At 37.8% G+C, this 60,948-nt stretch overlaps 3 protein-coding genes and 1 long non-coding RNA gene across 9 annotated transcripts in view; 1 reads left to right on the forward strand and 3 right to left on the reverse strand.

The window, feature by feature from the left end:
• il17rel (interleukin 17 receptor E-like) overlaps positions 1–2,480 on the reverse strand; it is a 9,362-nt gene extending 6,882 nt beyond the window's left edge. The window contains exons 1-4 of the mRNA XM_027151135.2: positions 2,201–2,480; positions 1,007–1,034; positions 518–661; positions 71–177 (exon numbers count right to left, since the gene is read on the reverse strand). Coding sequence (XP_027006936.2) covers positions 71–177; positions 518–661; positions 1,007–1,034; positions 2,201–2,311 — 390 coding nt within the window. The 5' untranslated portion in view covers positions 2,312–2,480. The remainder of the gene's footprint in view (positions 1–70; positions 178–517; positions 662–1,006; positions 1,035–2,200) is intronic.
• Positions 2,481–9,364: 6,884 nt separating this feature from the next.
• LOC113645740 (protein phosphatase 1H-like) lies at positions 9,365–31,879 on the forward strand. The gene is made up of 10 exons (XM_027151561.2): positions 9,365–9,835; positions 12,313–12,472; positions 16,354–16,686; positions 19,902–20,014; positions 21,418–21,502; positions 22,217–22,335; positions 23,779–23,842; positions 26,960–27,067; positions 28,354–28,505; positions 29,485–31,879. Exons 1-10 carry the CDS (start codon positions 9,600–9,602, stop codon positions 29,630–29,632), a joined length of 1,518 nt encoding a protein of 505 aa, XP_027007362.2. The 5' UTR covers positions 9,365–9,599; the 3' UTR covers positions 29,633–31,879.
• Positions 31,880–33,742: 1,863 nt separating this feature from the next.
• On the reverse strand, positions 33,743–35,414 carry LOC113645741. The gene is made up of 2 exons (XR_003441290.2): positions 34,505–35,414; positions 33,743–34,358 (listed from the first exon to the last, which is right to left on the reverse strand). It is a non-coding gene; the product is annotated as an uncharacterized LOC113645741 (long non-coding RNA).
• Positions 35,415–35,847: 433 nt separating this feature from the next.
• Positions 35,848–60,120, reverse strand: LOC113645632 (ubiquitin carboxyl-terminal hydrolase 15-like). Of its 6 annotated transcripts, XM_027151345.2 has the most exons (23): positions 59,843–60,120; positions 58,309–58,436; positions 57,949–58,079; positions 56,672–56,798; positions 56,087–56,232; positions 55,619–55,690; positions 54,873–54,934; positions 54,365–54,454; positions 46,811–46,955; positions 45,777–45,950; positions 45,313–45,471; positions 44,096–44,320; positions 43,104–43,187; positions 42,919–43,013; positions 41,385–41,573; positions 41,142–41,254; positions 39,603–39,878; positions 39,421–39,491; positions 39,227–39,342; positions 38,081–38,230; positions 37,880–37,983; positions 37,700–37,788; positions 35,848–37,596 (listed from the first exon to the last, which is right to left on the reverse strand). In XM_027151345.2, the coding sequence occupies exons 1-23, from the start codon at positions 59,929–59,931 to the stop codon at positions 37,381–37,383; spliced, it is 3,051 nt and encodes a 1,016-aa protein (XP_027007146.1). In that variant the 5' UTR covers positions 59,932–60,120; the 3' UTR covers positions 35,848–37,380. The 6 variants fall into 6 exon arrangements, with proteins under 6 accessions (XP_027007146.1, XP_047660315.1, XP_047660316.1 ...); XM_047804359.1 differs by lacking the exon at positions 55,619–55,690 and having other exon boundaries at positions 59,843–60,119; XM_047804360.1 differs by lacking the exon at positions 54,365–54,454 and having other exon boundaries at positions 59,843–60,119.
• Positions 60,121–60,948: the final 828 nt, after the last annotated feature.

Raw genomic sequence — 60,948 nt, forward strand, 5'->3', positions numbered from 1 at the left:
AAGACTGGGAAGAACATTCACATTAATGCCAATCTGCTGCAATCCATACTTGACATGCAGACAATAGTACCTGATGGCCCACCACTTTTTCTTTTTGCGTGCGAGAGAAGGTCACGATCCTGCAGTGTTCCATCATCGCTGCACTGATTGTGCACATGTAGATGCCGTGGATGTGTTCTGGAAGAGAGGAAAACCATATTTATTTTTCATAATGAAAGGGACCTCCAGTAGTGCTGTGTTGTGATGACAGATGACAAAGACAGCCTAGAGCCTTTGTAGATTAGATCAGGAGGGACATCCCCATAATCACAGTAATTCAAACTTGTCCTGGTATGAGTCACTTACATAGAGTAGGAACATGACTCAAAATGAAGCAGGAAATAGAACTACTGTGTCTAACCTCCTACACTACAATGACTACAAGTGCTGATTTAACTTTCACAGTTAATCTTAAACTAACTCATTTAACTTGCAAATATAACACAAAATCATTGTCCTGAAAGAAGCTTAGACCTACTCTTTAGATGTAGATGAGTGCTGACTCTAAGGTAAAGAGAGCACCGTTGAGGCCCTTCACACCTCATCACCGTGGAGATGCTTGTGTTCCTGAACACATCTCTGGTCATGCGGTCAGGACGTTTCTTGCATTGCTCAAATGACACTGTAAAACACAGATCCCATCACATACATGGCACATATTCCTTTGCTAAGTGATGAATTAAGTGAGTTCTTAGTCTCCAGTAGCATGTAATTTAGCAGCTATATTTCTATATATAATAATGTTCCATGATAATGAACTTCAAATGCAATGGTTCAATAGTAATTCTAAATAGTAGTAAAAAGTGACAAACCAAAACATATCCTTATCAAGATAAGAGTTTTTCAGTTAACAGTTTTGTCTATGGACCACCCACGTCACTATTCGTATTCAGATCATATCTGATTCAAATTACACAGCATTGTGTGATCCAAAAATAAATTAATAATACAACAAAACAGTACTTACGGTGAGGCTTCAGCTTGCAATGGAGTCCCTGTAAATAAAGAAGCCCAAATGCGTCAGGCTATTTGATACATAGTGTTCCCAAATGATACACAGAGGTGCAGTAATACAGATTAGATTTATTCACAATAGTCCTGGCAAGAGGAAGCAGCTGAGACAGTAGGGGTTTGCCCAAAGTGCTTTGCACAGTCCAACATCCTGGTTGTTCACACCTCACGTGAAGTATATTTATGCTATATTTATCCTCATCTATAAAGTCCTTACTGGATATTTGTAATGTGACTGGAACTTTGTCTGTATGATTCCTTAAGTTAAATGCCAGTTACTTTAAATAGAAACACACACTGACAAGTAAGTACAAATTAAATTAGCATGAGTCACAGCTTTTTTTTTAGGTCTAGCTGTTCTGAATTTTTCTCTGAAATTAAAAATGTTTACAACAGTGGGAAACGAGGACCGAAAACGGAAGAGGAAAATCATACTTTCATATTGTGTGTGTGGCTGTGGGTGTGTGTGTGTGTGTGTGTGTGGCTGTGTGTGTGTGCTGTATGTTCAACAGCACCTCACCTGTAATATGCTGAAGTAATTAATTAAAAACAGTCTGGTTTCCTGTAGAGATCATTCTTAAGCTAATTTAAATGAGTGGTTTATTTAAATGAAACACACCCACAGAATATTTGCCAGAAAATCGTTCCCTGGTGCTCTTTATTGAAGCTTAATTATTAAGTGGAATCTGTACAGATGACATGAGTTTACATGTATGTTATAATTAAAAGATAGGTGATGTTTTGATATATAGTGCATTATGTCAGGGTGTAATTTCCAACAGCAAACATTAAAATAATTTCTGCTTTTATTGGGAACTTATATACTCTCCATAGTTAATGATCAATGTATTTTGATTGATTTGGGCTTTTAATTGCATACCCAGGTTTGATTGGTCCACTTTAGTGGCAATTACACAATATATTCTCGGTAGACATCTGATTCTGTTTTCACTATTCAATGTTATCTTTTAATATTAATCTTAAAATGATTAACAGCAATAACTATACAAGAACTATAAGAATATAAAATATTAACCTAGACCTTTGACATGAAATACTTTATGACACACATCACCAGAACTTCATAGAACTTGTCTCACACAATCACACATTGGGATAAAACCAGAATATAGTGTAAATAATCAAATACCTGCGAGCAACGGGATTCACATTGCTCAATCCTCTCTACCCGTTCTCCCTGCAGTCTGGAAGTGCAGGAAGCCAGCAAGAACAGCAGCAGTGGCAGCAACACACACTTCATGTCTAATCACAAGCCTGGAGTTGGTTGAGGGGTGAATAGGCTGGAGGTGCTGAAAGAAGAGAAGCCAGATAGATGATGGACTAAGGGCAGGTTAAGCCTGCTTGTACAGTCTGCTGTTTTGATCTGTGTTTCCCTCTGAGGCTTTATGGTCATTACATATAAAAGTGAAGGTGATGAGCTCTTATTATATATACTGTAGTCATGGGAGGAGAGGGGAGGGACTTCTCTCTCTCTCTCTCTCTCTCTCTCTCTCTCTCTCTCTCTCTCCCTCTCTGTCTCTCCCTCTCCTCCTCTTTCCCCCATTCACACACATATATACACACTTTTCTCTTTTTACACATAGTCTATTCTATTGACATATTTTCTCTTAACATTTATGTTCTCTTCCTTCACTCTTATTAGTGCCCTTAACATTATATTCCACAAAGCACATCTACAGAAAATCTTTCTATTTTTCTCGTTCCTCTGGCCATATACACTATATACCTTTTCTCTGTCTTCTCCCCTTGTCTTTCTCCCATCTCTATCACTATATACATGTTTAACCATCCATACAGTTTCACTTTCTATGTCTACCACTTTCTATCTCTGTTTCTCCTGTATTATTCTCACACTTTCTTTTATTCCCTGTCCTCTACTCTGTCTCTTCCTTTTGCAGATCCAGCTTTAACTGATAAGACCACTAGGGGGCCCCAAAAAAAAGTTGACCTATATACAGAACAATGTGAGTTCGAATGGGGGGAAACATACAGGTATTTCTTAGGGTGTAGTATTACTCATGCTAATAGTTTCATATTACTTATGCAAATTCAGCAGAACCACATCCTAAGAACTCAAAAACGTTTCTTGTTACTTCTCTTGTCTGCTCAAAGAATCACTTACAAAAGGGAAAATTTAAACTTGCAGATTTGCATCTGTCCAGGCCAAGACACAAATATGGGTTAGGATAAAATATATAAGAAAAAGGTAGCTCCAGCTCCAGCCAGACATACAGTAATATGTTGGTACTGATTAACTGATTAACTTTTCTCTGAATTACTGCATTTATTGTCCTTCAGAACTGTTGTTAATGTGTTAATGTGATTCTATCTGTTAAAAGGATTAAAGGCGAGTATTTTACAGCATTTGGCGAAAGTGCACAAGGAAGTGATACAGTTACTGACATTGTTAATGAGGTAGTTAGCTGTAGACCGAAGTTCTTTTTTTGGTACATGTTTTGGATTGTCCTGTGTTTTGGGATACACCTACAGTATGTTTCATTCCCAACATGTTTGTAGATAAATTGAAAAGATAAACTGTTGCATATCCCAAGTATTCCCCCAGACATCATGTAGGCTGCAAAGGTTTGCACCCAACTGTGCAGTAGATTGATTGATGGTAATTCATGCATTTCTGTAGCTTAATTCATGTAAAGAATCTCTTTGATAAACACACAGCCAGTATTGTATCACTGCTTTTTCTTCTTAACCAAAACTCTCCTTATCATCGTCTTCTGCTTGTAATAAGATTGAAAACACAGATGCTTGCTGGGAAATCCAGAAATGTACCAGCTACCTCCTACCTGAAGGAGCTTATCAATCTTGCTCTGCAAAACATTTCTTACCTATTCTTGCAAAACATGTCTCTATCGTGGTGTAATTTAAGCTACAAATGCTTCAATCTACATATATATATATATATATATATATCTATATATATATATATATATATATATATATATATATATATATGTGTGTGTGTGTGTGTGTGTGTGTGTGTGTGTGTGTGTGTGTGTGTGTGTGTGTGTGTGTGTGTGTGCTTTGTGAAGAGGTCTTCAGTCATATATATATATATATGTGTGTGTGTGTGTGTGTGTGTGTGTGTGTGTGGTGTGTGTGTGTATAACAGTATATATACTGTATGTATATTGCATACTGTTTTGTGTCTCTCCCAGCGATTCAGATTCATATACAGAGATTCAGGATCTACAGTGGGCCTCCTCATCTATACACATTTCCCAGACTATATAGAAGAAGAAGAAGAAGAAGAAGAAGAAGAAGAAGAAGAAGAAGAAGAAGAAGAAGAAGAAGAAGAAGAAGAAGAATGCCTTTATTGTCATTGTATTTTCCTGCATACAACAAAATTAGGAGCGCTGCTCCTGATTGGTGTAAGAAAAACAGACATGTAACCACAGAAAATAAATTTGACTATAAGCCTGTACAGTACACTTTTACACATAAATACACCAAGTGATGTTCACATTAAGCAGTCTGAATAAAGTGACCACTGATAGTAATAAAGTGACTATTTAGTAACGTGACCATAATATTGCACATTGGCCTTTCCAAATTAGTATACTAAGTTTGATGTACAAGAGGGGTTTTGATCCAGTGCATGTGAATGCTTTGCACATGCCAGCATTCAGGCTCTTAAAAAGGTCACGCAGTACTGCATTTAATTTTTCCTACCACAAACAAATTCAATTGTCTATTATGTTGTCATGGCAGTAGGCTGCTGAGGCAGAATTGATGGTTTTGTGGGAAAGGCTTCCCTATGCTCCCTTCCCACAACACACACACACACACACACACACACACACACACACACACACACACACACACACACACACACACACACACACACACACACACACACACACACACGTTCAAAACTAGGTCACTGCACCACTACACTACCTTGACTGCATTTTGTTACATTTTTAACAATAATTTCAGTGCGTCATCAGAAAACAAATCACCATTCTTTCTTTCATTGTGTTATTGTGTTTAAGTCACCTTGCTCTGGGTTTATGGTTAACTTATGTTAAATGAACAGTTATGTGTGTGTACACCACAGCTACACCACAGATAACTGTGTCATGCTGATGTACAAATTTCTGTTCTGCTTTCTGTTTTGCAGATAATGTATTAATCAGATATCAGATAATTACAGATAATCAGATATTTCACAGAATTATGTATTTGCAACAAATAGCAAATGTAAAACTACACCAGAATAATCAAATAAATAGTTTATACATTATATATAAATAATTGTTAGAATTGTAATAAAACGTAGATGTACAAATAGGTGAGTTTCACCTGATATCTAATTATTGATAAGCTCAAGATCAGATTATTAGAAATGTTAATAATGACACAAATTTAAAGTCTAGTTGTAAAGTCAATCTAACAAATCCCAGGAACACTGGGAGCAAGGATGCAGCTCCAGTCCATCACACATTCTCAGTCAATCTACCAGAATGTTTTTTGTTGTTGTGCAGCATTACTCATCGAGCACAACCAATAAGCTCTCCACCGTTTTGATTGATCAGAGCTCCAGTAGTCATTGATATACTGATCTGGCACTTTTGCTGATTTATTTTTGACTAAGCTGTATAGATATTGTTTTGGTTTTTTTTTGTTTTGGTTTTTTGCAGATTTTTCCCCTAATCTTCTATGTCTCCATATGGTTATTAAAGAATAACAATCACTATACAGGGAATTGATTTCAAGTACAAAGGTCACTGAACATCTGACTGGAAAAAGGAAATGCATCTCTGTTCCTCAACTCATGTTTTCTTTAGATCCCTTTTTTAAGCCAAATGTCACAGTGACTCAAAGGAAAATGTCAGAAAATATAGCCTCATTCAGTAGTGATGCAATCCCAAAACATTTCCTAATTTAGCTGAAAGTTTATGAAACCCAAACCATAGATTACACAGACCTTTTAGAGATTACAGTATATTCATACATTTAAACCTATTCTATTTCTTCTATCGTGAGCACATAGTCAAAACTGTTTGTATGTGTGGATATTATATGGTACAGTGTAATACTTTGTTCTCTAAACATTGCTGTGATTTAAAACTAGGGCACATAGTATTACATCACTGTCCTCATTAATTTCGCAGTGTTTGGTTTCAGCAGAAGTAGATGTAGGTCACTAGAGTCATTCTGTAAGCTTCTGGGTCATCGATTTATACTTACTAGATCATCTCCAGTTTCATTCATACCTTCATACTATTAGCTCAGTGTAGCAATAAATGGTTTAAATCTGAGTAATACTTTTCTTAGCCCCTGGCTGTAAATACTAACCAGAAGAACAAAATTAAAATCCTTTACTGGTAAAGCTTGTGTACTGATGAGTTATTTTCACCAGGAAATGTACACAGTGGTGCACATTTTTTTTAGCCTTTGTAAATGTCCTTTTGGCATCTAATTAACTGAGTCACTGGGCTGTATCTACAAAGGTACAATCTCAACATTACAGCAACTAACAGGAAAAAGGGAGCCAAATTAACTGACTGCAACATCAGGCCACTTTGACCGACGCTTAAGAGAATACTGCAAGTCATCATGCTGAGTCATGCAGTAGCTTTTATTCTTACCCTGTATTTACATATGGTATATCATATGCTGTGTACTTTCATTGTCTTTCTTGATTATCAAATGATTTTTGGTGTAATCAGCAACCTCATTTAGGTCTGAGAAACTTAAATATTTGCTGATCATTGGTAAAGGACTCCACCTACTGGATGTGTTATACAAATATTGTTGAGTTGTGCCAAAATAAATTAGAGTAAACATGATATATACAATTATTCAGTTTTTCGCCTTGTTCAGCATTCTCTAGCATATTGACTAACCCCCTAAGTATTGTCTAACTACATAAGTAGCAGTTCTGGTTTGGTTGCTTCATAACAGATACCTTCAAACAAGACAGAGATTACACTCTATAACAGAAGCATACTGTAAATTGGTCATTATTGAAGCTACTTACGTAGCTGTAGCTACTATTTTATTTAAAACATTCCTTGTTATGAAATTAAATTTACATAAGGACAGAATCATTTACATGTTATGTCCAGAAGAGGGCATAAGCTCCCAAAATCTGTTCACATCTGAGCATACTTTAGAAATTTGGAGTTCAGGTGCACTACATTAACTGGGAACAACCAAGTGGTTTAAAAGTACAATATATAATCTAAATGCTTTCTAATCATTTATGTTTATACATTTTTATTCTAGATGTTTTATAAATTAATAAACTTTAATAATTATATTTATTTTTAATGTATCTAAGCTAACTAAGGAATTGTGAATAGCTAACCCAAGTATTTAGATATGACTCACAAGGTTGAAGACACAAGGTCCTTGATTTTCTGTGACATATATATTATTATATATATTATTATATTATATTCACAAGCATTCACTGAAAAATCACAGACGTGGCTACAGAATGAATACTGGCTTTGCTGATCTATTTACTATATCAGATGCTTATTTATTCACACTGATTCTTATCAGTTAGGACAATTTGCTATGAAATAGAGAGAAACAGAGAATGACTTGTATTCTTGACAGGTTGTTTTTACATTTTGATTTAATTACTTTCAAGAATCTCATGCCTAATTCTAATCCATTCTTTTTCTGACAAGGTCAGGACAAAGGGGCGTAATCCTTTCTAATATCCCAGTTGAAAAATCCAGCATAGTCTTACCAGTTTTCAGCTGTCTAAACACAGGTCGAGCTGGACAAACTGGTAAACCATCTTTAACTGCTGGTAACTGCTGGTGCAAAAGGAACATTATCTGAATTACTGGTAATAATGTTAGAACATAGACAAATTATTTTAAGACAATAACACAATGGTAAGTCAATTAGGAAATAGCTTGAATTTAATAATCAGATTCATAAAGTAATGAGGAAACCAGAAGATAATTCACAAGCTGGGAAAGATGACCTACTAGTTTACCTAGCTGTGATTAGGCTTTTATCTGGTCAGGCCAAACTGGAATTTTGATGAAGTTTGCAAGGATTACATAAAGAATTTCTTTTTCAATGCCTATTATGGAATGACACGAAAGCTGTAAAAATAAAAAATACTAAGCTCGCTTGTTGGCTCACAAGTATGAACATAAATATAATGTTATGTGGCTGTCAAAGTGTGGTTTCTATCCAAGCCAACAGTCAACAAAACAACAATCTGTATTCATCATGTATTTTATATTGTAGCCTACAGTCAAAGTCTAAGTCAACGATATTTACTGTTATGTATTCAGAAAGAAATTCTTTCTTAATTCTGTGTACACATACTATAACAATGCAGACATATCCACACACGTGTTCACACCCAAAAGACAATTCAACAGACATCATTCATTCAACTATAAAACACAGACTGACATTGTTCATACAAAGAGTATTGTATACAAAGTGTTCAAAGAGTATTATAAACCAGACAAAGTAAGATAGTGCGTGTAAAGTGGCATGTGCACTGTGCACTTTTAAGAAACGGGCATATGCGTTGTTTAGTGTTTAGGAACATTTGTATTGTATAAATGTAGTTCCCAGAAATTAAAATGACATTATTTAAATCTGTAACATACATCGCTAAAATGGCATCTTCATTGTGCAATATTAAAGGGTCATCTGTAAGGTGAAATTTTAAGTGGAATGTGCATTGCACAATGTTAAGACATTGGCTTCTGCAATGGCCAGTGATAAGAAGGTGGTATGTGCTATTTTAGAGTGTCGTGCAATGGGCAGTGGTAAGATGGTGGTATGTGCTATTTTAGAGTGTCGTGCAATGGGCAGTGTTAAGAAGGTGGTACGTGCACTGGTGAATGATTAGAAAGTGGTATGTGTAGTGTGCAACAGTAACAAAGTGTCACATGCAGTGTTAGAGTGGCATGTTCAATGTGCAATGTTAAAAGAAAGTGACATTTGCACTGTATGCAATGTTACTGTTGCATGAGCAATGTAGTGTTCAAAATTGCCATCAGCAGTGTGCAAGGTTCACTGAGGTTGTATGTACAGTGTACACCTGTATGAAAGTGGCATATTCTTCAATATGCAGTTGTTTAGAATGTAGCATGTGTAATATAGAGCGTTAGGCATGTTGCATGTACAATATGAAATGTTAAGAATGTTGCATGTAAAGTAAATGTTGCATATGAGTAGCATGTGTAATGCATGTGCAATGTTCTGGCCCTGTGCTAGACTGGCATGTGTATTGGCCAATCACAGAGCGTCATATTATGCAGTGGGTGTGATTTTGAACGCTAACTGATCCACAGTGGCTGGTGCGCGCTGGTCCAGCTCGCTCTCGGTCACATGACAGATAATCCACAGGAGCAGTTCCGCGTTTATTGCGACACATCAGATACGGATGACAGGCTAAATGGATACTTAACGTAGTGTCTGTTTTTTTATGGTTTTTGTGGAAGATTTTTGCTGTAATCGCGTCCCGGCGTGGTGTTCGCTCTGGGGTGCAGCTCTGTGGCGCACGGACATTCAGCAGCATGTTCAGCAGGGTCAGATCAGCCGTGGCCAGTTTAGTGGGCGGCTTTATGCCAGGTTCATCCAGCAGTGGAGAGCGAGCAAGCGGCGCGGATTTGCCCCTGAAGTTCCCGTACGTGAGGCCGGAGTTTCTCGGACTGTCTCCGGACGAGGTGGAGTGCTCAGTGGATCATGTTGCGCGCCCCATCCTCATCCTCAAAGAGACGAAGAGGTTACCCTGGGCAACTGGCTACGCAGAGTAAGTCTACACTGAACAGCTGTAACGAGTCTTCATTAACCTCCATTATGACCGTCCACTGTTTGGTTCAGGATGCAGAAGTTGTAGATGTGACACAATGGGTTTTTATATACAGTAGGAACACATTAGGAAGATGCTTGTGTTGATCAGAGGTCCATCAGTTACATGCAACATGTCTTTTTTTTTTTCTTTCTTTCTTCATTTGATGGTACAGTGTACACACATGGACCCTGACATGCTGTACACACACTACATGTTGTCCTTTCTTTCATTATAGTATGTATGCATTGTGTGTAATATGTATTACCCAAAAGCCATGCAAAGTGAGCATTGATCCTTTATTTCTACAATTTGGCTTTACACACTTGGGCTTACTCAAGTCCCCACCCAAATTTACTGATTAGAAATCTATGCTGCAAATGGATTTAGATTGCAACCCTCAAACCGCTTAATGAGCACTTAAGTCTTTGTGGAAGCATTAAGTCAAACTGAGAGTTTGTTTTGTTGGTGGTGTTTCAGACTAGACTCATTCGTATCAGCATCAGCATGCACAGGTGCTGTGTGCATCAGTGGCTAAATCTCACATTCGATTATACGAATTCACTGATATGAATAAGGAATCCACATTTGACATTTTGCTTGCATTATTCAAATGTTCTAATATACAAGCTAAAAGAATAGCAAAGTGTAAAAGGCCAACCACTGGACTGTGTGTGTGTTTGTGTGTGTATCTTATTTGCACACAGTGACTTTAACTAGGACTGTGGGGGAGAATTTCAGATTAAATATGGTTAAAAAGTTTTCTGTGTGCACACATATGCATATGCCAGGTTTGTCTAAGAAACGTCACTCCAAAGGTCAAATTAAACTCTAACAGTGATAACACTGTTGCTCTGCTTGCTTTTTAGTTTATCGAGTTTAACTGAGAGACACGAATTATCATTTGCTGGATAAAAAAGCATCTGTTATTCTTTCTCTGTTTTTTCATGCTGGAGGAGAAGAGGCTGTTTGGGCATTGAGAATGAGCTCCATCACAGGCACCTACACAGAAATTTCTGTTAATATTGTATTTCACTCTGTGGGTCTAAGATATGGGGTACAAATTAAATAATGTCCGATCATGTTTTCGTAGAAATGGCTTGAACAAAGGACAGCACATTTTGCACTTTACACAAATGACAATATTTTCATTGTAGCATTTAAGCATCAAATACTGCAAGTGAACTTTAGGTCCATTTGTAGTAATGACATCTGCTCCAATTAAACAAAAGCCATCTATCAACCTGTACAAGCTGTGATGAGTAGCAGAAAGTTCTCAGTGCCTCAAGCATCTGAGTTATGGATTCAGTTGATCTAACTGATCTCTTACACAAGTTGTGTTCACCATTCAGTAATTATAGTCCACAGAGCTGTGTCAAATATGCAGTCATGAGAAAAAGTCAACCACCATTCAGAACAGTAATAAGTGGGGAAAAAATAAGTACACCCTATAATTCATCACATGTGGTCTCAATGTTCTTTATATTTCTGAGCATTAAAGGGTCAGAATTTGTAATGATGCTTGCTCCTGGGATGACTGGCAACTGTCTTGAAGGATTTCTGTTTGCAAATAATAAAATATTTCCGTCCTGGTTCTATATGTCGGTTTTTATTGAAATCGCTGAAGTTATGAAAAGTGGTGTGTGGTTTGTCGTTGTGCTATATACATGTGCTCTAAGCCTGTGTACGTGTGTGTGTGTACGTGTGTGTGTGTACGTGTGTGTGTACGTGTGTACACATCCTGGCTTTCCGACATAAAAACATAAATCTTTGTAAAAGTGAATGCTGTCCAAGCCAGAAAGTAGATGTTTGGGATTATAGTGCATGAAAGAACCATGATGACTGGATTGTGCCTCAGCAAAAAATAAAGCTCTAGTGCATACAATGATTTTGTAAAATAGGATATTTCTGAACAGCTGTGAGTCATTGGCACTCAGTTCACAGAGTTGTTTGCTCTAATTGGCAGGGGTTTTTAAACACTGGGTCAGATACACTGGGTCAGATACATGTCTATATACAACACACTCAAAAGACAAACAACCAAAATCTCGCCCTCTAAATATTTGCTGCCGTAGGCACAAAAGCACAGAGCAGAATTTCTGCTTCAGGAAGGCCTTGTTTTTCAGGGTTCTATGCAATGTTAGTGTTTTTCTCACATTTGTTTTTCATTTCATTCATTTTTGTAAAAATGCAGGTGGACGTTGAACTCTAGTTATGTGCGTGTGTATAACTTGATTTTAACCTGTTCAGCTTAACACAATGATGCAGTGTCCTTTTATTTGATAAACAAAATTCCGTATTGATTATGAAGCTTCTCACATGCACAGAGCGTCCTGCTCCACATTCATCGATGAAATGGCAGAATTCTGCAGTCATTTACAAAATTATCTCCACATGTGTTTTGACATGTGTAACATATTTTATTATATGTTTGTCAGGGTGATAAATGCTGGAAAAAGTGCTGTGAATGAGGACCAGGCCTGCTGTGAAGTATTGATGGTGAAGAAGAGGCCCACGGGGTCTTCTACTCCCTGCAAACCGTCCAAGAGGAGATCCTCACTGCCTAATGGAGAGGGTCACAGCCTTGCTGAAAGCTCAGTGAGTGCTGAGCTATGTAATTATTTTTTTCTGTATTTTTACAGATTAAACTATTTGATACTGTTTGTTTCTTTAATGAGGTATTCACCTAACGTTTCTGATTTTTATCACCTTATTTGCTTCTTTTCTGTTGTACTGCTACTGATTTTCTAATCTTTGTTTCTGCAGCAAAATATTTTTTTAAATGTTTTTTTTTCTGCATCTGTTAAAAAAAAAAGAATCATTGCATGTGCAAAGGTTTGGACACCCTTCTTGCAAACACTTTTTTTCTGTCAATATTTCTTATTTTAAACCACTAATCATTATTTTACTCCATACAGTGTGCTCCTAGTTCTGAGATGATCTCAACCTGTCCTGCAAATATTCAGTGACCTTCAAGTCAGGGGACTGTGTGAAATATTCTTGAAGTAGTTCATGGTGGATTTTGAGATTGTGGATTTCTCATTTCAGCTTCAATTTCTTGACCGAATGTGTCACACTTGCTTCCAGATCTTGCTGATTTTTACTGTCATTCATCCTCCTATCTACACTTTTTACTGGCTGCTACACATAACAGATCCAAGCCTTTATTTAATGGCAAGGTGGTGTTCTCATCAAATGCTGCTCTGTTTTTTCTGTCCAAACCTTTGTACATGACACAATTACTAGGATATTTTTTTTTTCTGTTTTTTAAGTCCATCGGATTTAAAGTAGCAGTGCATTAACATTTACAAATACTAAAACTAAAACAGTAGGCAGTCTTTTAAAGAGCAAACATGCTAAGGGTGGGAATCATAACCAGTTTTATAATCAAGCAGTTACATTTAAAATGCTTGCTATTTAATAACCCAACAATCAGTCCAATCAGCAAACATGTCATGTTCATTGCTAAGGGCTTCGGAAGCCTTTCCATTTTAAGTTCTAGTTGATTCTTGCAGTTGGTTGGTTTCAATATACAAGCTACAAAAGGTCAAATAGCTTAACAATTTAAAATAAAATCTGACATTCTAGTCTTACATTTTTCATCATATCATTAAACACTTTTTAATAATAAACCTGCAGTGTTTCCCGAGAGTCACTTCTTATTGTATAAAAAAAGATTGATGGCCATTCAAAACCATGAACTAAACCAGTTTGAAGTATGTATCTTCATTATTGCCACTGAGAAATATACTTTATTATATAATAATATATTGGGCGTGTAAACAATTGATATTATTACTACAATGTGTTTAAGATGTGCAAACCCAAATTAGCAGAAAAATACAATACTGTCAATAACAACAAGTCAAAAGTACCATAGTCTAATTGTGCAGGGAAAAAATCCAGACGTGGCACCTATGAAGTAGCTGGTAAAGGAAAGTGTTTCCATATTCAGCTTCATGATATGTATATTTTTTTTTCTTTGCTTGATGTGAGACACTGAGCTGCTTGTGTTTCAACATTCTGGTTCTACATTACATGTTTAGGCAAAAATAGTAAATGACTGAGGCATATTTCATTTATAAGTAAAATCCAAATATTTATTTTTCTTTCTAATACATTATACAAAAAAATACCCAAAAAACCCCTCTAAAATAATAATATCTTGGCAACTTTTCTCTCAAATAATTTAATCCTTGCTCTCTTGCAGTGTTATATAGTGTATTTTAATGTCAAAATTGTAATTAAATATGCAGCAAACTAGGACATTTTCCTCTCACATTTCGTTTATGATTTCGTTAGTATTATGGTCTGTCTATGACCATGTATTAATCACACAGCAGAGTCTTGTTTCCTTTATCTCCTCTACATCTCCAGCTCAGACTCAGGCGCTTGGTGCATGTCTGTCTGCATTTGAGACTTCCACAGTCCCTGCAGTCATACTGTATCACACTGCAGTCACAATTACATTCTTGGACCTTTCCAGCTCCCACGCATGTTGTTGAGCCACATGAGTCATGTTGCGTTTCTCCTCCACACACTCGGGATTGATCAGAACATTGAGCATAAACATCAGTTGGCATTTTCACACACAAGTCTAGAGTTTATTCAGAATGGTGTGAAAGAAAAGAAAACATCCAGCGAGTTCCTTATCACAATCTTCAGCTGTCCAGTGTGAGTGAGCCTGCATCCACTGTAGCCTCAGATTTCTATCCTATATTGGCATGGAACCTAATATGGTCACATCAATGTTTGATGTATTGTGCATTATGACATGCATTTCTGCTTATTATGCTTGTAAAGAGTGCTTATTTAATTTACCATAGGCTTCCTATCAGCTCAGATAGGATCCTATCAGGTTTTTTTTAGTGTTCGAAATTGAAGGGTTTTAAATTGACCACTACATATAAGCATTTTTCTTTAGGTTTGTATGAGAAACAACAGCAATGGGTGATTGTTTAATAAAGAATCATTTTCAGAACATTCAGTATCAGTAAACTCATTCACTTAAAGCCTGTTCACCACAAATTCCTGTTCATTATTCATTAAAAACATTAAGCCTAATCTGAAGAAAGTGTATAGTGTGTAGATAAGGGGTTCAATTATTGGTTCCTTAGGTGCCCTATCAAATCTCAATTCAAATCTGAGGATCTGGGGTACTACAGTTATATGATGTATAACACAATGTATAATCCAGTAGATATCAGAGTGTTTATCCATGTTAAACAGATCTCAGTGAAACCTATGAAAATAGGAAGTTTATTTTTTTTTTGTTTTTTTTTTACTGCGAGGTTCCAGATTCAATGGGTGTGTTTAAAATTTCTTCCACTGAACTGATTCAACAATACGACAAATTGTCAAATGATTGATGCAGGTCGGCCTTTATCTGAGACTCTTCACATGTTCACCTTTGATATGCTGCATGTTGTATTTACATCTGACTCTAGCATGTTAATAAATAAACTCTTTACTCATCGTTGACTCTCTTAACCTTCTGTTCAGCTCACAGCTTAACTGCTGTTTGGGTTTTCTCAACTGCTCTAAGTGCCAGGTTATGTGTTTGAAGTGAGTCAAAAAGCCATAAAATGTAGCATCATCTATTCACACAGTGATAAAGTACATCCCTCATTTCAAGCTCATCAGGCATGAGGCAGTATGAAAGGGTGACCCTTTCTTATATAAAAGAACTGTGTGACTTGCGTGTTTTCAGTTGCCTGTGTTCAAACTAATCCTCTTATGTCTTGAGTCTAGCTTTGAGCATCGGTACAGTTAAGTGCACAACTGTGTACACTCTTAGGACAAAAAAAGGAAGGTTAAGAAAAGATGTTTGAAGCAACACGATATTTAAATACTTGTAAAAAAAATCAAAGTACATGCTCATAAATTTTTGCACACAAAGTGATCATGTGGTATATACAAAGAATCGTTTGAATCGCATGTGCAACTTTTAGACAAATCAGTATGTAAGCAATGTTCTTTCTTGTATGCATTATATGTTTTTGGACTCTAACAACTGAAATAAGTTCAAGTATTCAAGATTGTCCATCCAGGATAACACCAAGGCTGTGAAATGTAGAAGCAATGTTCAATATACAGTCACATAACAAATTGTCTAAACGAGTAGGTTTTAAATTTAAGATTAATGGTTACAAAAAAATAGTATTAATACTAAAAGTTGTAAATCATGTCTGAATGGTTGCATCTGCTTTTGTGAATGTGATATTTTCTGATAACTAAATAGTGACAATTCCTTATTTCTGCCTTTTCCCTTTACTATTATTGGCTACCTATTAATACTATCTATTTGTATTTTTTGTACAGCATTTGGATTGAATCATACACAGGATTTCATAATAAGTCATTAAAATGTATGTGCATTGGAAGTAATGTGGTTTATCACATTGTTTATATGCATTGCTATACATGCAGTTTTGCTAAAGTGTCTCTGTTCTCTGCTCTCTGTATGTTATCATGAGCAGGAGAAAGAGGAGCTGGTCTTGCACTACTGGGCTCTGTTTGATGGGCATGCTGGCTCTGGTGCAGCTGTAATGGCCTCCAGACTGCTCCATCAGCACATTGTGGAGCAGCTTCAGGAGATTTTGGATGTCCTGCGCAACCTTTCATCACTGCCACCCACTGTACTGGGAGATGACCTGGATCATACCAGTACCCCCTGCATGCCTCGAGCCCTAACACGAGCATCCTCGCTGCGCAACTCACCTTGTACCAGTACACCACGCTTTTTCACAGAGAAGAAGATCCAGCATGAGAGCCTGGTGGTCGGAGCCCTCGAGAACGCCTTCAAATTCATGGTGAGGATAATCAGGGACTAGTGCACCGCACCGTCTTAAAAATTCCTGAATGTAACTTTTTAGACTTTTTACTTAGCTGAAAGGAAGAAGCATAGCATTTTATGATAAGCTATGATATTGGTATTATATCTAAAAAGGCTTTATATGTAAATATCTAAAGCAAAATAATTACCCAATTTGTCACAGACCTACACAAAATAACCATTTAAAAATGTGAATCAATATGGGAATCAATACAACAGTATTCAGCACCATTGTTGTGAAACCCCTAAATTAGTTAACTTGGAAACTTGGTAATGAAATATTACACATAAATGTCACTTTGACTGACTTTATGGCTCTGAGTTTGTTTTGTTTTGTTTTTGCCAGCAAATTTTCAATTCACAGTATTAATTATTTTTATTTTTATTTTATTAATTCATTTTGCACTGGATTCAAACTGTAGGCTTGACACTCCTGTTATTTTTAAGATAACTGACATTGCATTAGATAATTTATTAAACACTGTAGTGCATGTGTTAGTCTACTGCAGATATATAAACATTTGATTGTAAAATTCAGCATTTTCAGGCTTTCCGTATGTCAGTTTAATGTGTAAACCAAATGAAGGTGTTATTAAGATGCCATTGACTTTGTAGTTCCTTTTCCATTCACATTCGTTTCTGGCTTAATGATGCTGGCCTTTTGCTGTCTGTGACCTTGTTCTGTGTCATACAAGGTTACTCACAGGGTAATTCTCCACAGTCTATGCTCCATTTACATGCGTCTGATTACGTGTATTTCTAATTATGTAATTATTTGAATTTCCAGGCTTAAACAGTGTTGCACAGTTCATGCATTACTGCAATGCGCTTCTTTGCCACTAGATGGTAGCATTTGTCAGTGATCTGATGTACAGGCGATTTGCCAGTTGACTGTGATTCCATGATTGTGGTGATGTTTATTGATGAAAAACCTTACAGCCATTTTTTCAAAACTGAATATGAAAAATCCATCATAGACAACAATCTCATTTTTATAAGTTTTCTTATCTGTATAATGACCGTATTTGGCTCGTAAACAATAAGTAGCAGGATGAGTTTTAAGCATGGAACCAACAATTATAGAAAATGCAGTTAACTATTTTCCACACTGATGACACAAAAGACACTAAGAATGTTTTGTTAATATACTTAAAATTGACTTTTTATGCTTTAATCTAATCAGTCATTATACCAAATGTTACTGAAAAATAAAAAGAAAGAGCTTTGTTCTTCACATGATACTCAGGAAATGTATAGTAAATAATTAGAAAAAGTTACAGAATATGTAACGGTAAATATGTCGGGTTGAGGTAATGTCGTGTGACTAAAATATACACTTTGTCTCATTTATAATGGATAAGAGAAGAGATATTTTTAGCATGACATGGACAATGGATTCACAAGACCAGTACGATTAGTACAATTCTGGAAGTATTTTAATGATTAGATTTGAAGTGATAATGTAGATTTAGTGGGTGATAATGGACTTTTGTCACAGCTTTGTTAGTGGGATACTGTGAGATAATAATGGTCTAAACTAGATAATTAAAATAATATATAAAGTAGCTGCTGTTTTAATAACCATGGAAACACACACACACACACACACACACACACAGTATTAATACACTCCTCAGATGGTTCATTTGGAAGCTCAAGGGGGAGCTGGACAGAGCTGCACTGCACTTCCTCCCCCCCGCCCCGAGACCTTCTGCTCAGTCCACCGCCTCCTCCTCGTGCTTGCGTCTTCGATCTGCCTCCTACACACCACTATATGACTCAGCTCTCTGATCCACTCCTGTGCTGGCCTGGTCTCCCCAGTGACTCTCTCCCTTGCGATGAACAAAAATAAGTGTGGTATCTCACTAGGACTGGTTAATCATCTCTGTAAACTATGTCACTGATATGCCATTCATTTATGAGGGTACTGTGCCATCAAAAATGCTTCTACCAAACTAATTGTATGTTTTAAGTTTAGGCAATTTATGAAACATCCCTAGTAACAGTGTGGGTGTGGGTGTGGGTGTGTGTATATATATATATATATATATATATATATATATATATATATATATATATATATATATATATACAAAAAATTATGGATTACGGTGGGCTAATTTCATGTTTTTCCTACTGTATACTCAGTGAAAATATTACACCCGGGTGTTTGTTTTGTTTGGTGTCCTCCTTTGATTATGTGTTGGCTGGAATTATGGAATGACCTTTTTTTATGGAATATATTTATTTATTCATTTTTATTTATTTTTCATTTTTATGACAGTTTCAGCTGTAGTCTGATCATTTTAATCCGGTCCAGATATTATTTCTCATTATTTCTACACATTATTTGACCTCTGCTTATTTAGTTATTAAAACATTTCAGCCAATCATAATTTGGAAAAACATCATAATGATTTTTATTGTTTTGAAGAATGATAATAATTTGGAAGTGTTATCACTTCTTCAGAGAGGGATCTTATTAGATGGAGAAAAAATGATGAAAAACTTTGCAACATGAGCATTATATGCTACTAGTGCAGATTTAGAGCTTTTTTTATGTATCTCACAAAATCAGCACTAGAAATTAGTTTATGATACAGTAATGAACTTTATATACATATTTGTAGGAAATGAAGCTGCTGCACCTTGATGTCTGTAACACTAAGAAACACTAAACTGAGCTTTTAATCAAAACCACTGCCATACTGTGGATCAGTAATTTCTCCATCAGGAAGCAGCAGGCTTTACAGGGTGAGACGCTTTAAACACACAAGCAGAGTGCATCAGGCTTCTTTCTGCTGTCAATAGGCAGCATGAGCTATTTCATAAAATGTGTTGATTTTTTTCTAGTAATACAAATACTAGTTTATGTTTTTTAGGATTTTTTCTCTGCCAGATTTACAGAAGACTTTCCCTGACCGGAAAGAATAAAACTGGTGCACTGTCCAGCTGGAAGTTTTCAAACTGAGACAATTATGTCAAACTGTCATACTGGGGCTGTTTGATAATGGCCATTGCTGTGAATGTTAAAAATCACAGTTATTCATCACAGCAGTTCTGGGACATAAACAGTTGTTTTACTCAAAGTATACATTTTAATCCCACATTCATTCAGTTGTATAAGTATCCACAATTATTATATATGCATAACAGTATAATTGTATAATCATACATGTGTGTTTGTGTCAGGATGCCCAGATTGAGAGGGAAAAAGCTGTGTATAACATCACGGGTGGATGCACTTCACTCGTGGTGGTGTTCTTTCTGGGCAAGCTGTACGTGGCCAATGCAGGGGACAGCAGGTGAGTCACACTGACTGCAGCTCATTATCCCACACACAGTACATACAGATTTCACACTCAAAACTCTCATTATTTCTCATTAGTGCTCAATAACGCTTGTAGTCTTGGTGACACTGTTGATCTACTCTTTGTTCTCTTCTTACAGCATGTATGATGTAGTTATTCTGACTCAAACAGTGTTAGGAAACATTGGGAGACAAGTGTACTTTAACTTTTTATTACAAATATACTTTTATGTATAATGTTGTCGTAGACATGTGGTTCTGGCCTCTGTTGCTGTCTGTCCCAATAAAGAATGCATAGCATCTGTGCTTTTCAGTCCCAGTATACAAAGCTTGGCATCTGAAGTATGGAGTCTGTTAGTTTCAGTAAAGCAGGTATGGCCTTATGCTTGTTAGTCCCTGTAAAGGAGGGCGTGGCTTTTTGCATTGCGTGTGTCAACCTGTAAATCCTAGTAAATATGGTGTGGAGTCTGTACCTGTCAGTCCCAGTAAAGGTGGTGTGGCCTCTGTAGCTGTCAGTCCCAGTAAAGGTGGTGTGGCCTCGGTACCTGTCAGTCCCAGTAAAGGTGGTGTGGCCTCGGTACCTGTCAGTCCCAGTAAAGGTGGTGTGGCCTCTGTAGCTGTCAGTCCCAGTAAAGGTGGTGTGGCCTCTGTACCTGTCAGTCCCAGTAAAGGTGGTGTGGCCTCTGTACCTGTCAGATATAAAAGCTGCCCTTTTTTCCATAAACTAAGGTAGAGTTGTATTTTTTCTTGTTGTAATCTGTCTGTACTCACTGGCTCATATTGTAGAATATTGGAACAACTTTATTTTCTAGTTTCATATCTCAGATCAGTGACCAGCACATCATGTCTTCTTTCTGTGACACCTACACACGAGTAATTTAATAGTTAGAGAGTTATTCATTTAATATCTAAAGGAGGGAAAAGGTTTGATGGAGATTAGCTCAGAACTAATATTTTTCTAGCAACAGTGTTAGTAGACACAATGTAAGCAACCCCTTACAGTTTACTAGCCTGTTTTCTTACATTGTATAGTGTTAATGAGTGGGTATTTGGAACAAGTAGTGTTGTAAAAATAACTCCTTGTTACTCACTTTTTTTTGTAAGCCCCCCGGAGCGAGAGCGCTCCACAAACAATCCCAATGTTGCCATCAAACAGTGTGTGTGTTTATTAATACACGCTCTAAACAGTCTATTCTCCCGACATCCTTAATTTGTGCTGTCACTCACTAAGAGACATGGTTTGGTGTAGCTGTTTCCTTTTCAATTCAAGCAGTAAGCTGTATTTAGCGGTCATAGCCGAGCTGCTGTTCAAATAAAAGGACTAAATTAACCTACTTTTCAGTGCTGATCAGTTTAGGATGAACTCGGGTTGGTCTTTCTCTGTATGTGTATTTTCAGAGCTATCATAATCAGGAATGGTGAGATCATCCCCATGTCTACAGAGTTTACTCCTGAATCAGAGCGACAGAGACTGCAGTTCCTGGTTAGTATACAAACAAAGGAAACCATCTGCTGAATTATATAAAAAGAGATTTTCCTAATAAGTTAATAAACAATTTAAATTTAATTTACATTTTATGGGAGCAGTTATCTTCTGTCAGAGTGTTTAATGCTGAAATGATGATTAAGCAAGGAATAAAACATGATGGGGTGTGATTTAAATAGTCAACGACGAGGTGATATGCATGAGCCAAAGTGTTTATTTATTTTATACCATAGCAAATTGCCAATTGTCTGAAAGTAACTACAAATTTTGTTTATGAATAGAAAACAATTTCTTAACCATTTATAGTTAGATTTAATGTTAGTTCCTGTTATCACTAATGTTAAAGCAGCTATATTGTCACCATGTCACCAATTCTTTTTTCTCTCCTGAAGGTAATAAGCCAAAAAATAGTAATGCAGCCTTGTATGCCGAAAACCTATTGACTATTACAAAGCTCTTAAACTCAGTATCAATCACTTCTACTTTTTGTTTATTTATTAGTGTTTAATTATTAATGTAGATTGTTTATTATTGATGTAGATTGTTTATTCTATACTACAAAATAATCAACACCATTTGGAAAAATTACCCTTGAACAATCTAAATGGAGAACTCGATACTGATATGCTTATAGTTATGATTAATAATTAATATAGAGTATATTCTGAGTAAAATATCAGCTTATCATATATGTGTGTCATTTGTGTGCAGGGTTACATGCAGCCTCATCTGTTAGGGGGTGAGTTCACACACCTAGAGTTCCCAAGGAGGGTCCAGAGGAAGGAAGTTGGCAAAAAGATGCTGTACCGTGACTTCACCATGACCGGCTGGTGAGGATGTTGGATCTCGTGTGTGTGTGTTTGTGTGTGTGTGTGCGCATGCATATACAATATGTGTGTGTGTGTGTATATCTGTGTGTATGTATATTTGTGTGTGTTTATCTTTGTGTGTGTTTGTATGTATGTGTGTGTCTGTGTGAATGTGAATTTGTATGTGTGTGTGCAAGCATATACAGTATGTGTGTGTGGGCGTATATCTGTGTATATCTGTGTATATATATATTTGTGTGTATGTGTTTGTGTGTATCTGTGTCTGTGGCATGACGTGTTAATAGGGAAAGTGCAAAAGTGAGCAATGGATAATGATTAGTGTCACTATAGTCATAGTTATTTCCTTGATGCCGTGACTTCACAGAAATGGCATCAGACAAGAGAAAAGGCACTCTTACACACTTACTGTATGCTCACATTAAGAACTTTTGAATCTGTGAATATTCAAATTGGGAACCTTAGACACACCCACTTACATGATCTTTATTGCAGGTTGGATAAATCCTACATGTCACAAGCTCAGCTTTAACTCGGGTGTGTCTGTCATTTAAAAAAAATTCCTACAGAACCACACTTCACACTAATGTCCACTTTAATGAATCCCCTGAAGCTCTGATTAATTCCCACAAACAGATTATTAATATTATTTATGTACTTACATTAAAACATTAATTATAATAGTTTACATAAAAATGGTTTGAACTCCATGTTCATATCAGTTTTCATGTGCTGCTTTTGTTTTACTTTCATCATAATTGATTGTGTTCTGGTCGTTTTTTGTGTGCAACAGAAAAATCATTTCATCAGTTCTCTTTTCTCATCATCTAATTGTAGAACTTTAGACCATTTGTTTGCTCGTTTAAGCTGAGCTTTATTTCCAGCAGTCTTGTGTCTGTAATTAAAACAACTGTAGTTGCTTTATTAGGAAACAAATGTTGGTGGTTTCTAGAGCGTGATTTTTAAACCCAATAATTTAAGTGCTGAAACAGTTTAAACTCCCATCTGTTCCTTAAGATCATTGTATCCTTGTAAACTGCAATTTCTGTAATTAAGGAAAGATGCACAATATTCTTTAGGTTATGCATGGCCATAGAAACTGTACTGAATTGAAACATAAGACTCTTAAATTTAACTCTAGGTTGATTGACACCTTTAAAAAGATGGGCAGCAATTAAAAATGTTCATGTCACAACAGGAACTAATGATAGATGGCCTGGTGGTTCTCATTTAATACTTTGGGTGACAATTACACAACATGGACATAAAGGCCAATCCACATGTGATGATCTAAGAATATAAATATAGTTTTATAAATCTTCATCACCTTATATCTTAAAGGAAGATACTTCCTTTTTCTTCCTTTTCGAAACTTCTCTTTTTCTCAATCAATCTGGTATAAAAGAGAAAATTTTTAATGAGCCTTCCAACTTTGTCTGTTTTCAGGGCATATAAAACCATCGAGGACGAGGACCTCAGATTCCCTTTAATATACGGAGAAGGAAAGAAGGTAAGAATAGACCTCATGGGGGCGTCCATAGAGCAAAAAGAGTGAAAAAATGCTAGAGACATTTGATCAGAGAAACAGTCAGAGTGTATTTTGTCCTGCGCTACTCTCTAGAATATAGTACATAACAGACACTTGTGAGAAAAAGATAGATAAATAGAAAAGAGTTAAGGTGAAGTGTGGAAGCTGATAAATGGAGGCATAGTGCTAAGTCTGAGAGAACGAAGGCAAGGCTAAGAGTGGGAGAGAAGAGAGCTTAAGTGTGCTTGTGGGACTGATGAACAGAGTGTTTCTGTGTCTCCCCGAGGCTCTGCTTTTCGCTCCTGTGTTAAAGCTCTCAGTGGAAAGCTGCTGTCTTCTCCAGACTGTCATTAGACACCACTGTCACTCAAATCAACCAGCTGCTGCTCCAAAAACTGGAGGAGATGTCTGACTGCCATGAACGCAATACATCTTGTTGCTCACAGACACACAAGCAGATTCTCTGTCTATTTTTCTGGCTTCTTCCATGGAAGGTTGGGCTGGGAATAGACAGTAACTCTATCTCTGACATGCTGGTGACAGTGGCTTTTGGAGAAAAGACACAACTAATCAAATAAATCATCTTTCGGAAACAGATTCCAGACTGGAAATGTAATAATAATAAATTGAGTTTATTATAAATATTTCTGACCTAAAGGCTATATTTAACCTAATTTAATAAACATGCGCAGACATTAAGTCTCTAGAGCGGGGGTGTCAAACTCAAATTCACAGTGGGCCAAAATATAAAACTGAGATAAAGTCACGGGCCAAACTGAATACTCAAAAATTAACTGCAACTGGCATGTAATGTTCAACCTTTTTCACATGGAAACAAACCTTAGTTTTGCTTAAATACAGGATTTGGAACAACCAGAGCTTGATATTACAAACACATAAGAAATTACATTTGAAATAAAAGACACATCAGTGGTGTTCATTTCGCAAACTTTGACCATACACTTTTGGCCATTTTTGTGGAGGGTGGAATTAACCTGCCCGATGTGACTGTAACATGGTTGTTAACGACTGTCAACAGAGAATGAGGGGCGCTTGCTGTTCATGACTACGCGTCAATACAGTGGCAAGGCATTCTGGGATTTGTAGTATTAGCGGAGGATGCGGCTAGCCAGCTGTAATGCACATTTGATATGATCTCGCGGGCCAAATATAATTACACCAGAGTTTGACACATGTAAGAAAAAAATGCGTAGTGTAAATTGTCACTTTAAATGGTAATCACAGTCACGTAGACCCTTTGTTCATGGTGATCCTTGATGTCCTGCTGCCGTTCCCATATTTATAAATGAATCAGGTTTATACGTTTAGAGTCCTAAACGTATTACCTTATGATACTTGAACCTTTTTAGGAATGAGCTCTTTTAGATGTGTACCTTGGAGTGGAATTTTGGGTGCAATTTCTGTAATTTCTTACACACCCCTGCTCTAGATTGTCAGTTTTGGCTTTGTCTTTATTATTACTTTAATTACCATTATCAAGCATCGCTTTAGCTCTGGCAGGCCATGTCCTGAAGCGTGCATCAGCTGTTAATCAGCTGTTCATGACGTGCACCAATCCGGTTATGACATCCATATTACCCGACCATTTAAATTCGCATTCATTGAGCCGCTTTCTAGCGCCTGGCTGCTGCTGCGATTTAAACTCCCTCCTCCAACCCCGACTCCACCATGCCGGACCTGTGTTCGTTGTACCAGTCTACGTCATAAATCTCCACATATTTCTCTCTAATTATTTAATTAATTAATTGTCCATTTGTTTATTTATTTATTTATTATTTTCCCTTAAAAAAAAATCTAATACTATGCATGCTTAGTGGTTCTGTTATACGAGGGTCTATTCTGTTTTCTAGTTGATTCGCTCCCCACGGCCCACACGGGCATGTGGATTCTTGCTCAGAACAGAACCATACTGCCAACACTAACTGTATGCTATCATCTAATAAATTTTCATTTGACAAGTAGTCCTGACAGAAATATAACAGCAGTTTTACAAAGTGTACTTACTGTTCACATTTAACAAAGGTAACAAAGCTCACTCTACTTGTTCTTCTACTTCCAACTGAACCCCTAGATGCCACAGTTATAATACTTGAGCCCCAGACATTGACTTAAATTATTGTCATGATTTACTGCTTGATTTGGACCTGCTTACCTACTGCTTGAGACTTGGACTGGTCTTATTAGCTTTTTAGACAGTTGCCTAAATAGACATCGGTCTATTTAACACATCAAAACACTCCAAAATCATTTGGACCTACTGTAATGGCATAATTCCTGCCACCTTAGACAGTTAAACATATTTGCAGCTTTTAGATTGTAATACATTACATGGAACTCTAATTCAGTGAACAGAATTATAAGGTACACTATGATGCTGTCTTTAAACTTTACTAAAATAAGGAGCCTTAAGCTCTCTTTATACTGGCGCCCAGGCGGGACACAGACATTACCTCAGGAGTGTACATGCTGCCAAAATCTAGTCTCTGGAACAGTATGAAGGATTTGACTTCTTCTTTATTCTTTTCTTTTTAAAATTTTCTCAGTTCGGTTTGCTCAGACATGTAAATGTGTCTATACAATATATAGTGTGCTATAGAAGGCCACATTCATGACTTAACTTGGACTTAACCTGGGTAGCTACATAAATACTTGGACATAGTTGGATTTTAGGATGAGAGAATTTTTGACATGATGGAGGTTCAAACAATATGCAAATTGACCAAATATTGCAATTGCATTGATAAATTTTTTTTATTTTTTATTTTGGCTAATAAAAGAGCTTTGTGTCTTCCAGTATATTAAGAACACATTAGTGAAGACTTTATGGCTTTTGAAGTGTCCCCTAGATCAAGGACATAAAACAAACAGGCAAAAAATTCTCAGTTGGAGTCTGTGATCAGCCTTACCAAGAATTTAGTAAATACTAGATAGAGGGCTCATGTTTATATAAGGCTTTGTGTAAAAATTGTAAGAACGACTATATCTGTATATTGGGAGGTCCTAATGATGTGTGAGACAGTGAGGAGTGAGGACATGGGATTGTAACTGTGGGTGTCACGGGGTGTGTTTCTCCCACAGGCTCGAGTGATGGCAACAATCGGCGTGACTCGTGGGCTTGGTGACCATGACCTCAAAGTACATGACTCCAATATCTACATTAAACCATTCCTGTCCTGCTTTCCTGAGGTAAACTAACTGGCACAACTGTACATCTCAACTGAGATTCATCAGAAACCTTTATGATATTCACGAACTGTAGAACATCTGGATATCTAGTTTAACAAAGTAATGAAGAATTTTCTTGAAGAAAGAACGGGCAAAAATAACTGTTTTTCTTTTTAATACTAATCTTTAACACTACACAACATGCAAAGATTAAGTTATAGTTCTTTACATAACCATGTCATCATGTGCTCAGCATTTGCATGATTCTGTCTCAGAATGTTAATGAATGAGCCCAGACTGCCAGTCAGGCTCAGCTGGATCTTTATCACTTTAAATCTGCCATCATTTTGTCGGAAGCAGTATCCCTGTTAAATGCTGTTAACGTTGAGGTTTCGACAGAAAGACAGCTGGTATCATGCTAATTTTTTTGTTCAGACCTGATTCTCATTTGCAGTAGAGGGCTGTTTTTTCTTTTTGAAGCGGTGTCTGAGTCAGTCGTAATGGATAGCTGTTTACACTTTAAAATATAACATGAGAAAAGACTGTTCATTGATGTCGCTTTGCTGTAAAAAGCTAACTTTGTTGTGGACTGTACAGTGTAGGAGCTATTTCTCTAAATGTTCACTTTCAATTTTAAACCAGCTTTTTTCCGGCATCGTCAGGCTCATTGCTATAGCTGCTTTTGAGAAAGTGCAGCACTACAAATTTGTCGTTAGATCTCATCTTGTACAAATCTTCATCTGATTGCAGTGTGGCCTAAAACTGTTTTGGACATCGTAGTTACAGACCATCTCATTTCCTCACATCCAAAATTAAAAGCTCTGTTTTGTATCTTTGCCTGCCTATTTGGATATTCTGCAGGCTTTCAAACCCTCCCTTTCTCTCGTTCACCGCAGACTCTCTGATCTTTCTTTCCATTTCTTCCAGGCAAGCGCCTTTGATTTTTAATTCATTGCACCAGAGTTCAGTTAGAGTTCATTTGGCAAGCTGCTATCTATGTCTTGGCAATCCTTGCTCTGATTTTTCAGTTTCGTCGTGTTTTTTTCTCTTCTCAACAGCCTTGTTATCGATACAGCCTATGGTACTTGACTCCTGTGTGCTAATGAGGTGCTTTAAGCTTTAGACTTGTGTTTTTACACTTCATCAAACATACTTCTGTAGAAAAGGCTTCATGGGGTGCTGTCGGTGCATAATACACATGCTCTCTTTGGCTTCTGCCCTACAGCCTTCTCCACACAGTTGAAGATATGTTATATAATCCACTGCAGTAATGTAGAATAACTACAGTATAGTGCTTGCTTGTGCAGGTGAGAGTATATAACCTGATGCAGTATGAGCACGGTGCTGATGACGTGCTAGTAATGGCCACTGATGGCCTGTGGGACGTTCTCTCTAACGAGGAAGTGGCGGAGTATGTCACTTCTTTCCTTGCCAACTGTGACCCAGATGACCTGCACAGGTAAAAAAAAACTGTCTTTGCTTATAATGAACTGATAAGATTATCGCACATTTCTACGAAATAAGTCACAGAAGACTGTAACACCCTGATTACTGCTTTGAAAAAAAAAGTCACCAATTGTCTTGTTGATTGTGACAGACATCATTATTCCACATCATTGATACGAAAACTACAGCATAACCTAGTGGAGGCTGCATGTGTGTAAATATTTCACCTATATAATGTAGCTGCCATGCTGAGAGACATGAGATTTCATTTCGATCATTGTTGTGTTCTAAATAGTGTAGTAGTTATTTAGCACTGAATGCAACTCTGGCATTTAATTAAATCTGCATATACCATGGCAGGAAATTGTGTCTTTACTTTTGCACTGCGGCTGTGATGTTGCCTGGTATTGCTGTCAGGAAGTCCATGTAGAAAATCCATGTAGAAATCATTTCCTGATCAGCAAATAAATACTTAATCACTAAGCAGGAGGTGCAGATACACCACTGATAAGACACTAGTCCAATGCAGGGGAGAATGCACACTAGAGATGCGCAGGTCGTGTCATAACCCGCGGGTCGGGTTGGGGAGGGTAAAAGAAATTGTCATTTTGCTGCGGGGCTTTAATTTCATAAAAGCGGAACCCGCGGGTTGGAAAAAACCTGACCCGCGCATCACTAATGCACACACATTCACAGCCTGGGGCAGTTTAGCATAGCCAGTCCACCTACTGTCATATTTTTGGAGAATTTATAGGAAACCAGCCTGGATTCAGGGAGAAAATTTTTTTTAGCTTCAATCAGAGTAACCTGAACTCAGGATCTGTTAGCATTTGATGCGATATTTGGGATGGCGAACATGGTTTGGTTGATCTACTGCATGCAGTGTAAAGCTAAAACTGTATACATTATATTTTTGTCCAGATTGCTTCTTTACGTATTGAATTAATTCTGAAAATTATCTGATGTAGTAAGTAGCAGTACTGTGTCTGCAGGTACACAATGGCAGCACAGGATGTAGTGATGCGTGCTCGGGGTGTGCTCAGGGATCGTGGATGGCGTATAACAGACGACCGCCTTGGCTCTGGAGATGACATTTCTGTTTATATCATCCCACTTATGTATGGTAACCGACAGCCATAGAGCACAGGCTTCTCTACTGATCCCTATTTCTCCCTCACACACTCTTAAACATCTTTCCACACCCTGTGATACAGTGTACAGTGTTCCTCTTTTTACTGATTTTTTTTATTTTCTATATATACATTTCCTATGGCCCATCACTTAGTAGAAATCCTGGTCATGTCACTCCAGGATGGGGATAAGTTCTTTAATTATTTCTTTCATTTCATTTTATTTATTTGGGGTTTTTTGCATTGATAAATACAGATTTTGTTAATGTCTTGTTATTCAGAAGGAAATATAGATGTATGAACATGTAAGAGAGTGTGAACATTTCCAAATTAGTCATTCTTACAGTACCTGATCTTTCTTTAATGGCCATTGTTTCCATTCATGCTCACTACATTTGGAAAATGTATTAATTTCAAGCAATATAATAGGTATATATTAATGACTGTAAGTTGTAAAATATGTCATCAGAAAAGGCTGAAGTCAACTATATTCGTTTTCGGCTTTAAAGCCGTCTTTCTCTCTCTCTCACACACACACACGTACATACATTTACATTATGACACTTGATTTAAAATTGTGGCACTTATAATCCTGGATCATTTGATCATAGGGAAGGTCGGTTCATATTTGGGAGATTTATTATTTACTGTTCATCCATGACCAAAATGAATAATATCTCAGGATGACATTGGTGCATAGACCCTGTGTATATATATATATAATCTGTCTAAATATACTCGGTACCGTTCACAAACAATGCATTCTGTGTATATTGTAGTATCCGAGACACTTTGTTGTCACTATGGTATAGACGTAAGTAACAGTTTACACATTTATAAAGTACACTCACTCGCCACTGTTTAAGGTAAGCCTACCTTATATGTACTGTACACTCGGTGGCCAGATTAACAGGTTAATTTACCATCAGTAGGTGTAGGTGTATACTTATTGACTGTAGCCCATCTGTTGCTGGACCACAACAGGACCACTGCAACATGACATTCACAAAATTGTACAACTGTATCATAAATGCACCTGATTGAAAAAGCCAGTAAGTGTAGCTATACAATATGTATATTGTGTCTTAATAAACTGCTAAATTAGTTTAGGTCTACAGTTCGAAATATTTTATTCATGTTTGCCAAGTCACAACGCTTGAGGGTGTCCTATTGGGATATTATAAACAAACCAGAGCATTTAACACACATTTCCAGCCAATCAGATTTGAGTTTAATTTTAAACTGAATGCAAACCAGCTAAGTGAGGTGGGCTAGTTTAGATCTACTGCACACATGAGAGGACCTAAACATTTAAACCCATGCCTGTAATACATTCCACTTTAAATAATGCACTTGCATGGAAATTTATTGTGCAGTAGTTATGTGAACAATATGACAAGAAAATGTTACAATTTTTCTGTTTATTAGTAAAAATGATTAAAAGTAGGCTTTTCTTGTAAAGTGCTATGAGTGTTCCATTTGCTCCCCATGGGCTGAACTGCATGTTTTGTTATGTATGGATAAAAATCCAAGTATGTTAATCATTTAGAAAACTATGCCACACCATGCCAACCCTGCAAACAGAAGAACTGTTAAACTCAGGGGTTTTATGGGGTTAACGGTATGGAAAGTTTGAATGCAAAAACACATTTGTTAATGCTGCTTTTTGATTAGAAGAATTAAAATGTTGCACCCCGTTTATGTGGTTCTGCATCTGCAGCACCGTCGTTTGTGAAGAAATATTTCACCTTGTGCGGAAAAGGTGCAGATGGCTCCAAAACAATGTGTATGCTATTGAACGGGGTATTTCTATGCCACAGAGTTCCTAAGGATTGGGTTTGCGTGAAGTGCCAAATTGAACATTACTAGTGTAAGTTTATAATTAAGTTTAAGAGCTCTTTATATGTGAAGTAATATGGTTTGTTTGTATGGAAGAACTTTTCAAATGAATTCTGTCCATGGATGTAGTAACTGTTTCCAGACTTCCTGATTTTGCCACATTTGTACATCTTTTGTTAAATTCCAGTTTTGCAGACTGTGGATTGGGTATTTATTTCATATACTGTACAGGGTCATTATACTTATAATGAGTGTGCTTCTGAGTAATCGTTACACTTGATTCTCCCCGTGAATGTGAAGTGTACATTTTTTTAATTGATATAAGGTGAAAGAATATTTTAATGTTCATAAGTATTTTATGTGAATGGAAAATTTCCACCTGTTTCTTTTTTCCAAAAATAAAAACCAAATGATTGTTTTTCTGTATAAATTCAGCCAGTGCTTTACAGTTTGTATGTCTGAATTCTGTAACATTTAGAGATTCTCTAGTATTCTTATTTATTTATGTATTTATTTAATTTTATTTTTTTGAATATCACCACATACCAGAGAAACATTTTGTGGTGGTTTATTTGTTTCTCACAGTCTTCCCCGCATCATCACATTCTGTGCTGTTGATTCCTTGACACCTTGCCCACTGCCCATGGAGGGAACAGTTTGAGTGTTCTAGTGGAAAATTCACTGCCTGCCGTCGGAGAGGTGGGAGATTTCCGAGGGTTGCTGCGGAGGCACAGAATTTGGATATCAGTGAGCCATCTGCTCAGGACATATACTATTAATTCATCACCATAGCCTTAAACTCAAGTCTATCCTCCTTATCCTCACTAATGCCATTCTTAGTAAGTCCCCTCAATTTTTTTTTGTACATTTTATGACATTGCACATTTACCATCACTGTCTGGATATTTTACGGTGTGTCATCAACTTTGCTTTTTTTTTTTTACATTTTCCAGCATAAGTCCTTTTGTCTACACTGATAAACAAACATTAATTCTTACACATGTTGGCTAGTCTGCCTAAAATGCTGATTAATTACAATTCATATTTTGATGTTAATAGAATACTTTATCCTGCATTTGCACAGTGTGACCAGGAACTTACTGTAGCAGGAGAAATCAAGTTATAAGGTGCATTTGATTATTTACTTTTCAACACATACATTTGCCTGTATTAAAAACTACCAGTCTTTATTCTGCTTAACACCAAAAACTGATCAGTAATAATGATTACGTATACGTGGGATTAGCTGAGCTCATGTGTGGCTTGGAATCAGGTAGGTTGTATTAAGGTCATGGTTTTTAATGAAATATTGACCTTTTAATTACAAGCAAAACCTGGTAAAACTTTACTACTGCAATACCTCCTGTCCAGTCTCATTCATTCTGATGCTCTGCTTATGCTTGGAGTTTATTACATTGTTGTGGAAGGACCCACATGGATTATAGCATAAAGATCTAGATTTCTCCCTTTATTCAATGGACAGCTTTAGCTGGGTATTATGATTTATAACTAATCATAAAGACTGTTTTGTCCACATCACTGGCTTTCTTTTATTTTCCTACCGAAAAGCCTGTCTGTCCTTTGTACTACACATTTTAATGATATATAATCCTATCAGTCACCCAGAGGAGGATGGGTTCCGTTTAGACTCTGGTTCCTCTGTTGTTTCTATCTTGTTATTAACGTACTTCCACATTTCTTTAAAGCAGCTTTGCAACATCTCACGCTAAATGCACCATGAATATAAAATTGATATATTGAATATAAAAGTGCAAAAGATCAACTATGTTCATTCATTGAGGCCAAATCAAAGATATTTGGGGTATTTTAAGATATATGCAAAAGTATCACAACCAACGATAACTTTCTAGTAAATGTATAACTGGGGGAAAGTTATGTGCCTCAAAGGATCTATTACATGTTTTGCACTTCAAAATTCCACATTTTTTGTAAGGCTTCACCTGTGACCATCATGTGAAAGTGTAACGTTATTTCATGTTATTTTAATTTAGTTTTAATTTTACCTAGCTGGCACACTAAATGGAAGTAAAACAGCTATTTACGTGTCGTAAACCTTGGAAAATAATTGGGGTTGAAACAGGCACTGTTATAGGTCTGTGATTTTGGAAAGGAGTAAGAAGGAAAAAAGTCATTAACTGATAACAGTAAAAACACACTAAAATGTTCCTGTATTACAGATATACATAAAAAGCACACAAACTACACAAAATCCTACAGGAAAAAGTTTAGATCCTAAAACAGAAAAGACACTGAACACACATGTAGGGTCAGGTTTATTTATTTATTCATTTATAATAAAGCACAGATATACCACGTAGAAGAATGTGTGTTTGTAGATTATAGGCGGTTTACCACCAGCTCTAGCAAGGCAGTGTTTTGCGCCGTCATCTCCATCAGCGGGCAGAGGAGCGACCCGACCAACAGCACAAAGCACTACCTCAGCCAGGACATGGTGCACATCTCTATCACTAAGCACCACCTCAGCAAGGACATGGTGCACATCTCCATCACTAAGCACCACCTAAGCCAGGACATGGTGCACATCTCCATCACCAAGCACCACCTCAGCAAGGACATGGTGCACATCTCCATTACAAAGCACCATCATGGTGCACATCTCCATCACCAAGCACCACCTCAGCCGGCACATAGTGCGGATCTCCATCACCAGCTTCACATGGCGCACATGGTCATTTTTACAATATGTATTTTCAAAGCATGAAAAAAATCAGAAATGCACTTTTTAAAATATTGTTCTTTAGCAGAAATGCGTTCAGAAATAATGAAAAATGAGTGACTCATTGGGTCAATCCCGACCACATCCTCAGTCAACCCGTATGGCGCCATTTGGGATTAATCCACACGGTAATCCACTGCTGTTCGTGGGGAAAATAGTACAACACGTGACACACTGAGAACTAATGCATTAAACCTAAAAATAGATTTGCATGCAATTTATAACTGTTAAATCAGTCAACCCTATATAAATCATCTAGCACGGTAAATAACCATTTATACTTACACAGAAAACATCCCCATATGTCAGATTTGCAAATAAATCACTGCAAACATGATGAAAAACCGGTACATACTGAATTACAGAAATGTGTGCACGTGGCTCGTGCGCCCTGATTTTCCCTGAACAGGAGCAACACAATAGAAAATAAAATACATTTATGCCTTAATTTGATTTGAATTTCTTTATGCATGATTAAAAAAATAGTATTAGATTTGAGTCTAGTGAAAAAAAATCCTGTCCGAATCCATGCCGCCTTCTGTAACCGAAACGAAAAGGACAAAATGCCACCGCGGCATAAAATTCGCGGGATCGTCAGGCAACCGGAAAGGGGCGGGGTCAAATCTGTGATTGGTGGAGCGCATATAGAGGGCTGGGCCAGGTCTGTGATTGGTGGAGCTAATATAGAGGGCTCGGCCAGGTCTGTGATTGGTGGAGCTCATATAAAGGGCTGGGCCAGGTCTGTGATTGGTGGAGCTCGTACATAGGGCAGGACAAAGAATGTCATTGGTGGATCCACTCTGTCGTTAGAGGACGTCAGTCACAATCAGTCAGTTTCTACCACTAGATGTCTGCATTGGGGCATTCTCAAAGAAATAATTTAAAGCGCACCACAAGAAATTTTAACTTCAAGGCAAAAATTATATTTCACAAATAATGAAATGGTGCAATTAATGCTACATTACGTGTGCAATTCAATGTTTAAAAATGTCTTAAAAGCATTCAGTCTCAGAATCAAATGCAAAAAAAAGTGATATGGTGCACTATAAAGTCACTCTCGTACAGTGTAGTGCACTTTTATAGAGAGCAGAAAGCCATTTGAGATTCAAGTGAACGCCTCTTTTGGAAACCTATAAATAAAATAGTATAAAACATAACCATTAAATAAAATCAAGTTTGCTAATACAGTTTTAGAATAAATCAAATTGTAGGAAATAGCAGTACTGACCATTAGCACATTAAAGCTTCGAACCCGTAAGGCTTAGATCACAGATGAGGGTCAGGAAACCGAAAAGGAACTAAAATCAGTCAAAATAATTTAAAAATACTTTACTTAGGAGCCAGTCAATAGAACTCCAGTAACCTATAGCACTCCTCACAAAGAAACAGTTATACAGCAAAAGAAATTGTTTACTGTTTGTGAGAATACACCAAAAAGACCTATAAAGAATATATAATTCTTTATATGATTACAGATGGTACTGCTTAAAAATAAATTGACTTGACTGTAATTAGGTCTAATTGCAGCTCTCTCATTACTGGTCTGAGCCAAAGTCGGACAATTTTCAGTGTATCTGAAAAAATGCATAGTGACTTAACACGTTATGTGCAAAGACAAAACAGCAGAAGACTTTACACAACTTTATTGAAGTTCTGTATATAAATACACATGCACATTTCAAATGTAAACCCAAGTAAACTCAATTTCAGCCAAACGCTGAAACCCCATTCGTCATGCAAGGATGTCAAGAGTGTTAGCTTTACAAAAGACTCCAAGCAATAGAACATCCTTTAACAGAACTAAATCCCAGTTATACTGCTGGACAATACATATTCTCTTTTCTTGTGGTCTTAAATACAATTTGTTTTGTAACGCTTACATATAAATAAATAAATTTATCAAATGTGCACTCACAGAGTGAATTCTTATATACATTATATATAAAGCCTATCTGTCTCATATAGTCTGATTATCCCCGTTCCCTATTACACAAAGAACTTACAGCAGTAGCCCCACTTTTTGTGTAGTTATTAGTAATCCCGGCAACCCCCCGCCCACCAATCCCCTAAGCTAAAATGAGGGAAAAAAATCTTTCCATAGAAGGCATCAATCCGAAGAAAAAAAAATTTCCATAGTCATATACATTCCGGCTGCCAATCTGAGAGAGCAGGCAAATTTCAGCAGTCACTTAGAGCATGGAGGTTCATGGTAAGGAGGGTATGTGATGAACAAGTGAACTTGCACCAATAGCTGCATTAACATTAGGTGCATATGTGTATGAGAAATGCAAACATATGTGCAAACAGGCAACAGTCTGAGATTAGATTTAAGGCGAGGTGATGGAGGCAAGAGACAAACCTATTGCATCACCAAAATGTTCATAATCTCATTAAAAAGCATCTACGGTGAAAAAGAATGAGACTTACTTCTGAAGCAATAGTAAAGCTATGGTTCTTAAACATCATGGTTTTAAGAAAGCCTTTGTTTTTGATGTGGTTTAAAGTCAGAGCCAGAAGACCCTTATTTGCCAGGCTTAGGTTACTCTAAAAACCCATAAGGAGGCATACAGCAGCAGCATTATTGACTAAAGTTTTTACTTTACATATCAGCGCTCTTCTGACATGAGTGAGATCACTTCTTGATAGATTTTCCATTGGTTTAAAGACATCTATCTGAGCAGCTGAAAGACTGGACACCAGAAAGCTATATTCTGCTTCTGCAGTATGTGTGGCACTAATACTAGCTCTAGAAACATAATGGAGTGTGCAACAATAACAGTCAATGAAATATTATCTTTAAAACCCAGAGGTTCCCTGTCCATCCCATGTTATATACAAGGCAAAATAAAGATAAAACCTTTAAATGAACAGCACACTACAATGAAGGAAACTGTAAGAGCAACATTGCTGACATTTAGACCTCTTATTAGCCAGTTCAGGCTTTCTTTGACCATCAGAGCTTTAGAGGCTTAGAATGAGCAGAGGCAGGGGAACCATGTGGAAAACTGAAAAAAAGAAATCACCCTGCTGTGTTAGAGGCTAAAATCACAAGGGCTCTTATCACCCAGTCCCTTCAGCTGTGGTACTCTCTAATCTTGTTGCTCTCGATATGGCTTCAGATGACAGACACCACCTTCCTGTGATGCCAGGTCTGTCCCACCTCAGTTGGTGTTCATGGAAATGTCATTTGGCTCCAGCTCTTCGTCCTGCTCATTGTCATTTAAGTCCTCCTCTTCGTCATCTTCATCACTCTGGCCATTGACCTCCTGTGTCAAGCTGCTCCCTTGTTCCTCAATGCCCTCACGATCGAGAGCAAAGTAGCCTGTTCCTTTTACCGTATCCTGACGCTGGTAGAATAGGACATATGCTGCTTTGGACTACACACAAACAAACACATTTTGGAAAATGGTTTAAACTGTTGTAGCTGTTCTCAAACAAGGTTCAAATGAACTGACTATAACTGTATAAAAGATCTCTCACCACAATCTGATCCTCACTGACTGGAGATACAATGCTGTCATCAAAGTTGTACCACTTGTCATCGTCCTTGTTTTTGGCATAGGCCGTATCTGGTAATTGTGTCAAAGTTATGTGATTCAATATGCACAGTAAGGAACCCAATGCTAGTGACATTGTGCGCGTTTGTGTTTGTACACTCACAGTGGCCTCCTCCCATTCCTCCATAGTGGTTAGATACAGCGATGAGGCTGTAGCAGCACGGCCCAGCATTGGGGTTGATCAGAAACTCAGACATATCTAGGTCTCTGAACAGAACAACAGAAGTGACCACAAATTATAGATCAATATTATACATAATATATACAAGTATGGTAAATCTAAGCATAATAAATCAAAGCCTACCGAAGGGGAAAGTCCACCAATGAGTCCAGCTTATCTCTCATGTAGCGGCTGTAAGAGAAGCGCTTCAGATGGACCACTAATACAGGAGGCAGGGACCAGAGGTCGAGCTTTTTTGTGGCCTGCTGATGCTGCTTACAACTAGGACAATACCTGGATCCACACACATAAAACCAGTTTTACCCACACATTAGTTAATAATGAATTTGTTTAAGCAATTAAACAACTGAATCAATAAAACATTTACACTCTTTGAACAGTTTATCAGTATCACCTCTTCATCTATACGATTCATGCACTTATCTAATAAGCCAATCATGTGGCAGCAGAGCAATACATAAAATTATGCGGTACAACAGTCTCTAAAGTTTTTTCAGTGAGGTGAAAAAGAAAAATCATCCAGTGGTCAGCAGTCCTGAGGACAGAAGTGAGATAACAGAGGAATGGAGAATGGCCATGCCAGTTTGAGATGACAGAAAGACTCCAATAACTCAGAAAAACACTCTGTGCAAATTGGGTGAGCAGAAAAACATCTCAGAATACACTACGTGTGCAGCCTGGAGGTAGATGGGGCACAGCAGCAGAAGACCATTGATTTGAAAAAATAAATATTAAAAAAAGTAAGATACAAAATATGTAGTTTCTGACACTGTATGCAATCTGTGGACAAAAAGTGCATTTTCTAGCAACAGCCATGCTGTATCAATTTATTCTTCACTGTGTATCTTCTATAATGAAAATCAGCGGAGTCTCGCCCTCAGTGTAAACTGAAATGTGAATATTCACTTAATATGGCCTCTAAGCTTCTGACCTGCTGCTGGTCTCATTCTCAGAATCTGGAGCCCAAAGTTTGAAAATGGAATTTGTACACTAGAAATGTACTGGCTAATGCGATAGCACATTATAGTTATTTTTGTTGTTGAACATGTATATATTTTTAAAATCTATCCATTATTCAAACTAGTCTTGACTGATCACTTACATTTGGAACAAATAGAATATTTTGTGCATGTTATTACAGGCAAAACTATTCCTTTCAGTATCTTATCAGAAAAAGTGAAAAAGACAGAGGACAGAAGCGAACACCAAAAAATTCAAGGAACAGAGTAATGTAAATTCATTGGGAAAATTGGGTATTCTCAGTCTCACCATGGGTCCTCTGCTCCTAACTTTTCTTTGGTAGTGAAGAGTTCTATGCAGTCCTTTAATTTATAGAAGGCCTTCTTTTGAGGTTTGTATTCCATGCTTTCGTGCTTATCAAAGTCCTGGGGCAAGAGAGGTGTGAACATGGGCATTATTAATATGAACAGAATGAAAAAAAATAATAATAATAAATCATTTACCTCCACTAAACTTTCATCAAAGTATTTTTTCTTCATCTCTGGTTCCCAGTCCAAGGAGAGATAGGATCTGTCTGTGAGGCAGGGGATAAAAAAAGAATCAGTCGCTGTGCCACTGATTTACAATTATAAAAATTATAGAGGAAGTACAGAATGGCAGATTAATGTTAGTCTGAGCATCATACCACTAAGACGAAAGTGTCCCTCATCAAATCGGATCTGCCGTGGTTCTTCTTTAATAAAACTCAAATCAGTCTTGCCCATATTGTTGAACTGGAATGTGAAAAGTCGCTTTTTGTGGCCTGTGAGCTGCTGGTCTTTGGTCGTGTTCTCTGGGCCCACCCCATTCTCCAAGTCGTTGTCCCCACCCACCGAATCTTCTGACTGGCTGTTGTCATTCTCTGATGGGAGTTCCTGATCCTGACTGGACTCATCATCCTGCTCATCAGTCTCCATTTCACCTGAAATCAGAGTCACTGCTCTGTAAGGTCCATTTTCTCACACCACTTACTCCAAACATATTTGCTCAGATAAATGTACATATGTAGTGTCTATTTCAACCTTTAGATACAAAAGACATTCACATTAAAATCTATTGTGTAAATACATTTGCATCCAGTTCTGAAATAATGTCCTGCAGTTTAGTGAAAAAAAAAATTTGTAGATTACAGTGTGTAGCTTGTAGAAGTCAGCCAACTCATATCACCTTAACCTCAGACACTATACAGGCCCTAGTTAGAGCATCTTTTGTATTCTTGTTCATCAACAAACATTAGGATCTTAAAGGTTGGATAAAAAAATTCCTGTTTTTAAATTTAAATAGAGTAAATTTGCTTCTATCTGTGCAAGAAGCTGGTAGGCATTTATAGGCACATTTATAGAAACATACCAGCAAATGTCTACGTAAGACAAGAGGGTTAAGTGGACAACCCAAAAACAGTTGTGTGGATCATAACACAGATCCATTTTAGCACTTTTTTAGACTATGTTATAAAAGCAAGTGTATGTAGATTTGAGCATGCATTTATTTCTTTCATTTTTTCCCCATTGCATGTTAACTATATTAGCTTCATTTTGCTGAAGAACAGAATTCTGTTTTTGCCAACCCATTAAATTTGTTTGACAAACCATTCACAATAATACATGTTTTGTTAGTAGTAGCAAACTCCTGAAAAAATAATTAATACAAAACTAATTTAAAGAATATCTGTATATCTAATAACCCCCACAGATAACATTTTTTGCTGTTACTATGAAGATTTATAAATATGGAGCTTTCTGTGCCTACTACTGTCCTAATGCTATGAAGGCCTTTTATTTACAATGACTTCAGTGAGGGTTTATGTTAAAACAATTTATAAGATATTTAGACAAAATGCAAACCTCTTTGCTCACAGAAAGCAGATATGAGTCAACAGAAATGTCTCTGTGTTTTTGAGGTGACTATGTTGTTATTTAAATCTACCCTGCAAATGGTTAACAATCAAGAAAATTCAGGGCCAAATTATTCATGTTAGCTCAATGGAACTTATCTTTAAAATTGGCATGAAAATAAAAATTTATTGCAATGTAAAAATGCACGTGTTAGCTTGTTTAAGTGTAAGGCAATTTGAGCACAGGATGAGTGTGCTTGGTAGCTTGAGCTTGATTGTAATTAAAGTGATGAAGATGCTTTCTGTGAACACAAGGGCATGAGAAAGGATGCACTCAAACAGCATGCTTACTGGGCGAGCCCTCCTCCAGAATACCGTTAGTGGCATTGCCATTGATGGCGTGCTGCTTGGACAAGTGCGTTTCGTCACAATCCTCTTCTCCCAGAGCGGAGCGCACAAAACGACTGCAAATGTGACACAGAGAAAAATTTTACCTGTGCTCTCAAGCTAACTTTTGGAAACATGACTACTGGCTGTGGAAAAGAGAGGGACAGGGGGAGATTATGGAAACAAATGGAGGAGAAGGGGCCATACCACAGACGGAGAAGTAGCATGTTGTATAACTTCTCCTCACTGAGAGTGCGTGGGATGGTTATGAGAAAGGGTAGACCAAACAGGGGCGTACTGCTATGGTTATAGCCAGACTGCTTATACTTCTCTCGCAGGTGCACAGGAATCACCACATGCTCGGTGTCCTCTAGCCGGTTTACTCCAACCTCGAACCTATACAGAGGTAACATGCAGTCATGACCAATTTCACACAACTAATACTAAACCTTTCACCAAATAACCAAGAACAATGTATTAACAAGGGTTTCTGAACTAGTGGCTTAAATTTAAAAGTGTCAAGAGAGTCACGTCAAGGAGCTTTTATTGTCATTTCAACCATATATAGCTGTTGCAGTACACGGTGAAATGGTGCCACACAAGGGTGCCACACAAAACAAAAACAGAGCTAAGGATTTAGTAAGTAGTCCTAGCCACATAAAGTGCAACTGTGCAACCTGGTGCAAACAGTGCAAGACAAGACAAACAAGGCAGTGTGGGACAAAAGACAGAGCAAACAAAAAAAACAATAAACAGAAGACAATAAACACAGTAAAAAAAAGACAGTAAACAGAAACAGTGCTGACCAGTGTAAATACTGTATGTTATATACAGTGTGGACCTGATATAAAGTGTGGACTTAATATAAAAATTTATATCTAAAACTAAAAAAGTGCATCTGTCATAAATCACACAAAACAACTTCAACAGCTCATGTATTTGGGAAGTGCTAACTCAGTGAATAAGACTTTGGACTAGAACCGCCAAGCTGCCACTGCTGGGTCTTTGAGCAAGGCCAATATCCTTATATAACTCAGTTGTATAAATGAGATGAAGGTCATCTGCCAAATGCAATGAATTTATTAGCCCTAATTGCTATAAAACAGCTGCACAAACAGCCACGAGGATAAGGTGCTTGGGGGGTGTGATATATCTGTGATAAAATGGTGGATTCTATCTGCTACTAAACTAGATTGTGGTACCTCTAAACAGTTTATTAGGAATATATACATCTGGGTGTGATGCTGAATGGCATTAAACTGCTTTAAGGAACTGAACTAAAGCAGTAGTTCAGGTTCAGTAGTTGTTTTCTGATAGCAACTAAAAGACCATGATGTGTGACTAAATGCTGGCACCTCAACTCGAAGATACCATAAATTAATTTCAACTGACATGTTTTTACTTAACCTTGCCTAGGATTTCTTCCTACAAAGACTGCAGTGTATAAAGAGCCAATTTAATAGATGGAGTCTAAAATTATGCCCAAAGATGATAAAACCTTACTAGCCAAACATGATATCCTCACAGACTAACCATTAGGCTTTAGGATTGGTGTTGTTGAATAACTATGTGCCACTACAAATTGGACCGAAGCCTGATTATTTTGCAATTCAAAAACTGAAATGTCAAAACGTCACCATGGTATTAATCGGGTCACCACACTAACACTGTTGCAGTCATTTTTTTCCAAAGCATTGTCATGATTGTTTTCATTTCTGGCTAGATCGCTGACCATACTTACACATAGATATCATCCCTTTCCATTATACTGCTCAGGTTCTCGTTAGTTGCAAAGATTCGATGGAACCGGTGGTTGTAGATATCTGTGACAATCATCTAAAGAGCAACAGCAAAGCAGAGCAAATAATCTGTCAGAAATTAATGTTTCCCCTAAAACCAAGACATTGTGAAACCGTAACTGTGTACCTTCTCCGCAGGCACTCCGGACAGTAGCGAAAGAGAAGCACAGAGGTCTGAGATGTAGCCAACTTTGGGTACTGTCAGCTTGTACTGTGAAATGCAAGAATAAAGAGCAGAAAATTCTAGTAGATATTAAAAGTCTCTCTTCCAAAGCCAGGTTGTTTAGGTTTTTACTAATGAAATAAAATGAAACATCTAAAGATGTACCAGCTCCAGGTTAGACTCTGTTTTATGAAGTATTCAGACATTCTAAGAGGAGATACCAACTCTGTGGTCTTTGAGGACAACAACCCTCATCAATACACAATTGTCAGACTGTATATTTATAAATCACACCCTTTACTGTCACCCAAATGAGGATGAGGTTCCCTTTTGAGTCTGGTTCCTCTCAAGGTTTCTTCCTCTTCCATCTAATGAAGTTTTTCCTTGCCTCAGTCACCTCAGGCTCTCATTGTGGATAAATACAAACACGTTTAAATATTTCTGTATTATATTAATCTTTGTATGATATTACATTTCTTGTATTAGGTTTCTTATGTTCTGTAAAGCTGCTTTGTGACAATGTCCATTGTTGAAAGTGCTATAACAATAAATTTGAATTGAACAACTCGAAGATCCCTAGTTAGCATAGTCTTGCTATAGGTACAGCACATTTATTTTGCTTCTCCGCCAATTAGTTTGGCTCAGTAATACCTCTGAACCCGGGACTATCCGTATCCTGTCAACGTGTTTGTTTCCGTTTACCATAATCCCACAACACCAATGAAAAATTTAATATTCTCTTGGTATTACTGAGTGGTGAAGGACAGAATTTGGGATTTGCCACACCCAGATGGTAAATTTTCCAAGGCTCACAGGTCAAGCTGTTGCAAATTACTATAAATAATTTTTTTAGCCAATCAATAGTTTGCTCTCTCTGTATCTGACTGAATGATCTGGTTAAATTTGTAGAGCTGAGCCAAGTGCCACCTTTTGGTGGAAAAACACCAATTGTTTACCTGTGTGTGTTTGGTGTGGGGGTCCAGCCACACCAAGTAGACTTCTATTGTCCGTTCCTTCTTCATAGGCAGAGGAAGTGTTAGGTAACAGAACGGATCAAAAGTCACAGAGATCTTTGAACACACCGGGCAGACCAATGTAGACTTAAAGAGACCGTGAAAAATATCCACGATGATGGAGTCATTCCTCTTGATATGGTTCTCCCAGGCCTCTTCAGCTACTACCTGAGAAGTGAGCACTTTTCAGTGATTCAGTGTAAGCAGTACTAATGTGTGCACAATAACTACAAGGTGCTAAACACAATAGTATAAAAACCATAACAGTTATTTGGCATATTAAATAATGCATCAAGGTCCTATATTGTAAAAGCATGTTAAAAAAAATCTGTTACAAGTACATAATTTAAGCACCATGTTTAGCAGTAATTGGCAATAAGTATAATCTGAATTACTTATATTTGAAGAAAAAAAAAGTACTTGTAATAAAAAAAAAAAGGAAAAAATTCAAGGTATGATAATAGTCACTAATTTAATGTATGATTTTACATTTACTGCATTCAGCAGACATTCTTATCTCATTCTTATCTCGTTTTATACAACTGAGCTACAGAGGGTTAAGGGCTTTGCTCGGGGGCCCAGCAGTGGCAATTTAGTGGCCCTGAGATTTGAACTCACAACCTTTCGATCAGTAGTCCAACACCTTAACCACTAAGCTACCAATAGTGCTAGTCATTAATTAAAGATGTTTAGGATTTGTATGTTAAAATTTGATTACTAAGCTGCTGCTGCCTTGACATTATTGACATAACAATTCACAGCACACTATTAGAAGTATTGGGTCAAAACTGACAGTACATGTGAATTCATTCATCATATGTGTGATACATCGTATGTCAAGCTACCGATCTCATCATGCCAAGCCACACACAAAACCCCACAGAGCAAATCAAGAGACAAAGAGGAAATACACTGTACATTCATGAATAATGAATCTGCATCTGTTCTTATTTATGTAGTTTTTAACCGTTATTATTGATTAATTACTGAATAATTTCTAATCTGTTCTGGAGAGAATATCCAACGGTGCACGCATGTGTTTGTCTTTGTCACATAATAAACAACTATTAAGTAATTAGATTATGCAAGTGTTTGTATTAAACTTAAATCAATTATGAGAAGAATTTATAACGCAGAAACCTGCAGACTTTGCAAGGTACCTTGTCTGGTCTACTATCAGCATCTTTGAGTTGGATGTAGGGCTTCTTCCTGATGCGATTCAAGTCTTCATGCAAGCCGTCAAGAAGGAAGGCTAGCAGTTCGTGGGAGTCCTGTTGCTGGTAGCCTGAGAATTGAGGGGCAAAGCGCCCTACTTGGGTCTAAACGCACAGACAGAACACCATTTAACAACCACAAAACCTTGAAACTTGTTATAAAATACAACCCTTGCTTCCTTTTACTGCCAACAATTATCTATAAAACAATTGTTTATTATAGCATTCTAAAAAATTACAGACAAAACCATGTGAGCCCTACTCTATCTTTTCCACACACAAAAAACCCTAATACAAAGATGCCATGGTCAATCTTTATGAAGTTACCACAATAAAAAAAATATAAAAATACAAACAAACTCAAGACATTATCATTTGTTTGTTCTGTTCTAAAATATTTGACACTTTACCTTGAAAGGTCTAGGAGTGACGTAGCTGTTTTTGCCAGACCAGAGCTGTTTGATGAGCTCAGCATAAGCTTTAGCGATCTCTCCTTTCATTCCTAAAGTGTTGTCCTCATTCAGCTCATCCTGATATTTGTCCTTCAGGAAGTACTCGGTGAGCGGGGGAATATTACTCAAACACTGCAAGACAAACAACGGACAAACAAAAAGATCTATATTGCAAAATTACAGCAAAAACTCACAAAAAATACATAAAGGGGACAAAGTATACACACACACACATACACACACACACACACACTGCCTGCTTTCCCCCAAAACAGACTGGTTCAAGTGTCATCACAACACTCAGCAATACAAAACATCAATGTTCATCCTGCAGGTCCCTGCAGTGCCACTTTTTGCTGAAACCACTAATTCATGCTTGCTGAGGAAACATTACAGTATCCCTAGTTTTTTCCATACTCTTTAAACACTGCAGTCCATCTTCTAGAACATTCTTTCATACTGTACTGTTTGATTTGCATGCACACCATCAGAAGGGAGACAGCTAAACTAACAGACTGCTAGTAATTTATAGATTCCCCTATTCACAAATTGTATAAAATCACTTTATTCCTTAAATATCAATTCTTAAAAGTTTGAAATGATCTTTGTGTAAACACACTCACTAATTTGAGTGTTTCTCCTCATTATGAAAACATTATTTTTCCTTAATTTGGTAATTCCATAATTCGTACTCTTAATACGTATCTTTCAACTAGATATGTGAACACAGAGTACCCTTAAAATTAACTTCAGGCACTTAATAATTCGACCTCGAGGACCACCGTGGTACCTTTAAATATTACTCAAAAAGCTAATCATAACTGCATATCTATATTCTCTACATTACATGCATCTCCCCTGGTTAAAAAAAAAAACATTGCTAAAAGCTATAAAAATGCATCTTGATGTCATAAGAGCAATGACAAAGAAAAAATGAAAAACAGGTACTGAGAAGGTAGTAAATGATTTCATGAGGTGACTGCATGACCTACCTGTGCAGCAGAGTTCATGAAGCAGGTATTGCCCAGGTTGGAGAGGCCACACAGGCCTGCTTTCTCACTGTGCCTACTCTGGTCCGAGTACTCGTAACTGCTATAGGGAGGGTAGGATGAAAGGCTGTAGCTAGAGTTTTTCACACTGCAGTGCAAGAAGTGCCAGGAAAGACAAAAAGACAGATGGGGGAATACAAGAAAAAAAAAATTAGAGGAAGCATGAATCCAAGTGCATGGTCCAAAAAGAAGCTGCATCACATCATAAATAAACCGCTGACTTGAGCTTCCTGTTCCCATAAACAAATATCCAAATCCTATTATTTTAAAAGCTTATCCATCTAAATGCCTGAACATCCTACAATCCAAACTGCCATCCAATGCACACAATAACATAAGCTCAAACATCAAATCTGGCATGCTCAGTGACTACAGTCTGCAGTCCAAGTCTCGTACGTCCTCCCCGCCAAGGCCCCAGTGAAAGCACATGGTTTTGCAGCAGACCTCTGGGTGCAGTGCACGCCTCGCTCCCATTGATCTGGCTGTGTGGTGTCCCCGCTCAGCACTCTCTCGAGCCTCTCCGGCCTCAGGCACCACCAGCAGCACAGGAGCATCTCCCCTCGGCCGCCATGCCCCCACAAACATGCACAGAGAGAGAGGGAGAGAAAGAGAGAGAGGGGGGAGGTGGAGGGAAAGAGGGGAAAGGGGAGGAGAGGAAGTAGACAGCAGCTCCCAGTTACTGCTGAAGCAGGGAAGCTCTGCAGGCCAGTAGTGTCATCCGAGCTTGTCCTGTCCCTCCCGCTCCAAACAGGAGAGATGGAGAAAGAGAGTGGAGAGGGAAGGGGGAGGAAGAGACCTGGGGGGGGGGTGATATTTATAGAACAGAAGCAGAAAGCTAGTAAGGCAGCTTCAGTAGCCGCCGGGATGATCAGCTAGAGGGGAGGGGGAGAATTAAAGAGAAAGAGAGAGAGAGAGAGAGAGAGAGAGAGAGAGAGAGAGAGAGAGAGAGAGAGAGAGAGAGAGACAGAGAGAGACAGAGAGAGAGAGAGAGAGAGAGAGAGAGAGAGAGAGAGAGAGAGAGACAGACAGAGAGAGAGAGAGAGAGAGACAGAGAGAGAGAGAGAGAGAGAGAGAGAGAGAGAGAGAGAGAGAGAGAAAGCACAAGAGAGGGAGAGAGACAGAGAGACAGAGAGAGAAGGTTGCGGTATGCTAAGCAATCCAGGTGCTAAGCACTCCGGATGAGACTATGAGACTTGGGACGGCACTCTTGTTGTGTGACTAAGCATTTCTGTGGAGTGCTACAATCCAATATAAAGAGAAGAGAAGCCTGTAATTGAGCACACTACCCCAAACACAGCACTGCAAAGAGCACAGAAAACAGTGTGAAGGTCATAAAGACTGCAGAGTTTACAGAGATAAAAAGCTCACAAAGACAGAATGATGGAGAGAGTCACTGGGGGGAAATGAGCAGTGGGCAAAGATAAAGAGCAAAGATGCAGAAAAGGGGGGGGGGGAACTATGACAAAGAAGACAAAAAGCACTGTTCTGTACGGTTCTGCATCACCACCAGATGCATGGTTAATTATTTATTAGATGCTACTTTAGCACAAACGTGCCATCTAAGACAGACACAACATCTGCAATTTTATTCTATACAATTACAGGCTGTAATATTCTGCCTACATAGTCACTGTTACAAGCAGATGAAGGAGAATCCAAACAATTAACACTTGCTATTTCCCCCCCACACACATACTGCAAATTCATCGGGCAAATGGGTTGTGAAAAGATGACCGTAAAGAGGAGGACGTGCTGAATATTTAACGCACATTTCAAACAGATTTGCTAAACAAGATGCTGCATAATGATGCTGTGCTGAGAAGGATACACATCAGAAGAGATGCATGCCGTGTCATCATTCAGTCCCTGTTCACTGTATATAATGCACTATTTGGAGCGTAGCCATTTTCACACTGTCTGAATTCTAAGTGGACAGATCAGACTCCCTACATACAGATGCACACGGAGGTCACACTGAAGTATCAAAAAACAAAGCAACTTCCTTCAGTTTGAAATTTACTGGTCAGAATGGATACTAGTGCAGTTTTCAGACACTACAGCTGTCAAAGTTCTGAGGTCTTGGACCACAGTTATCACAGTATTATGCTTTTTTTTTTTTTAATAAGGATGGTGAAGAACAAAACCAATGCAACTCTCTTTTACTGAAATACTATTTTTCCTCTCTCTGAATGATTTAATCATTTGGTGGATTGCTTTTGTCCAAAGCCTTGCTTTAGGACCCAACAGATGCAGCTAGGCAACACAAAACTTTCCCAACTTTAAATCAGCATTTAAAAAGCTTTAATCTCTGAGCCACCACAGGCACCAATAACACTAAAATCTACCGTACAGTCGACCGCTAATCCCTCTGTTTTGTGAATACAACATTGTTTCTTTGTGAGCTTTATTGTTTTTTATATGCATACTCTCTATTATGATAATGCAAACATAGAAAACATAGAAAGGTCATCTAAAAAACTAGGACGAATTATAATCGGCTCATGAGGGCAGAAATAAATTATTCACATTATTCATTGTCTACCTTTTCCAGCATCTGATTATTATTATTATAGCCAATGGGTAGTGTATAAAAGCAACATCGGTATGATATCTGGAAAACACTACCCACCCAAGTCTATGAAACGTGTAGCCTTGACCTGATTTATTGAAATTTTGTTGTACCTGGATCTGGGTCACATTATCTAAGCCTGGTATCAGCAAATATTTAGAAATCTATTAGACCAAAGCAAAAACAAACAAAAAAATCTAAATCTAAAACTATTATATAAAACAGCTAGTATGAGAGTACATTTATAAGTATAAGGTGTAGATTTATTGTGTACTTAGGGGATGCGTGACAATTTTCACTAATCAAACATGAATCTCATTTACAACAAAACACTGATTTAGCTCATCTGTATATTTTTGTTTATACTATAGTGAACCACAAACACAAAGGAGTGAACCTGTGCTTCACTTAACAGCCTTTACACAGACTACAAATTACATTTGCAGCTTTAAAGCTTCTTTTAAGTATCATATTACACTATATAAAACTATTACATACACATGAAGCCTGTGAGACAAAGAAAGGTAAAGTTGGTTATATTAGAGAGCATATATGGATTTACCCATCCTCGGCATTTTGTTAATTCATATATTCATATTTACCAACAGCTTAGTTAGTCGTGAGAAAAAAAAAGTCCAAATAAAGATATATGAAAACAAGGAGGTTCCTTTAAAATAAAAGAGGAAAGTGTCCTTGTGTACTCTTATACAGCACGCTGTTGAGTAGAGACTTCCATAGTTTCAAACCAACAACCTACATTTATAACTCCTAACTTGCTACTGTCCTAGCTGACAACACTATCCACTAGTTAATGTAGCCATGTAAAATGCTTAAACGGACAGCTAACCAGTTAACACTGGTGGATCCTTGAGCAAGAAGCCCACAACTGTTCAAGTGTATCCTGTTGTACATGTAGGGTTATTTAGTAAAAAGTTGACCCTTAATTTAAAGATAGTCACCTGGAACAAGTTGCTGAAATATCACATTTTTCAAAATGCATAAGTTGCTAATACATGGTAAAATTAGAAAAAACTAATCATTGTAAAGTCATGAATTTAAAACAGGAATACAATTAAAAACAATAAAATTGTTTTTACAGCAATCCTACAGATAGCATTCATACAGAAAAAGTGGTGATATATAATGTGGCCTTCTCAAATGCAGGCAAAATGGTGAAAAGCGGTGAAAAAGAGCACTTCAACTGTGTTTAGTTGTAGATATTGATGTTATCACTTCCTGAGGTTTGGTGTCAGCATGCAGTTTTTTAGAAGGGCAAACACACACAAACTAGTGAATTAGTGAACTAGTGGACACTACAAGCTAAATCTAAACCTGAGAACACTTAAGCACAGCTCAGAGGGTCGGTGTGTGTGCTGATTAAATATAATCCTCATTTCCAAAATCTGCTGATTCTTAAAATGTCATCATTTCTTTCTGTTGTCCAAGGTTATAGATGTACTTTAAAAACATAAGTACCTCACATACATGGTATGAATGAAATTCTTTTTAAAAAGGCTGCCAATGCAAATCAATCCTGAGATCCTGAGATACAAAAGCCACCCTTAAGCTCCAATTATGTCCAATTAAGTCCATACGAGATACCATACAAATAAAATTAAAGGTAGCATTTGAGGCAAAAGGTAAAGTACCATCTTTTTCGAAAGACAAATAAAAATAAAAATAAAAACACTTAGGTTGAGGGCAATTTTTTTAATTAGACCTTCTTTAATCTAGACCAACAACCGACAATAAAGGCTTCTTCTCTTTAAAAGTGGCTCATGTAATAAACACAATAAGAATAAGCATTTTTTATTTGATTTCACCAGTAGCGACAGAGCGACACAAAGACGTTAAAGAAAAAAGCTTGTAAGAGGAAAGACTGTCTCTGGATTGTGTTTGAGACTATAACATTTTCAGTTCCAACATTTAGCGTTCTTTCAATTCCAAGATGGCGCCACATGAGCGACAGCCAGTCATAGCAGCTCTGACTTCCTTTCTGCTTTTAGTTTTAAAAGCTTTTAGATTTAGTTTCTGGGCATGTTTTTTGTATTTTTATGCACTTTATCAAACCCTTATCCAACTAAACAACTAACGGGTCCAAGCTGGTAATCTTTGCAGTATGCCAATGTGCTCTTTTTTGGACTATTTGGAATTCCCTCAGGAGACCCCTTCAGTCACGGCTCCATTGTTTACACCGGGGATCAGCTGTTAGCTCTAAGTTGCGCCGGACTTCTCTACGGGCAGAAACCAGAGATTCCTTCAGAGATACAGAGAAGGGAAAGAGGCTGCAGAGCAGGACTGAGACACAGGGAGAGGAAAGTGAGGTATATACCATGTTAACCAATAGGATGAATGAGCTAACGGCGCTAACCCAGCTGCAGAGAGAATACCGGGAGTGCAGCCTTATGTTTTTTACTGAGACATGGATAAATGATCTCACATCGGTCTCACTGGTAAGTCTGGGTGGTTTTAAAAGTGTACGGGAAGACAGAAAAGTTGCGGCGAGCAGTAAGAAGAAATGAGGGGGCCTGGCGGTGTTATTAAACGAAAAGTGGTGCAACCTAGTGCACATCAGTGTTAAGGAACATCACTGCACCAAAGACATTGAGTTACTCGCTGTCAGCTGCATGTAAGTTATTACACAGTGTATTAACTCAGTTACAGAACCGGCACAGACAGTCTCTCCTTCTCATCTCTAGTGACTTTAACCATGCCTGACTATCTTCCACTCTTCTTTAATCTTGAATTTTGCATTATATTAATCGTTATATTATTCTTTATAGTAACCTTTTGTTCTATGTTTATGTCCTGTAAAGCTGCTTTGAGACAATGTCAATTGTAAAAAGCGCTATACAAATAAACTTGAATTGAATTGAATCTTCCTAAAATCACACAATCCATTCAATGCCATACCAGAGACAATAAAACACAAGACATAAACGCAAATGCAAAGGATGCATACAGCTCCTTTCCCCTACCCCTCTGGGCTGTTTAAATCACAACCTTGTCCGTCTGCTTCCTGAATACACACCAAGAGTGAAGAGAGAACCAATACAGAAAAATTCTGTGAAGATCTGCTCCCTGGAGGCCAGTGAGAGACTGGGAGACACACTGCAGCGCTCATGGACAGGACATTGATTGGCTTACCCACTGCATCACAGATTATATAAATATCTGTGTGGAGAATACTGTACCATCTAGAAGGGCACAGTGTTTCTCCAATACAAACCCTTGGTGACCCATGAGCTCAAAGACCTGCTAAACAAGAAGAAGAGGGCTTTTACTTCAGGAGAAGGTGAGGTATGAATTAGGGAAGATAAAAACAAGAAAGGTTGAAGTTCCAGATGGAATCAGCACCAGACTGCTCAGGGAAATGTGGGGTGGTCAGATACATTAATCTGAGCCTCAGCCCGGAGAAGGTCCCAGTCCTGTGGAAAATTTTCTGTGTGGATCCAGTAACAAAGACTGCAAACCCCAGGGAGCTGAACCACTTCAGACCTACTGCCTTAACCTCCCACCTGATGAAGACCATAGAGAGGATCATCCTTGGTCACCTCCACTCCTTAGTGAGCACAATGCACAACCCACTGCAGTTTCCATATTGGCCTGGCATCGATGTGGACGAAGCATTGATCCACCTGCTGCCCCAGGCACTGACTCAACTGGAGACCACCGGGAGCACTGTGAGAGTCCTATTCTTTGGCTGAAAGACTGCTGAACGGGAAGCTTGAGCGGTCGGGGGTGGATTATCACCTGGCTGCATAACAGTATGTAAGGTTGCGTGACTGTGTGTTTGAGGTGGTAATCTGCTGCCCTGGGGCTACCCAGGGCACGGTGCTCTCCCTGTTCCTTTCCACCTGCCACCTACAAATGTTCTCAGATGATACAGCCATAGTTGGATGTGTAACTGATGGGAATGACTAAGAATAAAGAGATGTCATCAAAGACTTTCTTGAACGATGTGAGTGTAACTACCTGCACTTGAACACCAGTAAGACAAAGGAGATGGTAATTGACTACCAAAGAAGAACACCGTTCCACATGCCAGTGACTATCCAAGGCTTGGACATGGAGTTGATGGATAAGTTCAAGTACCTAGGTGTCCACTTAAACAATAGATTGGTCTGGCTGGATAACACTGATGGCTCTGTACAAGAAGGGCCAGAGTCACATTCACCTGCTGAGGAGACGAGTGTCCTTCAGAGTGTGCAGGAGTAATTTTTAAATTACCTTATCTTCTACCACTCTTGCAGTCTTTTCCTACAGACTTGTAAAGTTTGTGAATGAGAGTGAAAAAAAAGCAGCTGTATATTAATTACAGATTTATACTCCATGGTAAAACTCAACAAATGTCTTTCTTTGACTATTTAGAGAGACTATGTATATATTTGTGAATTTCCCTCTGGGGTTAATAAAGTGATATATCTGATATCAAAGAACCAGAGGAAAGCCAGGCTGATCTTGGGAGCTCTTATATCCAAGTGTCACTAGTAGGCTACAGCAATTCAGTGTGACTGCCTTAACTTCCACATACTGTATCTTCATATGGATTAAGCAGTGATACACTGCAGAGAAACCAGCACATACACAGACACTCCAAACTGGCCAAAAGAACACACACAAGCTCTGTCCCAATACTCCAAAATGTTCCCATCCTCCTTTCCCTTGTGCACTCCAGCAAAACAGCTAAAAAATAATGAAGACATCAGCCTTACTATAAAGCGTTTGCTAAAATTTTGCTGCCGATGCAGAAAACTGTCATCACTGAACGGCGGAGGATGAGGGAAAGGAGGTTATTTGGCGTGCTTAGCTGGTTCTGAAGTGCACAAACACACACAAACCCATGCGGTCTTTGGGTATGTTGTCGACTATTAGACCCACCCTCCCATAAACCCCTCCCACTAAACCACGCCCAATTTGGCGCTTACTTCCTGCTGCTGAAGCTGCTGTTATGATTGTTTGTGAGAGATGAAGGGGAGATCTTTGGTAAAGCAGAGAGATTTGAAGCACCAGATGACCTTCAAAAGATAAAGAATATCATGAGTTAGAAGAAATTAAAGCAAAGCCTTTACAGCTGTTCTTCTTTTTGTATGTATATAATGAAATGAGTTATGGAAGCAACTTAAGCAAAGTATAAACAGAGCGTAGCAGTTATGCACAACATGACAAACAGTAAGAAGGAAAGAGATGGAGAAAAAAATGGGTAGCAGAAGCTGTACATGATCATGGGGCTGTAAGATGGCTTTTGAGGTTCTTATAATCATGGAACGGTAATACACTAGAAACGTATGATTTCATGGTATAGTTCCTGTATTAGTATTTAGATTCCGCTAAATAAACACCCACACAGAAGATGAGAGAGACAAACATGTTGATTTGGGATGATTAAAAAAATGTTTTTTTTTTTAAAAAAAAATAAATAAATAAATCGCTTACTTTGGCGTAGTGGAACCTCGAGGCCAAGTTCCGTCCTCATTCTTCTGCTCTATAACAAGAACCTGCAAAGAAAGTCACACATAATTCAGCTGAAGTTTTGAAGGTTTTGAAATTATCTTCGATACACAAATACTTGTGATCTGCTTAAGGCATTTTCCCCTTAATTCAGGGCTTGCAGCCTGTAACATAAAACACAGATAAAATGTTCTAATCCAGTCCAACAGATAACTGAAACATTTTCAATAAAAACAGACTTGTGGCTTGTCACAAGGTTACCTAAAATTGACTTTTACACACTTTCATAAATGTTGAGCTACAGAATCTAGACATCTTTCTGGACCAACTTTAGATGAACAGCTAGGACACACACCCCTGCTGCTTACAGTCACTGTCCTTTACATAACCAGCTGTCCTTTTACCAGTCATTTCAGAAACATCGGAAAACACTATTGTGGACCTTTTATAATGTGTTAAATGTAGGACTGACTACAGCAACACTAACGTGAAACGCAAAGGGTAAAGGTGACATAAAAACTAAAGGTAGCTCATCAAAAAGCATCAGAAACATTACAGTGCATGCTTTTAGATAATAATGAATAACACAGCAGTGTGACAAAGCTGAAGGGCATTAACATCATAAAGTTGATTATTTTCTTATAATAATATAAGTGCTGCATTCCTTTTTTTAACAGCATTTTGCCAAAACATAAAAGTGTAAAAAAAAGATAGAATATTTATAGTTACACCTGAGCTGTAAACAGCCGCTCCCTCACATCTCTCATAAAGTTCGAAAAAATACTGTGCTTGATACAGAGAAACTGAAAAGATAAAAAAAAGTTAAGAAAAAAAAAGGTGGACTCACCCACCCTTTATACAGCTTTAGACTTGACTAAACATCTACTCAAAGAAATAAAATATTTTTTAATAACATTTTTTTTTTTTGTCAAGTAGAGGATGTAGGCCATAAAAGTCCCTACGAATAACGGTTATATAAATTAAAATGATGTGCAACACCGCTAGCTGAAAGAGTGACATGTCTCAGCAATACAGAAATTATTCTCAGTCACTTTAAGACACCACAATCTCCATCGTGAACAATGCAATGTTTGGTTAGTACTGTAGGTTTCATTGCTCTGTACCCAGGAAAAAAAGATGCATCATTTGTGCTACTAGTGCATCATTTTTATTTTCAATTTCTTTTATATTTTTCATACCTGCCCCTGGTAAAGTCCAGCATCCTGAATAGTGCTGTCCGGTTTGTTCAAAGGCTCAAAGGTGTTACTCATATATTTGTTCCACAACCTTGTCTCCTTTTCATCAGGAATGCTGAACAGTTTGCGCATCTCCTTTTCGATAGCGTCTGTGAGGGACAAGTCTCATATTATGCATCTGTGAATTCAGGCATGCTATGTAGTGTGTCTAGACAAAGTTGTTGAAAATTCAAAGTAATCTTTATACACTGGAGAGAGATTCTGACTTCTATCACTGTTTTCATATTAATGATGATAATATTAACCTCCACGACTTTAACACTGTTCGGATTTTATGAAATCATTTTCAACCTTGAGTCCCATTAATTCAGTTTTAAACTACAATGTGGAAAGCATTCATGAACAGTCTGAGCCTTTGTAATTTCATTTTTACAGGTAATTTAGAACAGTTTGGGTGGGGGGTGTTCCCTCTGAACACAAATCGCTATCTGAGCTAAAGAAAGAGAGATTCAGCAAAATGCCACCCATTAGCTTGGATGACATTAACTATGGGTGTTGGGTTTAAGTCAGCAAATCACAAAAACTTACCTATTGTGTCCGCTTTACTAAAGCGTCTAGTGATGACATTGTCCATGTTGCTGTCTTCACATAGCTTTAGCTCAGTAAGGTAGACCTCCACTTTGCAGTGCTTCACAAACATCCCCTGCTCAACCACCTACAGAGAGCAGAACCAAGATGTCAACAGGGAAATGAACAAATTGTTTGGAAATTAGATATTAATGGCCAACTATAGAAATTGTTTTGAAATAAGGAAGTGCAATAAAAAAAAACAGTATACATGTAGTCACTGCTCTAGAACAAGACCTGTACTGAAACACAAAAATGAGAGACGCTTAATTTAGCAACCATGCACAGAGACAGCTGAAGAGTCCCCTACTATTTATTTCACACCACTCCTCCACAAGTGAAGCAACAAGCTATAAGGATAAACTGTCACTTGTTCTTGGTTTGCATTTGCCATTATCAACACAGTCAATGTATATACATTAACCCCATGACTCCTACCACTCTCAACTGAGCAAAATGATTTGACTTGACTCATGTCTGCAATACTAGCTCTAGCACACCTTCACTCACTCCCTGTCTCTCTCCCTCTCTGACCTCAGCCAGCATTCCTCCTCTTTCCAAATGAGGACACACAAACGCAGGTGCCTTGAATTAGCCTCTAGGCTACATCAAGCACCAGCCAAAACGCTAAATCCAATCGGCCCTCCGTGTACAACTAGAAGCCACCAAAAGTGAGGAAAAAAGAATGAACCTCTTGCATGTTGTGCCCAGCAGATCGCTCCATGTAACATTGCAGTCATCCAGAGTCCCTCTTAAAATAGAAACGCACAGGCTATTTGATACCCCTGTGACATACATGGCTAAAAGGGGAGGAACAATCGAGGCTAAAGAGAAACTCCAGAAACAGCCATGATGCCATGACTGGGTACGTTTAAATAATCAACATGGCCATCTATTATACTAAAATACAGAATAAGGAAGTACAATTTGTGGAAGTAATGTAGAAGGACAGAAATGCGTGTTATGACGTGACTTATTGTAAAGTCAAAAACATATTTTGGTAATAAATAAAATGAGCATGTGAGCAACTGCTAGATGTAGCTCTTAATACTTTAAAACTGAGGTGAATGGAAATGGCTCTGTGGAGAACTATATCAACAACACAATCTCACCAGCCTTCACTCAACATCACACAAACATCCTCATTAAACACGCCCAAAGCAATAGTAAAGCATACAGAGCTTTTCCTCCACACATTAATAAAACATATGTGTACGCCTGCACAGATAAAAACGTACCTTTCGCGCAATTGGTTCCTGGCCCTCAGTCAGCCCATACCAACTCACTAACTTATTCCAGCCCTCAGTAGGCACAAGAATGTAGTCCAACTCATCAATAAGGTGCTCTTTAATGTCAAGAACGTCCCCATCTAAAACAGTACAAGACAGAGACAGGCGTTGGTCAAATGTGTGGCTAACAGTGTATACTTTAATGAAATACTTAGTTGCATAAGAGTAATGTGATTGATATATGATTATACAGCATACATCATTTTATTATTAACATATGCAAACTCATTTGTGGCACAACATCAACGTTCTCAATGTAAACATAAAAACAAGCAGCTCTTTTCCAGGAAATCAGAATCTTGGGCTGACCTTTAAGGAGACCCGAGTTGTCCACTGGTCCAGGGTAGACATTCTGATCTCCCATCTGGTACTTATCCCAACTGTCAAAGCCCACATATTTCTTCCACTGCTTAAACCAGTGACTGTCTATTAAGTACCTGTTTAAAAAAAAACAAAAAAAGTTACATTTATATAGTTAAATCCCTACATGAAGGAAAAAGTAAAGTGAAATACATGATAATATATTTCATTGTAATATCCATAAAAACAAGCAAAGAAGATTATAGTTTATTCTTATCTGTATAGCAAATACCAAATGCTGTAATTCTACACACTTTAACCACTCGGTAAAACATACATGTAGATGCATTCAGTAAACACATGACCTAAAGCAGCTCAGTACATTACATAAGAATTAGATTCAGAATCAGTTTTATTGGCCAAGTGTGTTGATGTTGACACACAAAAGGAATCTTTGTAACTAAAAATGTCTACAGACATGAATAACTATACAAAGACAAAACTATACAAGACAAGTTCTATACAAGACAAGACAATCAGACGATGAGATACAACATAGACAGTACATATATGACTAATCAGTTATTCCATAAAGTGTGAGAAGTGCATGGTAGTGCAAATAACAATATTGTGCAATATTATGCTTTTTGTGTGTAACATGTACGGATGACGTGATGACTGACGGTTCAGTTCTACGTGTAGATTGTCACACGGTGCAATCAGATACAATCTGTCTATGAGGACAGCCATTTCTAAAAAGGCTTTTATGATAATTGAGATCTCTGATATATGAGCTCTTAATATAATATCCATCAAAGCGACTGATATTAGACAGATCAATATGATACTTGAGTTAATCTGAGCTGTTGCTGCAATTCTACAGTTACAGTGCAGCTTCAAGTCCATAAAACATATGAAGACGCAGTCAGCCAGCACCATCATCCGTCCCAGTCCTGAAGCAGCTCATCAGCACACACGTCAACATGTCGGTCTGCTTTAACACATCATACAGCTTTAGTTAAAGTGGTGATGAATCAGGGGTGTCAGAGCAGCCAAACTTCACAGCTGAAATCTTCCTTAATTTAAAGTCACGGTCCCTGTATACGAGTGTTTTAGGTCAGGACAAGGTGGTTCATGTGAAAGATTCTGATGGCAGGTGCCAATCTCTCGTCTCCACCCTGGCTGGTCATGACAGACGTAGCTAACGTTAGCACAGTTAGCTAATTTGGCAACTGGCTACAAGCTATAACGCCTTTTAGGCACAGAGTTTAATGAGTTTAGTAGGTATTTTTTTAAACAAACAGCAACACTAATCTTGTTCGGTTAGTGGGAGTTAATTAAACCTTACAAGCAGGAAAACAAACACTTTCACTGTTTGTGTTAACGAACGCTCAGGCCGGCTAAGCTAACAGCACCGTTAGCTAGCTAGCTGTCAACACGAGACGTTCTGCTGATTTATCCGCTAATGTCGCGCTTGTCATCACATGACTCGGGCTGCCGAAGCCTACAGAACTCCCAGGGAAGCGTGTTGTTAAATTCTCACCAAGTGTCTCCTTTCCGGAGCTGAGTTTTGAGCAGCGTAGCGACGTCTCCTCTCTGAGTATCCAGATCAGCTACTCCTCCCTCCGCCATCTTTCCGTACACCCTTGCCCCACTGCATCATGGGAAAGGAGGAGCGTCACAGTCTTACGTCAACGTGAACGAAGACACCCATTTCTATGGAATAAAAACACTGTCAATAATAATCCTACGTAATTCACAGTTAATGTTTTTTGTGGAGTTGGATCCCAAAATTTACCGCCACGACAGTTTACAGATACGAGATTTTGTGTGTTTGTTTATGGCATAAAAACACTGTCGATAATAATCGTACGTAATTCAAAGCATTGTGTGTAAATTTTAATTTAGTTGTGCGTAATTTAAAACTATTGTACGTAATTATGTTTTTTTGTGGAGTTGGATCCCAAAATTTACCGCCACGACAGTTTACAGATACGAGATTTTGTGTGTTTGTTCAAATACAACTCCAAAATGTACGACTATGACAGTTTACACACACAACGCTTGTTTTTACAACACCTCTTTTTCACACACGAAAACGGTCTGCGAAACAACTGTCAAAAATACGTCATCACGTTCACAGGCATTACTATCCGAGGGAAGATGAATCGATTCCACGAAGTGTGCATGCGCCCCGCCCTCTTCTAAACCACTCATAGAAACCACTGGTGCCGAAATGGCGGGTTAGTTATCACTAATTACAGAGAGAATTTTGTGCTAACACTTTAAAATAATGTTTTTTATTTTATTTCTTGACTTTTACAAGGCATTTGATACTGTTGAACATACTTTTTTATTTGAAATCTTAGAGTTTTTAGGTTTTGGGAGTAATTTTTGTAAAATAATTAAGATGTTTTATACTGACATATAGTTCTGTATCCCTGAATCCTAGTATAACTCCTAGGTTTGAAGTGCTCTGCAGTATTAGGCAGGGATGCCTGATTTCTCCCAAACTGTTTATTCTAGCCACTCAATCACTTATATTACTCATTAATCATAACGCCGATTTGCATGGGATCTAAAGGAATTTAAAATAGTCAATTTGCAGACGACACAGCAATCCTTTTAAAGAATAAATTCATGGTTGAT

Source organism: Tachysurus fulvidraco, chromosome 19 (assembly GCF_022655615.1).
Source record: "Tachysurus fulvidraco isolate hzauxx_2018 chromosome 19, HZAU_PFXX_2.0, whole genome shotgun sequence".
Classification (NCBI taxonomy): Eukaryota; Metazoa; Chordata; class Actinopteri; order Siluriformes; family Bagridae; genus Tachysurus; species Tachysurus fulvidraco.

What these genes read in the sequence shown, in the direction of transcription:
- LOC113645740 (XM_027151561.2), top strand. Translation starts at nt 9,600, where the DNA reads ATGTTCAGCAGGGTCAGATCAGCCGTGGCCAGTTTAGTGGGCGGCTTT. An exon ending in GACAGAGACTGCAGTTCCTG is followed by an intron (nt 21,503 to 22,216) that starts GTTAGTATACAA and finishes ATTTGTGTGCAG; the next exon opens with GGTTACATGCAGCCTCATCT. An exon ending in TATACGGAGAAGGAAAGAAG is followed by an intron (nt 23,843 to 26,959) that starts GTAAGAATAGAC and finishes TTTCTCCCACAG; the next exon opens with GCTCGAGTGATGGCAACAAT.
- LOC113645632 (XM_027151345.2), bottom strand. Translation starts at nt 59,931, where the DNA reads ATGGCGGAGGGAGGAGTAGCTGATCTGGATACTCAGAGAGGAGACGTC. An exon ending in CGAGGTTCCACTACGCCAAA is followed by an intron (nt 54,455 to 54,872) that starts GTAAGCGATTTA and finishes TATCTTTTGAAG; the next exon opens with GTCATCTGGTGCTTCAAATC. An exon ending in CTGATAGTAGACCAGACAAG is followed by an intron (nt 44,321 to 45,312) that starts GTACCTTGCAAA and finishes CTCACTTCTCAG; the next exon opens with GTAGTAGCTGAAGAGGCCTG.